Source organism: Glandiceps talaboti, chromosome 18, assembly GCF_964340395.1.
Source record: "Glandiceps talaboti chromosome 18, keGlaTala1.1, whole genome shotgun sequence".
Taxonomy (NCBI): Eukaryota; Metazoa; Hemichordata; class Enteropneusta; family Spengelidae; genus Glandiceps; species Glandiceps talaboti.
Window position 1 is genome coordinate 14817702 of NC_135566.1, and position 72089 is coordinate 14889790.

The 72089-nt window shown below is 34.9% G+C and overlaps 2 protein-coding genes across 2 annotated transcripts in view; one reads left to right on the plus strand and one right to left on the minus strand.

Moving 5' to 3' along the window:
• Nucleotides 1-9142: 9142 nt before the first annotated feature.
• Nucleotides 9143-59564, plus strand: LOC144449728 (uncharacterized). Its single transcript, XM_078140306.1, has 19 exons — nucleotides 9143-9267; nucleotides 12573-12647; nucleotides 23881-23959; nucleotides 24927-25130; nucleotides 28622-28762; nucleotides 30520-30655; nucleotides 45636-45724; nucleotides 49626-49776; nucleotides 50387-50505; nucleotides 50756-50860; nucleotides 51239-51525; nucleotides 52232-52432; nucleotides 52884-52971; nucleotides 53194-53433; nucleotides 53935-54038; nucleotides 56634-56806; nucleotides 57605-57724; nucleotides 58606-58737; nucleotides 59425-59564. The coding sequence occupies exons 1-19, from the start codon at nucleotides 9143-9145 to the stop codon at nucleotides 59562-59564; spliced, it is 2709 nt and encodes a 902-aa protein (XP_077996432.1).
• A 3947-nt stretch (nucleotides 59565-63511) lies between these two features.
• The window catches only part of LOC144448994 (CDP-diacylglycerol--inositol 3-phosphatidyltransferase-like), a 9615-nt gene continuing 1037 nt past the window's right edge, over nucleotides 63512-72089 (minus strand). The window contains exons 2-7 of the mRNA XM_078139389.1: nucleotides 71022-71156; nucleotides 70146-70299; nucleotides 68768-68849; nucleotides 67612-67693; nucleotides 66909-67057; nucleotides 63512-65524 (exon numbers count right to left, since the gene is read on the minus strand). Coding sequence (XP_077995515.1) covers nucleotides 65495-65524; nucleotides 66909-67057; nucleotides 67612-67693; nucleotides 68768-68849; nucleotides 70146-70299; nucleotides 71022-71156 — 632 coding nt within the window. The 3' untranslated portion in view covers nucleotides 63512-65494. The remainder of the gene's footprint in view (nucleotides 65525-66908; nucleotides 67058-67611; nucleotides 67694-68767; nucleotides 68850-70145; nucleotides 70300-71021; nucleotides 71157-72089) is intronic.

Sequence of the window (72089 nt, forward strand, 5' to 3'; positions counted from 1 at the left end):
ATTCGCGTAGGGGGAGGGGGTTTTGTCCTTCGTTCGTTTATTGAGCTTGGTAGACATAGTGTGATGATCCCTAAATGACTCGACTTAACCCTACAGCCTATAATCAACAGTTATTGGGGGGGCGGGGGGGGGGGATTCATGCACAAAACAAGTTAGGTATTCCAGTCATGTTTGTACTCTACAAAAAATAAAGTATCAAGCTATGTTCCCAAAGAAGCAAAGTTTCATTTACTTACATCTATTTCAGAATCTTGTGACAATGCAAATGAATACATACTATTCACAACGCAGTTCACAATTTAGCTTTTACCAGTAAGTCTTTTCACTATTTCACTTTTACATTTTTGCATTAAATCGATATTTACTTGTTATTTATTGCAAATAATATATACAAATATTTTGAAGGACGTGTCTGGTAATTGTACACTTTCACTAATTTATTTTAGCTTTGCATAACTGAAGTTCAAGTTCTCTTGAAAGTTATTTATTTTGTATGTATTATAATATTAGTTAAATTTATGATTTTATTATTCATATTTAAGGTATTAAGATATTTTTGTATTTATTTGATAACAGTATGAAATAATACAATGTTTCATTTTTGGGTTGGCTTTTGAAACGAGGCAACTTTTGTTCACTTGTCAATTTTTTAAGCCACATGGTGTTTCCTACTTATGTGAGAGCAATAGGCCTTTCCAGACTGCAAACAGGAAATTGAGAATACAGCGCCCTCGCTCAATTCAAACTGGGGGTGTCATCACCTCATAGTATCATTTCATTAGAGATTTGTCCCTTGGTATTCTGTAGAAGTGTACACCAGGGATGTTTTTCGTATAGTTCAGACATTGAGGAAAGCAGCAGTGCTCTATGATTAACTGAGTAACCTATACCATGTATACCCCCCAAAGTACACACAGACAGGAAGTAGAGCGCCACCATGGCAAATTTGGGAAAGGCCAATTGCAGAGATATGGCAATGAATGTACTGAACTATGTAGAGAAATAGTTTCATTCATTGCAACAATCATGTGCCATACTACATCCACACTGTCCAATGGAATTGTTTTGTTTTTATAATGATCAAAGACAGGCCAACAAACATAAACAAGTATTGAAATCTCTTCACACTGTTTTTCGGTGACATTTCATTATTATGTACGTACCTGTATTTGCAGGTATTCTGTGTACATACTGTAGTTAAATCATACACCATGTTGTTGGTCCTTACAGCTTCTTTTTGTCTTTCAGTTGCATGTATTCCATAAGGTCGAGTCTCTCAATTTACTTCTTTTTTTAACTAAAGGACCAGAGCAGTAACATTGCTGTCAAAAAAGGTATTGCTAGATACTTAAACAAATATTAGTAATTATTAATTATGCATTCACTTTGTCTTTGCACTTTTATCTGTTGCCATTTTTGCGTTAATTTGTTTGTGAATGGATTCTACCCTATTCGAGACACCTAGTGATTAGTTAATAAAACTGACTCTTTTATTTGTTAATTATCGTGTTGTTGTTGTGTTTTAATTCCCCTGAACGTTGAGTCTCAACGCCAAGGCGCAACGTTTGAAAACACCAATACACAAAAACAAAAGAATTATCATCAGCAACTTTGTGTGTGGTGGCGCTGTGTATGTTATGTCGGTGGCCCCAGTCATGGTTTGTGACCGAGTGTCAAAAATTCTACAACAGCCAGGTGTATGTAATATAATAATGACTGTTAATCACGCCATTTAGATATATTTGTTGTGTCTCATTCGAGGAATGATTGGTTAGTAGATCCTCATTGGTTGACGCCAGTAAATCACATGCTACAGTAACTGTGTCATTTCTGTATCAAGCCATGAATGTAGGCGATGTGTAAACACAAACAAACGTCACAATCTGAAGATACACCAAATATGGGTACTGCCATTTTTAGGAATTAGAAGTCACGATTGATCACTATACAGTGCTCTGTTTTTGTTTATCATGCATTGTTTTGTTTTTTTAAGAAAAAGAAGATACATCAGACTTCTTGAGAATAAACACCACACTGGCGTTTTAAGTTTTAACAAAATATTTCTTTTGTATATTGTTCAATACAATTTCTTTCTGAAATCTATTTATTAATAGAAACACTAACTACAATGTATAAATGTGTTCATCACTGTTCTTGTAACTGTCCAATCATATTCCCTTCTCTTACACCAATCTATATCTGTAGTGGAATAACTCTTTGTATAAACTAGTCGACCCTTACTGAATGAGTGGCCTTGGTGGCGTTGTACAGAGAAAACATTGATATTGATGATCTATTATCAACAATAACTTTAATATCTCATTGTTGATCAGTAAGATCATCTCCATCGTCGTCGTCGTCATCATCATCATCATCATCATCACCACCACCACCACCACCACCACCACCACCACCACCATCATCATCATCATCATCGCCACCACCACCACCACCACCACCACCACCACCATCATCATCATCATCATCATCGCCACCACCACCACCACCACCATCATCATCATCATCATCATCGCCACCACCACCACCACCACCACCATCATCATCATCATCGCCACCATCACCATCATCATCACCATAGCTATCATCATCATCATCATCACCACCACCATCATCATCATCATCATCACCACCACCACCATAGTTATCACCACCACCACCACCACCATCATCATCACCACCACCACCACCACCACCACCATAGTTATCATCATCATCATCATCATCATCATCACCACCACCACCACCACCACCACCACCACCACCACCACCACCACCACCATCATCATCATCATCATGATCTCTTGTTACATTGTAAAGGTAAACCTGAGGTCAGTATTGTTACGAAAGCTATATTGTTGGGAATGATCATTAATATGGTAATATTGCCAATAACTTAAAATCAGGATGAATTCAAAAGTCATCAATCGACACATAACAAAGAACACAATCACACAGTTCCGTTCCTTTGAATGCTGATCTAGTTTCCATATTGATCATATTGATCTAATATCGTCATTATAGAATTACTAAATGTTACATTCAAAGAGTCGGTCGATGGTTAGGCTACAACCATCATAGAACAGTAGTCGAGTGTCATTACGCGTAGATACAGAAAAGGGCAGGCGATAATATAAGAAACACTGCTCTTGTGATGGGATTTTTGTAAATACCTCGAGGGTGCATGTACGACTTATAAATTGAAAAGACCCCATTTCAACGTCGTGTATTGTTGAAAAGGTTGCCATGTCCTTCAAATCGATTAAAAAGAACAACGCTAGAATAATTGAAGGATGTCGAAGGGGTGAATGAAGGTGAGTTTGTTGAAAACATATTCCAACGACTCCATGCACTCGATTGATGTTACTTCAACATGGAACGTGACACGTGAAATAGTTCCACCTGGCTCCAAGGTTCGCTCGACGAGGATGTGTTCATGTGGATTAACGTGCTTTTGTCGTCAACTCTTGTTTTAATATATATGTTTACAACAACAAGATCGGAGTGATTTATTAAAACAAATCACATGTTGTGCACCATTATTGTATCATTTTAGCGGGTTCTTCGGAGATGTACCAGCATCGTTGAATCTGTCACGTCGGTTCGCATAGCCAGAATCGTCACACTCGTGAGTAACTTTGGCAACTACTAGTATAACTCAGACAGTAAATTAACATATTAAGTAACGTGCCTCATATCAGATCATTTTTTCGTATTAGCGGGATACCTGCATCATATCAAGTCCTAATCTTCGTCGCTTTCGATATCAACGATTCATAATTTCGGCAAATTTACTTGGAGCAATACAAATTGTTGTATTATTTTATTCAGTACTACATATCCGTTATTGTTTACTGGGTGACAAAGCCAACATTTATTCAATGTATGCAATTACTAGTATGTATATGTACCATACTCGGGGTTTCTACAGCATGTACGTCAGTAAGAAATAAAACGGACACTGTCTCCAGTCAGAGTACGTGGACCGTGCGAACTCCGTACACGACTTCAAAAGCATTAATTGTGGAACATGTTCAAACGTTATTGACAGTTATTTATAAACAAGATTATCCGGCTACTAGGAACAGAGATGTTGACGCATTCGAAACCGCGGAGTGGTAAAACTGCATCATCTCCACAAACCACACTGCGTGGGTAATATACAACAACAGATTGGGACGAATTCGGTTTACTATAAATACAAATTGTCATAACGGTTGACTGCAAGTTGACATTGTACTAATAAATCATAGACGGATGTATAGTTGCCTGTAATGGTATTTCTTACTGGATGCTTAGCCCTGAAAGAAGTCGATTAAGGACCCACTTCAAACAAGTGGTCGAACGGAATAGGAGCAAATCCAGAGTTCAAGCTCAATGTAAAATGAAGAAGCCACCACCGACGACAGCGTAAGTATAGAATCCTCAATCCACTGAAGTTTTTAAGTTGTCTTGCATATATTGCACTTTACCGGGTTTTCACTAACAGTACTTCATGCTGGCATATATATATTATTCACTCCGATTTATGTTTGAACATACAGACCTATTCTGTTGTTCCAATAGTGGTTTTTTCGACACTTTGGCCAAAAAAATTGTTCTTTCTGATTCAGCGAAAAAAGCATAATCATTCTTGATAATGGTCGCCATCGAATGTTCGGTGTAAGTCCTCACTTCCTAGTTACAGAAGCCATGCATTGGATTGAAGGCTGTGAATTGTGACCTGTAACCAACTACTAGTATCTTGACTGTCGTACCAACATACTGGATGATCAGTCAACCTCACAGACCTGACAAAATCGGCAATTAATAATTTTCCTGCCGTTTCACTAAAAATGAGTAATTAACCACCTTTCACCACCAGTACAGTAAATGTATGACCAAAAACTGTCGTCCCCCCCCCCTTTGTTGTATACTTTTTTGCTCATCTCAGCATATTGTTAGATTGAGTCATAGAAATAATGTCAATAAATTTACTCATGTAAGAATTCTAGATCTGGTCAAAAACTGTCAACGGACATTTGATTTCTTGTAAAAACCGAGTCTATAGAATTGTCGACATATGTTGTGTAGGTGAGTGGTTAATGACAAACATTAAAAAACAATCAATCCTCTAGAAGGTCGTCCATTTTTTTCCGGTGAATAATATACGACTTGTAATAGACATGTACTGTACAACATATAATATATCGTAATATATTACAGCTAAGACGGTTTTTATGTAGTATATCAGTCCATGTCCACAAGTATGGTTTTCATGTAGTTTATCAGCTTATATGTTGATTTTACAAGATATATACATGTTTGCACTAAAATAAATCTGTCAGTTTCATTAGTGTAAGTTACATTGATGACACGTTTGCCAAATAAAAAAATAGTGTGTTTCTGATAACCCGACCGACCCTAGTTTAAGCACTCGACCCTAAACATTTTTCTTGCATGTAAAAAGGTAAAATAGCAACAATTTTTATTTCCGTGTACACCTTCATGCCTTTGCCTCGAGCTCATCTGTGGTCACCAGAGAGAAACGATGTCTTTTTAGTCTGCATAATAACGTGTTCGTCTACTTAACTTATATATTGTCTTCATTTATTTCCTTTACACCTCATCAAACTCTCTCAGAAGTATTGTGACTGACGAGGATCTTATCTCAGGGTCGAAGTAATTTTTACAAATTTAAAGAAAAATGAAATAAAATCCCGGCCTACCCTATTTTCTGAAGTCATGTTATTGGAAAGGAACTTGTTTTTTATTTTGACAAATCAGTCGGTACATAAACTTATAGTGAGGTAAAATTGTTACATTGACAAACTTGAAACACACGTACAGATGAAGTTCAAATTCAAGGCGCTAAAAGTATGTAATTATCCACAATACTCTGAGAAATCTTCAAGGAAAAACTATAAATTTGTTCAAATATACTGACACAAAACGTCAATATTGTGGTATGTCTTGATGAGGAAGCAGGAAACTCCATTGTTTCATAAAACCTTTTTTAAATTTGAGAGGTTTCGAATGAAGATGAAGAAGTTGGAAATCTTTGAATTCAATCACTTTTAGTTAGTGTTTAATAAAAAGTACGCAACATCGAAAATAATGAAACACCTTGAAAATAACAAATACCGAAGTAAACACTCTGTCATCATTTGCACAAATGCTAAACAAATTTCTTGTATTGTATTGCGATTTTACTTGATTATATCTGACGATCACAACTGGCTGTGACTTAATGCAGTGAAAAACAAACAAACAAACAAACAAACAAACAAACAAACAAACAAACACCACAATAACACACAAAGCAAAACAAAACGTGTCTCCAAAGTTCCCGGGAAAGGAATAAATTAACTAATAACACATTTTTTATTCTGGGAAACGTTTAGCAATCACGGGAATTGTAAAAAATGTAAAAAATGTAAATGGTCAAATTAAAGTTAACATTGGTAAATTTAAAAAAAAAGAAAAATACCACCCTAGGTGATGATAATAATTTCATGTGTACACTTGTTTGTTTGGTGAGCTTATAGACTACTATTATGGGATGTTTCTACGAGATGTCATACTTCCGGATTAGTAACCAAAAATGTTCATCAGCTCGGCAGATAAAAATTGTATTCCGAGTTAGTAGTTTTTCATACTTCGGATTTGTTTTATCATATTCTATTATAAAATTGTCTGAAGTACAACATTAATTCTCTACTAGTAACAAACTACAAACCCATTGTCTACGTCATCACCGTGTAGGACTACGTGCACCTGTCAAGTACCGTTATTTTATCTGACCAATTGCGCACATCAACAGAATGAAAGCGTAATAATGATCGAATTAGTAAGTTGTTGATGGAGGAAATGTTGATCCATTTCTTTGATAAAGTAATTCCCGACAATGAATAGTTCGTAATCGTCTTGGAAACCGTTACCAATCAACAATATTTACTTGGCAACATTATCTTGCATATTTAGCTCACCATAGATGGGAGGGCATGGCAGAGTTTAAAACTGAACAATTCTACTTGGCGTAATTCATTAGTAATAGAGGGTATATCACGACTTGACTATGTCCTGGACTTTACGTGGATCAACTCCACCTCCCATACAGTGGCAATAAAGCCTACACCAGCCACTCAATTTAGCCAAATTACAAAATCGAGATTCCGTCGTTTAAGAGACGTTAGTCATGCATTACGTTAAAAGTTGTTAATTTGAATTTAAATTAAATTTGGATTTACGTGAGGATTTTAGCAATCATGAATATAATCGACAGTAACAATCGCTTTCATTCATTATGCAACCTACAACTTTTGGTTACGTGGTGAGATCGAAAATCCCACCAACCACAACCACGGAGTCGATGCAATTTTACCGCTGATTTATGGTCACCAGTTTCATGTGTTGATTCCGTTCCTTCAGAACATTCTTCGCTAGAATGTGAAGATATGGAAAAACATCTAGCAACTCATTTAAAAAAACCAATGAAGTAAATTATACGAAAGAAAATGAAGATATAAAACGTTTACCAAAGTTTAATAGATTCATCTGTTTTTTTTTCGTGTATACCACTTGCACCTGAGCAAATCTTTGTTTGGCTATAAATTCCCTGTAGAACATATGGATTCGATTACCAGCATGATGGGTTCCGTTCGTGTGGCACTGGCCAGCGGTCCCCCTTCCATAATGTTCCGTTGCCAGTATTACTTACCCGATTAGCGATACACCACAAATTTCTATCACTCTCACCAGCTGACCTCGTCACCGTGCATCGTCCACGCGTCACGAACATGGTGACAAGGAAACTACCAATGATAACACCGCCTCTTTCCCCCCCCCTCCACCTCCCCCGCCGCACCAGGCAAACAAGAATATTGCTGAATATTATGAACATTACTAGTAAACTTATGTAAACAGAACATTGGCAAAAAATGTCCCTAAAATTTTCAGATGACACCTTCCGTAATTAGATGGCTTGTTTTCAAATCTATACACCGTGTTTTGCAATTTGCACGGTCTTTGTTTTTTGTACGTATCCCTTTTTAGGCCATGTGTCACGTGATATAAGTATTTGGTTGAAACCATTATCATGTAAGGGCTGGTCTTGGTGTCTATTTGAAAGAGAGGTAGAACTTTAAAGCTGATTTCTCAACAAAAACTTGTATTTCTGTAACAAAATATATAGTAGAAAACCATGGGAATAAAAGATACGTTTTGCTGAACGAATTTAACGAAAAATTAAAAGTAGACATTTGGGACACACCATCATTTGCCCTGCACGTGCGAGGCGTGTTGTCAGTCCGGTCACCAACAGAAGCTCGGCAGCTCTTTTGAAATTGTACTCCTTTCTTCAAAACTTTTCATGCACTGGAGACTAAATGTTACCGTTCATTCATGTGAAGTGTGTAGATTACATAGCAAATACTTCAAGTCGTGAATGTAGCGAACTGTGAAGAAAACGTGGCCGGTGGATACCACTCTTTATGGGAAGGTCTTGTAAAATTGGTTTGGCGCTGAGTATATTTTCATTTTGACGTACGTACGAAAGAGGTCACAACGGGACAACCTGAGCGGAGTTTATACAAGTCAACAATTGTGTATGTGGTGATACGACTTTATCGTCGATTGGAACTCGATCCGGTTTCTGGTACAATATACATCATTCTTAGATTTACCTTTCTGTTGTAACCAGCGTTATATTTCACCACGGTGAAATCTCGGGATTGAATTCCACGTCCTCAGAATTTCGTCCAGCAGAAAATGACCGTTTATATGTGCAAAATTGTCTCAATTAGACTTAGATAATTTTGTTTATTTTGATGGGTGATAGGATACCATAGAGGATTTTATCTGGTATTGTAAAATATAGAGGTGACCAATCATGCGAAACTTTGACAAATTGTTGCAGACGTGCATTTGAGCTGTGCTGAGAATGTCGCCATGTCCGTGTCGCTAATGGTTGAATGGTAACACAGAACGTACACTTGAATAATTGTGGTCAACTCAAACGTCAACTCCAACTTGGAAAACCTATTTTAGACTATTTTCATTTCGGATTGCTACTCCATAATGACTTGATAACAAATCGATTTTAGTTGCCTAATACTGCTAAGTGACTTTTACTATGAAAGGGGACATGGATTCGCCAGGTAACACGGAATCGCCACTGAGCGACACAGATCCTGCAGCGCAGAGGAACCCAGAGAAACATATCACTTCTCGAGTTTCAACTCTCTCGGGACTTTCATTTCTGTCAACTCGGTACGTCAAATTTTGGTATCATTCACAATCTTTCCGATCAGTTTAATCGTGTTAAACAACTTTGTCCGTGATTTATTTACGATCAGTCGATAATTTGTTTTCATATCATACATAATATATTGTCACGCATGTATTTAACGGGATGGCATGGTTTACTAGTTACGGAATTCCAGTGTTATTTGTACGACTGATTTCGGGTTTCGTACAGTATAATCCAGTTTTCGGAAGTCAGAAACAAAAGCGAGATAACAATTTCTTACGTAGCCAATTACTGTCAAAATTAGGTAACACCTAAACATAAGTCACGAACGACCAACTACACTAATGATCGTCAAAAATTGTTACCATAGTAACAAATCAGCTGGTTATTGACACATAGTAAACAAACTTGAAAGTCCGACCTGACCTACTAATTATCAATTACCTTTATGTGTCATCAGCATGAAGTTTTAAATTTGTTATAAATTTCTTTCATTTATAATATAGAAAACCCTAAAACTTTAGAATATTGGCAAATTAGCTAAACAATATACCAGGAACAAAACGTAGGATATTGAATAACTTTGTAGATTTTCACCCTAAAGGAATACAATATTTTTAAAGAGGAACGTAATCATGACAATGTGTGAACATTATCTGCTATCATCTGCTGTGTTTATTCTATATTGATTCAGTTTCCAACCCCTAAGGCTGTATCTGTTAACAGAGTTGTTTGGCAGCTGTTAAATGCCCATAAAATCATATTGCCACCATTTAGTACCCTTACAACTATTCAATGTGCCCATTTAATTTAATAAAAATCAACTTAAGTATCAACTTGATTAAGATGAATTGCCCACCCCTCCATTTTTATTTTTGAACTCTTTTAATTAATGACAGTGCTAAAGTTTAATTTCAGTATACCGGTCAGTGTAAAACTGTTTGTTATCACATGACAAGTAGTATCCTGGCGAGGCACATGCCCTTAGTCTATATAAGCTGGCAAGTTTCTACAATAGCACCTGTGTTTTGTTTTGTTTTGTATCTGTAATACTAGAGGAAAATGTGATTTTATAGACATAATAAAATCCAATATTTAGGCCTAAAAAAATTGTGTGGTATCAATTATACTAAATTTTAGGTTGGGTAGCCTAGGTAGATTTCTAAAAATATATTTTTAAATATTTTTTTTTCATGTGTTCAGGTTTAGGTAGTTATGTATTCCATTGTTTTCCATATGGTCTCAGTGTTATTGGTTTCTTCTCATCAGATGTACAGCCATTATAGATTGGAAGGACAGTTTTATATTGTCTTTTGAAGTTGATTTCACTTTTAGCATCCATTATTTCTCATGAGATTTCACAATTTTCATGATTGTAGATTTTTTTCTCAAATACGTAAAAAAAAGTTTAGGGTCGGCAGTGAAAAACTAGGTGGGGTCAGTTAACCAGAACCAAACAATTTTTTTAGGCCTAAATATTGGACTTTATTAATGTGTATAAAATAAGATTTTGTTTGTACACGATGACTTCAAGTTGAGCAAACCAGGAGACATGTATATAGATTGTTTGTCCCCGTTTATGAAAAATGTATAAATTTACTAATTTCCAAATTTCAGCCGTTTGATATTGAATTGGCAGTAAACAAGTGAAAACTAATGATTTTAATTATCAATAACAGCAAAAATTATTCTATGATTTTTTAAGAGAATTGTGATATTTTCAATCTTGTCTCCATTCTTATTTTAATAATGTTTTGTAATTATATTATTGTATTCATATGATTTTAAAGATTTATAATGCATAATATGACAGTGTTTTTTGGTAAGGTTTTTGGAACCCAGGTACACAATGTATCATATCTGGAAGAATTTATAGAGATAACCATGTCGTGAAGTTGTAGTATGGTACCATAATTCTGGTGAGGAACTTGGTAAAATGTCTCAGGAACTTGGGTAAATTTTACCTCCATATCGCCTTTAGCAAAAAAAAAAACCCAAAAAACCTCTGAATCGGTAAAATTTCATAATTAACAATTAAACTGTTTTTGATCACCAGGACATAAAAAAGTAGAATATCTGAATTTGTCCATACATACATTTGTACGAGTATTATGCACATGGTGTGAATAGTTGTATGGTATCCAAGGAAATCATCCATGTTTCCATGGAAACCTTTTACTTTAGGTTTCACTTAACTATGAGGTGTCATTTTCCATTCATAGTGGAATTGGTCAGTTTATCACACATCAAAGTAACACAAAAACATGACAACAGAAAATGAGTAGGAGGTATTATATAACAAGTTGGGTTGACTTGTATGATGATGATGTCTTTGATGAATAACATGAAATGTTCTTGTAATTCAGTGGCTTCCTCTACTCTTCCAAGAGTCATGGCGAAAGGGTGTGTGACATCGGTACAAACAAGGTGACTGTTATAAGATTGAAAATGTGTTTTTTCATTTACTTTCTCCTTTATTAGTACTATCAAGATGTGATAGTTTCGTAGATGGTTGTTGATGAAAATCAAATCTGCAATATCGTTGCTGAACACCAGATAGATACATAACAATGACACTGCTGTTGTATGCTAGTATAATCTTTTGTTAGTGTTGTCGAGGATGTGTTGTTCCTTGGTAGACTGACTTTAAACTTTCAGACCACATGGAGCCTGTTTGTGAGTCAGCCTGGGGAAGAAAATGGAAAAAAAATAGAAATTCATTACTTATTCATTATATGTTGAAGTGCTGAGCTTTGTTTAAGATGATGTATTTTTGTAATCTGGCCTGCATCTATAGTATAACTAAAAATATGGTCAGAAGAAGATATTTTCAAGGTGGCTGATACAGGAGTATATATGTATTATGCCATACGTGAGCCAAGTTGAACAGAAAATATAGAATATATACTCTGGTCGTTCTACATCACAAGGCATGTCTATGTCATTGCTTATGCTGTGTTCGAAATATGAGTCAAAACATTCAAAAATGCCATTACTTTCCCTGATTTTTTTTTGATATTACTGGCGCTGGTATAATTATGTTATTCTCCAATATTTTTCTTCATTCTGCCGGAAAATACTTGTGACCTAAAGGTTGTCTCTACAAGTCTAGCAACTTGTAGCAACAAAAGACCCTTTAAAGTCACTCATATTTTCCTTGGCTGAACAAAAAGAAAACATTGGGAATAACATCTGATTACGTGGTTGAGATCATCAGAGAATATGAACCAGGGTTTCTTTTCAGGCATTCTTTGCAGATTAATGGATTCAGATAATTAATTTCATTGATAAAATCTTTTCTTAATTTTTTGTTTCATTTTAACAGAAGTTCCTTGACGTCAGCTCCTGATTCTCAAGCGGATGACTTAGAAGAAGACAGTAATGTGAACGTAGTTGTGAGGTAAGAAGTATTTCACATTTTGGTGAAATTTTACTAGAAGTCAATTTGATATACCACTGAAGTATTTTAGTTATTTCTTGTGATGCAACGCTCTAGCCTATGAAAGTCTGATGGAGATGCTCTGATTCTCGTACCAGGTCACATCAATATTTGGTGTTCACTAACCTTTGCTATATGGTGACTCAGAAGAGATCCCACATTTTTGTCAATTTGTCCCACATATTATAAAAATGTTGTCTTTTATTGGAGGGTACACTGTAAAAAGAGTTTGCATGCACAAGATACTTGTATAGATACAAAGAGATTCATCAATGTGGTTACATGGGGGGGGGGGGGGTGTAGCTATCTCACCCATACGATCAGGTCCTCAGCTCCAAAGCATTGGTCAATAATCATGTGATGCCATTAACACCTGGCGAAAAAATTCACTCCCTTGAAGAAGTCAATTAAGTCTAGACGAAATATTTGGACAAAGTAACATTTTCTGCTTGTGATAAAATAACCTTTATGTACAAGATGTTTGTATATGAACAATCCTGGAATATTCAATGGTAGAAAAGATTGAGTTTCTTCCTGTGAGAATTTGATAGGTAGTTGTTGGGGGTTTGATGGGATTGGGGAATGTATTCGGCAGCTCTGATGTCCAGTTGATTTACAAATGTAAAACAGCTAATGCAATTCATTGTTGCATGGAACGTTAATGGGTAGAGTGAGCAATTACTTCAAGTAATACAAGTCTTGTATTAGATGCTTTTCACTGGCACACCATGACTGTTACAAATTCAACCAAGTTGAGTAACTTTTAATTAGCTAACTTCTGTTCTGGTCAACGGATTGGCATATATGGAGACCACTTGCTGTATGGGCCTGGCATTGTATGTGTGCAATTTTGTATCAAAAATATTAAAATCCAGTAAATGAGCATTTTATTGTATACTTGGTTTGTACTGTGACAGACTAAACATAGTGTCTCCTTCATTGAGCAGGCATACATAAAACAACATAGAAATTGGGCCAGTTGTTTGTCAGGCCTACCAAATGATTTATAAACTGTGATCAGGGGAGTACACATGATCTATCTATAGACACTTTAATACAGTTTGATATAAATGATAGACATTTGGTAGAAAAGATCACCCACCAAATTAAAGATGTGGATCGGGTTTTATGGTATATAGTAGAGTGAGTTATCAAAGTCCATTGTTAAAGTCAATTTATCAGAATCCCCCCCCCACTATGTCCACATGTATAGTACAAAATGTAATCCCACCATCCTGGGTAATTTGATAAACTCAAAGTTACAAATTAACAGACATTTTATAGTATATTTGCTATTGTCGACCCTAGCTAGGGTCAATCTCTAGTCACAGACAGTATTTGTAATGTAATCAGTGCAGGATATAGTGACGTTTGCAATATAAATCCACAGTCACCAGTTACAATTAAAGAAATTCTTTTGTAGGAGTGCTATGATGGTTTATACCTACATATGTTACCGAGATTCAAAATTATTTGTAAATCTCTCCTGGCAAAACCTATCTATCTTCTGTCAGTAGTTGCCATGGAAATGGAATCAGGTGAAAACAGGGATTACTGTTGAATAATAGGATTCAAAGCGTAATGTTGCAATTGGTCTGTAGGCATAACATCTGTTCACTTTGAAGACTAAATCATGAGATATAATTAAGTGAGATGCAACTCTTTAGTTATGTTCTGATTAGCTTCTTTTGTTGTATCAGTTGTAAACATGTAATGCAGTTTTTTGAAAAAGTATGCATAACAATACATAGTGTTTGTGTAAATCTATCAAATATTTGATATAAATTATAACTAATTACACTAGTTTTTGTAGGTATAACATACACAAACTTCTAATAGAGTTCAAATTTTAAAATTTTCTATGACTATTACGAATTATACCATGCATGAGCCAAGTTGAACAAAAAAAGTGGAATATATATTCTGGTCGTTCTACGTCACAACAACATATGTCTATGTCACAACACCGTGTATCTATGTCACTGGTTCTGCTGTGTTTGAAATATTAGTCAAAATGTTCAAAATTGCCATTACTTTCTCTGATTTTTCTTTGATATTACTGTCAATGGTATAATTGTTATTCTCCAATATTTTTCTTCATTCAACTGGAAAATACTCATGACTGAAGAGTTTTGTCACTACGAGTAGTGACAAAAGCTGCTTGTATTTTCCTTGGCTGAATGAAGAAAAATATTGGAGGATTATCTAATTATTAAATGTACATAGTCATGTGTTTTGTTTATTATGTTTTTTTGTCATAGCAACCCTGAAATCACTTTTGTATTTTTTTTCAAAAGAGATATTTATTACACCTGTTGTAGTCAGTATTTTTAGAAATTAGAGTATGCAAATTTCCATTGAAATCGTCATTTGTTTGTAAACTGCCATCATCAAAGCATTGTCACTGAAACAAAAAAATACGTAATAAACATTGGAATAACTGAATAAGGATTTAACTTTAAGAAATACAGGTATGTAGTTATAACAATGTACTGTGTAACAAACCTGTGATTGTACTTAGTAGGGTGCCAGCAGAGATAAATAAAGTCGTCAAGTAATCTGTGTCATTTCAATTACCACTTTGCTAATATTTGATCAACTAGTCAAAGAACATGAACAATACATGTGTGAGAGATCAGAAGTGGTAACCACACACACAGTCTTTACTATGGGGAAATTCCCTAATTAGTAGACACAGATTTTATTTCTGCTGATTTGAAGGGCAATGATGACGATGCTAAATTACTTCAACATTTTTAGACCTAAAGTGGCCATATGGATGAGGATTAGGTATTTATTTTGGATTTTTAATTTATCATGGCTTCCTACTTGAAATATCAACGTGAAACAACATTAACCAAGTCTGTGTTTGTAACTCAATACATTGTAAAAGATTTAGTAAATGTCATTATGTGTAAAATCTTTGTTATTGTACATACAATAACAAACTTTTTACACATTATTTAGCTTTTTGCAATGTATTAAGTTTCAAACACAGACTTTGGCAATGTTGTTTTACATTGATTTTCAAGTAGGAAGCCATGATAAAATTGTTTTATGAATAAAAAATCCAAAATAAATACCCAATCCTCATCCATATAGCCACTTTCAAAAGGATAGGGCAGATTCAGTTGAACTTTAGTTCAATTCGATAATTTGATAATATTGCTTGGTGTTTCATTGTAGTCAAGGAAAAAAAAAAAAGGTTGTGAGATGAGATGAGGTACTAAGTGTGTCTGTAGATGTTAAAAAACTCGCATTGTATTATCTCTCTTTGGTGTATGTTTTTTTTTGTATGGATGAAAATACTGAGATAATCTTTTGGAAAGTAGATAGTATTTTTTTCACACATATATACGTACCTTAAAAAATAGGAAGTCAATGTAATTGAGATGTGAATTTGTGTAAATTTGTAAGGCTATTAAAGATTGAACAAATGTTGTAATTTTGAATCCCAAATGTTATTTGAATTCTAAGTATTGCTACAAGTAAAAGGTTGTCATCTCTATATACACCCAGAATCAAATCTTACACAGAACAAAATTGAAAAAATGTTGTGAAAATGAAAGATCTTAAAAAATCAATGAATAACTAACTAATCTTGTAGCTTGAAATGCTTTTAGCAGTGATTCAGCAATTTTCTTTTTTCTTTGTGTGAGTCATATTTATGCCTTAGGGAGAAGTTTGTATTTCATGACGTACATCCTTGTTTGTGGTCAGTCAAGTTGACAACAGATGTTTATTTTCATGAAGAAGGATACATTGTTGTAGTTATGAGTAAAAGACAAAAAGAGCTCAATTTAGTATTCAATTTGAACTTTTTGTTCCAAACACAACTAGAAAATTTACCTGAAATTTTCGACTGTACACTTCAGTCGTTGTCAACAGATTGACCCACTATTCAGCACACGTGACCTTACAGGACACGTGAGCCTAATAAGGGGTCAAAGGTGCCTGGAAGTTTGTATCGTCCCCCGTCTCTGTTTATTGATGGTTTGAGTGCTCAATTTGTGATATTTCTATATTGGGCCAAGAAAAACAACAAAGAATCGTGTCTGATTAGCACACGCATCACTGAGGCCAAAAAAAGAGAAAGAATTGTGTCTGGTCAGCGCGCATCACTTAAATACCATCGCATCGGTCTTTTTTGTGTGTGTTTATCCAGCCCATGCAGTCTGCAGATCCGAGGGGAAACACAAAAAATAACCCTCCCTACTTCAGTGAAGACAACTGCAGAGTCAATCATGAACACGCACACATACTTGCTTTAAAGTACTAAATATAAAGAACAGTAACCGCCATAAATAGTAGATTGAGTGACAGGTTTGTTGAGAATTAAAAAAAAAAAAAAAATCACGTCGTCACACCACTTTAGACAAAATATCCTGACCAGAAACAATTCTCTTTTCTTTTTTTTGCCGTATGATAGGTATGGGTGAATTTATCTATCGCAACAACTTCACAGGTGAACCATCTTGAGTTCATATCACAATATTTTGTTTACAACACAGAGAGATATTTCTGTACCCTAGCAATGGAAAAACTTCACTAAGTCTTGTTTTGATGTAGTGTTTCAGTTTCCATGATACTGTTAACTATAAAGGTATGAAGTTCATATCAGATAATATAAGATAAGATATAACGTTATTACAAGTTCACATGTATAGAAAATTGACAATTCTATTTGTGTACATAAGTGTAATGAAGACATTAAAGAACATTACACTGGCTAATGTTATAAGTATATAACTTATGTAAAACAATTTTCTTGATTAAATATTTTTACCTGAGTTTAGATACATACAGAGAGCAATTATAATCTCTTTTTGTTTTTATTGCAGTATAAATCTAAATTGCTCTCTCTTTTCTATACTATAATTGAATTCTGAACTGATAATGTAAATTATACTAAATAATGTATCTCTTTATTTATCATAATGTACTTGGTAAAAGACATGTTACAGCTAGATTTGGATGCACATGACAAGTAGCTCACACGATACATGTATGTGTATATGGGAAAGCTATCCCAGAATGGAGTTTACCATTCGGATAGCAGCTTCTTTTGAACAAGCTATGTTTTGTGCATTTACTCTGGAATGAAGGATTCTGGGTAGAAGACATACGGAGTATGCATGCTGATATTAACATAGCGTTTTAAGAAAAAATTAGATGCACAAAAATATGTACAACTTTGTAATAATAATAATAATTTATAAAGATGTTTTGAAATAGAAACAAAAAAGGAAAGTGGTACAACTGATCTCAGTTGGATTTATTAATGATAAGAATAGAAATGTAAATATGCATAACGTTAGATAAACGATGGAAAGTGATGTAATTGTCACATGTCAATATTACAATTGTAGGTGGTATTGTTCAAAAGATACTCTTTGGTATTTTTCATAATGTTAACGTCATGTGTGGCATAAAAGGGCTATTTACTTGTTTAAAATCACTAAACATGTTGTAGTCAATTCCATTATATATACATTGTGTATTGAGGTTATTTTATCACAAGCAGGAAATGTTACCTTGTCCAAATATTTCATCAAGACTCAAATGACATCTTTAGTCGACTGACTTTTTTCACCAGGTGTTAATATCGTCACATGATTATTGACCAATGTTGGAAAAGGTAACATTTCCTGCTTGTGATGAAATAACCTTTATATATATATATATATCATGAAACCGAACTAAGAATCTCTTTGGACCAATCCCATCAATATGATTTACATGTAGACTTAGTAGAGCCTTGATTATCAAAAATAATGAAAAGAAAACTTCACAGAATCACAGATCAGTAGAAAACTGTATATTGTACATTATACCATGCACGAGCCATTTAGAACAAAAAATATGGAATATATACACTTGTCGTTCTATGTGACAACGCACGTCTATGTCACGACAATGCGTGTCTGTCACTGGTTCTGCTACATGTGTTCGAAATATGAGTCAAAACGTTAAAAATTGTCATTACTTTCCCTGATTTTTCTTTGATATTACTGGCGCATGTATAATTATGTTATTCTCCAATATTTTTCTTTATTCAGCCTGAAAATACTCGTGATCTAAGGGTTGTCACTACAAGTTGAAAGACAAGTAGTGACAAAGGCCTCATAGGTCATGAGTATTTTCCTCGGCTGAATGAAGAAAAATATTGGAGAATAACATCTAAATGTAGGCATTTCACTTGGTAGGACAAGGCGTGTGTTTTCATCTGTTCAAAACATAGATGTCACATATAGCTTCAAGGCTGTACTTTGCACTACATGTACATGTATGTAGTACACTGTATCACTTATTCCTGACTGCCTAATTTCAAGGTTTATTTCACAGCTGTTTACAGGTTAAAATTGTAATATGTACCCCTAGGTTTACAAGTCCTAATAGAAACGTGTACAGTTTGATGTTAAAGTGAAACCAAAACTTTAAAATAGGTTGTCATGGTATAAAATTAGTGAACGTTTGTAAATCTTGGTGTATGTGTTGATGTTGCTATGGTGGACAATCTGAGGCAGGTGTTCTTTGTGTTGTCCAGACTGGCCATAAATCATTGGCTGTGTATTACAAACTCAACTCAGGTCCTGTAACACACCTGTAAGTGTAACTGAGTCCTAGTTATATTCTTGTACTAGTCATATAAAGATAATCCTACTTTTACCAGAGTTTGCTGGTGTCAAGGTTTTTCAAAGTACATGTAGGGTTAATATTAGAATATTTTATAATTTCAAAGAAAATTTCAGTGAAACTTACACCGCAGATGATGCTGATGAAATGTTGGTGAAAATTTGGAATTAGCTTCCAGTCAATATGTAATGAGAAAAATAATACATAGATTTTATAGATACACCCCCACCCCTAGAACTGTCACTTATATAATTACTTGCATACATTTTTTCAGATGCCGTGTTTTTGTTCAAATGTAAAAATAAATCTAACACTATGTTACCATGGATGCATGTATGCGTAAATCTGCTACCAATCTGCAAATAAACGCCAAGGTCTTTGGACTATTTCTGTACAGCATTTCATCAATTATATAGTTGGTAGTATTAATAAATAATATGTAAGACCAGAGGCACAATTGACAAGATGGCCTTAATGAGCCTTTAGAGAGCAAACCTTTTATCAGAGAGGAAATTATTGGGAGTGATTTGACTGTGAGTTGAATATGTTGATTATTGCTGTACATTCGCCTTTTGTTGCAATAAATTGATTGTTGACCTAAACCTGTCATCCATCAATATCATGGAAATAAGTTGATGTACAGTCGCCAAGGATACTTCCTATCATGGTTTTGGTCAAATTTCCTGGATTGCAGGATTCCTTTATTTGGAGTAGTCATTACATTCAGGGTTATTGACATATGTATGTTTGATGTTGGGAACCTGGAAAGGGGGAGGGGGGGTGGGGGTACTCCCAATATTTATTTATTTATTTATTTATTTTTTTTGGGGGGGGGGGGCCAAATTGAAAACATCTACTCATGTACAATCCCAAAATAGACCCATTGTGAGGGATTTTGAGTCAACAGACCCATGTAGTTAATGACTATATAGGGCCTCCCTGGGGTTGGGAACGTGTATTTGGAAGCAGAATTATTCAGTTTCGGCATAACAAGTGTACATGTGTATGAGAAGGTCATAGTGGCTTCAGGCAACCAGGTTTTAATTTGCCCTAACATGTTTGTAAAACATGCATAAAGAATCTATACTAAGCTATGTTATTAGCATTTCAAATGTCTTCATCAGCCTGTTTGGTCTGTAAATGTTTCTACATGCTCAGTTTATGAAATAGCCCCAAGGCAAAATAAAATCAATCTATGCAGCGCTTGTCAACTACCTGTCTGGTATAATTAATAGCCTTTCGAACAAAAAAAAAAATTAAATAAGTTTGTTCGGGTTTCCGAAATGTGAAGTTTTAATTTAAAATATGACATTATTGGCCAAACTTTAATTTGGAAACTGGTATATTGGTATATTCTGACAAGATTTACGACTGGGAAAAACTGTTTGTTTCACTTGTCCTAGGCATGTTGATGTGTAATCATGGTAAAAGGACATATGTCGTAACAGTGTAAATGATTCAGCTGTTTTGCTACGTGTGTATTATGAGGAACTTTAACTTTTTTTTGGCATACTGTAGATCTTATGGTACATGGCAGAACCAGAAGTATATACACTGTTTTGATTTTCTCATGTATAGATCTTAAGGTACACACAACTAGAAGTATATACACTGATTTTCCCATGGTATGTGTAGTTAGAAAGGTACCCTTTCTGAAACTAAAATCTGGAGTAACGCTAGCACTACTTGTAACGATATTGTGTCAATCTTTTCCTGTACAACTTATAAGCCATGTTGCTGGGTGATAAGACTTGAGTAGCAAGTATTCATGTATCGTTCTCACAGGTCGTAGTTCATGATTCATTGATTTTAGATGCAGTGATTGAATACAAATTAGCCCAGCTTTGTCTTGCAGTGGTCTAGTTGTGTCAGGTGGTAATACTAGGAAGCAGAATTGAAATAAAAATAGCCTGTAATTATTTGCCCTCGTGACTCCACCCCTGCAGGTGTCACACACTGACTCATACTTCACTTGTATGCATACATTCTTCATGAGTGTCATGGCAACAGTGGTTGAATCAGTTTGCTTTGCAGGCTCGAAATTAACTTTTTTCTTTGGTAGTCCTAGTGGGCTAAAACTTTCAGAAAGTGGTAGCCCCAAGGATGGTGACTAAGACTAGTAGTCCCATATTCCTGAACTGAAAACATAGTTCCTCTTTTGGAAATATGTGTGTCAGTAAAAATGCTTTCATGTCTGTAAATCTTGCACCCTTTAAATCATTGCATAATCAGTGGGCTACCAGCTGTAAATTATGGTAGCCCCATGACAAGAATTAGTTGTCTGTGTACACAGAACTACTGTTAATTTTAAGCCCTACTTTGAGCTTTCAGTGGCTATCTGTATAGTTTCCATGGTTGATTCAAAATTAATTTACGTCAATATACTTCTAGTGATATTAAACAAGTATGGTCAGCCAAAACTTTTTTTCCAGTCTTTGTGCAAATTTCATACACTTTCCTAAAAGTAAGTCATGGACGGGTTTCAAGTTGTTTAGACAAAGAATTTTTTCCATAGTCTTCCTGCCATTTTACTATTGTTCTTCAGTGTGGTAGATTACACAATGTGCGTGATAGCGGTTCCTCGGTTGTGTGATTCTAATCACCCTGTGATCAAGACAGTGTAAACATTGGAAGTCCCAAAACAGTACACTGCAAGTTCATGGAACTCTAAATAAACTAATGTACAGAGACGCCTCCCAATTCAATAGCTTATCACTGTTATATCAACATGTTGAGATAATAGTCCAAGTTTGTGTCTATCTTAGAAAACCGAAGGCTCAACTACAATGTACATGTACCAGGGTGATAAGTCATGGACTGATTTCAAGTAGGTTATGGGTTTCCTCTATCCAGACATACATGTACATTGTCATCTTGTGTGGTATTAGATAATTCTGTTTTGACTACAGAAGCACTTGTCTACCACTATTTATCAAGTTCTTTATCTGCACAGTTCACCTATTGTTAGTTAAGGTGGTTACCTACCTACAGTTAAAACAAATCATTAAAACAATTCAAAAGTTCTGTTTTGTAGGGTTTTCTAATCAGTTCACAATCCCTGTATTTACATGTAGTATTGGATACTTTGATGTATTCTGACGTAAAAACTACTTTTTGTTGAACTCAGATTTTAAAAATGTTTCAAGTAGAAATGAAGTTTACTAAAAGACATGACTGTATTAACAAGGTATGTGAGAAAAGTTAAAATAATTTAAGTGTCAAAACATAAGAAATTTATCAGAGATTGAACACAAATTGTCATATAAAATGATATATACTGAAGTGAAAACATGAGTTCAAAATGAGCCTGTAGCCTTCGTACTATAAATCACCCTTTTGTCTGGAAGTACTTGCCTAAAGTGGTGGACCAGTTTGTCATTCACGCGAAGTATTCAGCTTAAGGCAGTCTGATACTGCGATAAACAGGCTTGACAGTATGTGTATTGAGACAAATAAATCTCCTAGTTTGCTATTGATGCAGGTTTATGCATGTGTGTTGTTTGGTTGTAGTGTGTATGTGATAGAAAAGTAAATTAAACCAATTTTAATTTCAAAAGTGAAAAACTTTGATGGTCTGAAATTGAAATGCCATCGAATGTTTGTAAGCTGTTGACATTAATACCCACTCTATAGTTAGGATTTCCTATATATTATCAATCAGTGGTATTATCTGATTTTGTGAATGTCTCAAATTTATTTATGATTTTGAGATATCCTTTTAATATTTTCTTTTCATTTCTTGTTATTACTGAATGATCAAATATCGTAACTCATATCTTTTACGTTGATCCATAAATCTGACTTGACCTTTGACATCAAAGTTGTCACACTTAATACAATACATCAATAGTATTAAAGATCAAATTTTCATCTCCACTCTGACAAATGAAAGTGTTTGCATGAGTGCTCACACTTATTCAGTGAAGGGTAGTTGTAGAATTGATTATTTACACTTTTTACTGCAGGGGGATTTTCACCAATTAGCCTCAGGTAAATAGTCATCTTGCAGTTTAAAATGGAAATGATAGAAACTTAGTGACCTGTAAAAGTGGTGAAAACAGACTTGTTGTGATACGTTGATAAAAGGAAAGGGAACAATGAAAAGGGACATCATGTCTTGCTGAAGTTGAAAACTCGCCAACACTATATATATTTAATTAAAATCTGAAAACTAATGCCAAGGCATTAGTAAGTTCACATGTGTTTTCCAGATCATAAAGTTAGTTCTTAAAACAAAGAATTGGGTCAGGAAATATATTAGAGAACAATTCTTGGTACCTGCAGTAGCATTTTACCTCTTGTAGAGGGTCAAAATAGAACAAGAAGGTTGACTTATTCTCACATACATTTATATATGGGAAGCGCATGGAGGGGAAGTCATGGTGTTGACTGAAAAAACTGAACATTCATTATTTTTATGATGCGCCTAGGTAAACTTTTCTAACACAAACATGTCAGTTGAATTTTATACCGTTCACTTTTCAAAAGGAAACTTTTCAAATCCCTCAAGCAGAAATTTTAAAATGTGACCATTTCCTTTCTGTAATTTCCATTTCAGGGTGCGACCACTCAGTACTCAAGAGAGCAGTCGTACAGATGCAATAGGCATTGAATTTCCTGGTGAAAACTCAATAGTGGTAAGCTATGAGTATGACTTTCCTTTTCAAATATCGTCTTAATCATTTATTGATGTAGTCAGTATTTTCAGTGAGACTTCAAAGCACCGGCTACATTTCCTGCAGATCTTATCAATTGTTAATCGTCTAATTCTAATATTCCGGGAATTTTGTAATCTTGGTATCTGGTAGCCTGGAACGGTTGATTAATAATTCATAAATATCTGACTGCAAATGAGACAAATTCACTGATAGATTTTTTTTGATATGTAACTTGATATATTGAAAGTGCAAATTCGGCTCTAGGTAAAGATGTATGTATTACAGTTTTAGCATTTGTAAATCAGTATTGAATATGATAGTGAATGGTTGAAGTACTCTTTGTGATCACTTTGGAGAGTTTTTGGAATATAAACAGCTCTTTCTAAATACTTTGGAGAATTTTTGTAATCAGATAAACTTGTCTTTGTAATCACTTTGGGGAATTTGTGGAATCAGGAAATAAACTGATCACTTTGGAGAGTTCTTAGGATCAGAAAATAAACTTTGGGGAATTTTTGGGATCAGGAAATTAACTGATCACTTTTGGGGAGTTTTTAGGATCAGAAAATAAACTGATCACTTTTGGGGGAATTTTTGGATAAAAAAATAAACTGATCACTTTGGGGAATTTTTGGGATCAGAAAATAAACTGCTCTTTGAAGTTTGATATATACTGTTAGAGGCCCGCTGCACATTAGGATCAAACCTAGGTATGAAATACGGTTGTTTAGCAAAGCTTAAGGGGTCTAAAACAATAGAACAGTCCCATGTATTAACTCTTATTAAGATTACACTGTTATGCGATGACCTGGGATTGAAATTTGGCCCTTTAAATCAATTTGTCTAGGTAATGTAGTAATTGATTTGTTGGATGATTAGAAAACTGACTGGTTGTTTTTCTGGTTGATTGGTTTGTTTAATTATTTATTTTTTATTTTTCCATCAGATTGAACACCAAGGTAGAACCAAGTCATTAACCTTCAATAATGTATTTGAACCTCCATCAACTCAAGAAGAAGTGTTTGACAATTGTGGTATCAAGCGACTTATAGAGATGTCTATGGACGGCTATGCCTGTACTACATTTGCATACGGACAAACTGGCTCAGGGAAAACTCATACGATAACAGGGCCCTTGTCTTTGGTAAGAGTATCAATAAAGTCTGATTTCTGGCTTAAAAGTGGCCATATGACCACAGCTGACAGTGTATCCTATTTTGTCACTGAAAAACATGAAATATTGACAGAGTTTTTTATGTATTGTGTTTCCATACATAACAAATTAGTGATATTTGAAGTCAGAAGTCAGTGTGTATGACAGTTGTAGAACTGAATAATTTAGCAACTTGTTATAGGTATATTATCTTTCGTAAATTGTCACCTAAACTGTGAAAAGAAACCCCTGGAGATGACAAATGGATTACCAAACTGAGTGACATAGAAATCATTTAATATTCCTAATTTAAACATTTTTTGTTGTTGAAATTAATGAATTTGTCTTTTTAAAAGATTGAATTTCATGGAAATACTCAAATAGGTAATTAGCAGTTAGGTAATTAGCTAATTAGCAATTTGATATCAGTTTGTGTAATTAGCATAACCCTAGTATTGAATTCCGTTTATTGTTACAAGTGGAACTTGAAGTGACAATTAGCTAATGGGTATTTTTCTTTTTAATTATCTAATTTGTCTTTTCTCAGTTTAAGGTAAGCTTGAGTCTACTTAACCTAGCATCAAGTAAAGTAACTTGTCAGTGCGTAGTCTTAGCAGTAGTAGTGATGTGTTTAATTATCATTCCATATAACGTCAAGTCGTTGCCCTGCAGATATCATATACATTATTTCTGTTTTTAAAAAAGATTTAAAATATATAAAATAAATTGTCATGTCATAGAGCCCATGGTAATGGTTTCCATAGCAATTGATAGGTTGCCATGGCATCGTAGTGGCGACATTCAGAGTGCATAGGCTACTGGTTTCAGACAGCTGTAAATGATCATTGTACGATTTGTAAGGTTGGGATGTGTGTTAAATGTGAAGCGATAGACATGATGGTAAAATTACATTCACGCATGGCTCGCCATCACAATTCGTGTTCACTTTCTGTGTCCAGTTTTGTAAAGGTCTGTAAGGGGCGACGTCAAAAGATCGATGTTTACAAAAAAACTTAATTGCTTTAGTTTGGGGGTGGGGGGGTTTTGGCCAAAATAATTTCTCAACCGTCAAAAACGATTTAACGCCATACTTGGCAAATTTAGTACGATTTCAAGGCTGCTTTTACCTAAAACACTGCGTACAGTCGGTCCGATTTATCAGCAGTACGCGGTTCAGCTTTCAAATTTGCTGCAAAATAGGTATTTGGGAACGAGGTGGGTATCCAGAGTGTGCGTACGCACATTTCATCAGTTGGCGTCGTCGAGACACGAAGGGTTCGTACAACTTTCTGGTCCATATATGTTCTCCTCACACAATTTAGAAATGCCCTTCGAACGACATTCAGAAACTAACAAACAAGATTTGGGAGTTAAATATCAAAAAACAACAGGGCAAATCCCGGGCCGGTGTACAGGAAAGCGCAACGAAGTTGTGGCATGCCAAATACAAAAATGACCGACGGTCATTAGCCGAGTTCATGTCCCAGGAGGTCGAGTCGAAACAATCTATTTTGAAATACGTTAAAAAATATGTTTGAAAGTTAACGAAGTCACAGTGGGTACGTGATCAGAGCCGATCGTTCAATCGTAGTGGTAAATTTTAAAGGACCTTCACGATAATTGATTTCAATAGACTATGTGGATAGGACGCGTGACGTTGCCATAATCCACCTACGCGAAGGTTCTAAGTTAGGCCATAAGTTATAACGTGAAACTAATACGAATATTCGTATTATTATATTCGAATGTAAATCCGGAAATTACCGATGAGATGTCATGTTTGATGTGACCTCTCAACTTGGACTAAATTGTCGTAGATAGCGTGGTATTGCGAATATTTATTTCTACACTCGCAACAAGTTGATCGTTCGACTGATGTTGATTCAATCCTTCGTGAAAATCAAAAGTTCGATCGCCTGAAATAATTATTCAGCAATAGTTTAGCCATTTCAAACATATTTATAGATGTTTGTAGATGATTGATAGTTGGAACATGCATGTGAAAGCCGTGGACGCCGCGTCAACGTGTTCATCACTGTCGTGGTGCGATGTCACAGTCAAAATCAATTGAAACGTGCGAATATATACGACTCGACAGAAACAGCTTGAAGGCTAAAAAGCATGAGAGCTGGTAAATACAATTTCTAGTTGAAACTATGTTTTGCAGAGACAGTTAAATGTTTTACAGTTTGAATTGCAATGTTTAATACTACATATAGTTCTTTACTCCAGTGAAAATGGTTACTTCATCCGATCTAATCTTTGGAATGGCCTTTAATGGGAAGTGGTATCCTGCTGTTTGCAAAACATCTTGTCAAGTTTTATGAATCAAATCTATCTGTACAATCAATTTAGTCGAACTAGTTAACAAAGGCGATTCCTACACTTTCCCGACCGGCCCTGTATTTTTCAGTTAAACAAAAATCATCCGATCAAAGTGTTGCTGATGAGCCTACACTCAATCACGAAATGTCTCCCATTTCAAAAAAGAAAGTGAAACCAGACATACCAGTATTAGTAATCAATGTGACTTGACGTGTAAATTCAGTGTTGTTGTGTTCTGTCGGTTTTCAATAAAAGTATTTTTCTGAGTTAAAATGGTTTTCTATTTTATTTATAATTCAGTACTATTATATTGGTACGTTGTTTGAAAGTGGAAGTATGTATGAGTCTGAAACGATTTTCAATTTTAGGTCAGTTAAGTTAGATGGGGGGGTGGGGGGGTCTGGGACCTAACTTAAGCAATTAAGTTAGATATATTATATTGAACTTTTGATGTTGCCCCTAAATGTGGTTTTAGTAACGCTTCAAATATTAACTATTACTCCATACAAAGTAGTGCATATGGTATAACTTGTTTGCGTTCTGAATTCAAAAAGGAAAAGGAATTACAATAACTAACTTCTTTCAAACTTTCCTACTAGCTAGAAATACATTTGTATAAAGTTGAAATGAACAGGTGAGAGGAGAATATGAAAAAAAGTCAACAGATTTGTCTTACAAAATAAGAATATGACAGAACCCCATGACACGTGAGTGTAAGTTTAGCGTACTTGGAGTATTTGTGCGAGTGCTTTTAGTGTTCTCTGCACCTGTACTTTCACAAGCGTAGCGAGTGAAAATACTCCTGAGTATCCACACTGGAACTCACGTAGCATTGGGTTCTGTTATTATTACATATATTTATCTGAAATGGCAAATTTCCATAAAAAAGCATAAAAATCATACAATGGGATTTCGTGTGTAGCGAAGGATTGCATCCTCATTTGCATATCATTTACATGCAGGTATGCAATAATGTTTTCGGTATTGCACTGCAGTGAAAATGCTACTAATATGTGCGTGCACCAGTGTAAGTAATCTCTGGTACATATGTAATAATATGCTATTATTTATCAAACTTGGTCCAGTATTCATCACATAATGCTTAAGCCTTATTTGAAGTCAGGAAACATGAAAATGTAACATTGATTATTTTGGTATTGTAGGAGGAGCCCCCCAACAACAAGATGTTTGGGTTGATAAATAGATCGTTTCAGTACCTTTTTGACAGGATAAAACAAAACTCAGAATCCAGTGGTATCACCTACACACTGACGGCTTCATATTTGGAGATTTACAATGAACAGGTAAGATCTCTCTGAAATATTTACCCATCCCTCCTGTGACATGCCTCACAAAGCGAAAAACAAAATAATTGTGTTTCTGGTAACATGGCCTCAAAGAATAGGGATTCGATTTATTTATCTTTTGACTTGTTTTTATTTTGCAACTTCAACCCAAAACCATACAAAATATCGCTCAGAATACCCCTTCTCTGATAGTTTGATGAACTATGTACAGACATCACTGATGAGGAAAACAAAACAGATGTACATGAAGGTCAAGAAGACAAAGAATTTCTTATCTTTTTGTTTTAAATGTTTAAAAAGTGATTAGGGTCGGCGGCTTATCAGAAATACACCATTTTTTTTTATTTCGCCTAATCTCTGAGATATATGTTCCCTTCTTCTGAAATTGTTTAAAAAAATTGATACTGGGCATGAAAGAATTTATAGTATTTTATTCTAAGGCAAAAATTACCATGCGAGTACATTTTGTATGTAAATGTATATACCTTATCAAACATGTATAGTTGAATGGGGTTGTCATAACAAAGGACCATTTGAGAGAAGGTCCCTTTGTTTTGAACCTATTGAAAAAAATTGTTTGGGAAGATAACGAGAGAAGAATATAATTGAGCTTAATTTAGGAAATTTACTGAAATTTTAATTTGTTTGAATAGTATTAGTATGTTTGATACCAAACTGATAACATACAATGATTCCAGAATGAATCACGTGTCTTCAGTTTGAAAGTTCCAACTTGACTTTCAGTAAATCTTGTTGTAGTAAATTATATGTGTCACCTAAAGTCAAGGTTTGCCGTTTGCCCACTTCGTTGCAATCCTTTAAAGGCCAGCATTTCAATCCCAGGTTTTCACATTAGTGTTATCTTATCAGTGGACCTATAATTATTACATGGAATCATTGTATGGACAAACTTTTTCTATAGTTCTGCCAGACTACTATTTTCACACCTAAATTTTAATCTTAGAACTTGCAAACCCGCCATGTTGAATGTTGCATCATGGGAAATGTGATAATAAATACTAATCAATTAGCATTGTAAACAATAATGTTACATTGTTTTTAACCACAAATAATCAATTCCTAGTCGCCCTTGATCATTGTGGGAGGTTTATTTTATCAGTAATTTCAGATTAGGTATTACGATAACCACAGAAAATCCCACAGTCCTTTGCATCTGAGCATGCTCAGTCTGGATTGCAAGTTCCCTATTGAAGTGGCCCCTCACCAAACCAAATTTTGGCATTTCACTCTTTTGTCCCCAAAGAACGCAAAAGTACTAGCTCTAGTTTGGGTCTCAGTATTTGACAAAATATCTATGGCATCGTCATGACAACTACACCACATGTACAGTTGGTATTTAATATATTTAAAGATTCTCTTAAATATTTAATATAAAAAAAACTGGAGGTAAAAAAAAATAATCTCTCAAATTTGATTTCCTTAAAATGATCTACCGGTATATGATTGCTCACTTAAAAGGCATTTGAGATTGAAGTCAAATCTTGTCTTTCATTACCACGCCTACACCAGATGTACAGATGGTATTTGATATACTTAGATTATCTTCAGTATTATTTCATAACCGAAATACCAGGGGGTAAAAATTATAATTTCCTAAATTGAATTTTCTTAAAATGATCTTATCTGATTGCTCACCTAAATGTCATTTGAGATTAAAGTCAAATCGTTTCTTGCTATGAATATTTGATAAACTGATACAACACATAAAATTTAATCCTGTGTAATGCCTGTAGGTTAAAGATCTTTTGAATCCATCGGAGAGAGCTAACCTAGCAGTGAGATGGTCTAAAACCAAAGGATTTTATGTTGAAAATTTATTTATAGTGGAATGTGAATCACCAGATGATCTGATGGCTGTGGTGGAAGAAGGTGAGTTTTTTTTAATTTCTTCTTAATACTTTTGTCATCTTTGTGAAAATATCAAAATTAAAACTATAGTTAATGCATTTATCCTTCATGGAATATTTAATTTTTGTGCCTTTTGACTGATAAATAAAATTGCCAACTAAAGTAAAAGCATGTGATTATCCAAAATTAGGGATATGCTTAATGGCTTCTATTATATGAAATCATGAAATTAAATGATTCTAAAATCCCCATAAGGTGGTCACAGATTCATATATAATATATAGAATTTGCTCATTACTTGTAAGAAAAAGAGGGATGTTCAGTTCAGTTCTATGTAATATAAAGTTACATATAGACTTTAATTCTTGGTACCTGCAATAGTATTTCACCTCATACTAGACGGTCAAAATAGAACAAGAAGGTTGACTTTCACGTGTGCCTGTATTAATGCATGTGAAGCGTGTGGCATGCAAGTTATGGTGTCAACCAAGAATGTTCATTATTTTTATGATGTGCCTTGGCAGTAATATTCTATTTCAGGTACTGAGAGTTGGTTCACTGTATTGTCTACTGTATCTTTGACCTTTGACCTGTGTAGACTGGTTTTATATTGATGGCACTGTGTGGTACAAATATATGTATTAATGTAAAATTCTAGCTGTTTGTCGCGAATGATATATGACTGTTGGCAGTTTTTACATGTGAGAAATAGATTGAAATAGTTTGTTGTAATCACCTATTAATCACTAGCTTTATCAATCAGATAAAATCAGGTAGAAGAGAGATTTAAATTGTGTACTTCCTTTTATCCCCAGAGAATAATGATAGAGGTTTGGTGAATTTACATAACAAAAGGATACATTGTTATGTAAATCTACCTATCTTCTCAGGAACTGAGGGGTGGAAGGTAACAGTAATACTCTAGAAAGCCATACAACTTGATCCGTAGCATCAGGAGAACCATGTTTGTGTGTTCTGTTATGTTATTTGGTAGTTCACTGTTTCAAAAATGTTGGGTATTAAAACCTTGTTCCAAATCTTGCATTGTTTGCATCAGTTAAAGTTCCTTTGTTCATGCACAGAGTTCTTGAAAGACGATGTTTGAATCCGACTGACAATTCCTTGCAGTACACAAGATTTTAAATCAAGATTTAAAAGGTTAATTGTTCAGATAGAGGGTGGTGAACACCTAACTAACTTTAATCAGCTACATGGAGATCAGAAAGATAGGAAATGAATGACAGTAACCCCATGTTATCTGTCCAGCTTCTCTCGCTGATATCATTTGTCTGAGCAATATCGATAGATAATGATTATATATTCGTGTTGTCATTGTCTTTCAATTTATCGCTGATACTGGTTGTTTTAATGAAATAAGAATTTTAATCGGTAAATCTGAAGCTACTACGCCAATTCAAGCATTTTAGAAACAATTAAGGACTTTGACACGATCCTGGGTTAGGTTTGTGTAATGGAGTGAGGATTGACACTCATACTGAAAGCACACTATCAAATTTCTAACTCTACTAAACATTCTTTAACTGTAATGTCTGTGTTGATACTAGCCACGCTACCAAACCTCTTTGACCAAATACCATGTTTATTGTGGGTTTTTTCGCGTTTCTTTATGAGCAAGGATTTCCCAGAATATCAGAATTTGACCCATTGTCTGTTACCGTCGGCTCTTGTATAGGGTTCAGATACCTGCATGAGAAATGATCCAGGGATAAGGTTTATACATACAGAATTCCTGAGTACTGCATATATAACTGGCAGGGGTAAACATATATACATTTTGCATTTTGACAAGTGTTCAAATTTGATTGAAGTAAATGTAATTTGATGAAAAATGATCCCGGGATAAAGTTTACCTACAGAATTCCTGAGTACTGCATATAACTGGCTGAGTACATGTACAATTTGTATTTTGACCTGTGTTCAAATTTTGCTAAATTATGGCTCGAAAAAGAAAGCATTACAGAATTTCTGAAAGGACAGCTAAATCTGCTTTTCATCCACATGATATGCAATGAAAAGATAATTCAAAAGTATTGGCTTTTTATTATTTTCTTTCCAAGAGATTCCTCAACGATAAGAGGTTGTCATGCAATGTTTATACCAAGTTTGTAAATCGAGGGGCGGGTAAAGAAATGCTGTCACCATCAGATTTAATACTGGTAATAGTAGCAGATGTTGGTGTGGTGGTCAGTGTATGCCTACAACAATTTCATGGTACTTGCACTTTGTAATCTATCCAAGACATGGAGAAGAATTATGGTAACACAAGCAATGTCTTTCAGTGTGTTTCAGCTTAAACATTAAAAATAAATTTTTAAATTCATGATTCAAGTTTTTCAATGCTGGGTTGTCATACTTTAAATTGTTTGTAATTATCACTAGGATTATTGCTGTTCGGAAATCTTGTCAAGTTAAATAGAAGTAGAGTCTAATTTTATCGTGTACTGAAACCCGATCCAAAGTAACCCATGAAAACAAGTTTATGGTTGCTATGTTTATAACTAAAACTGGATGTTTATAAACTTCATTGTAATGCTATACACTTGTACAAAGGTCAGGAGTTTTGTTGAGTGTACTGTTGGCCCTTAGCTAGACTTATCTCCCGACTTAGGTTACTGGAAAGGGCAGTGTTTATATGACATGATATACGGCATTATATTATGTACCTAAAGCATGGTGGATCAGTCACAGACAATCAACACAGTTCATATTTCTAAACTCACCTTTAGAAGTTTGGACAGAGTTGTCATAAATATTTGCTCTAAGTATCCAAAGATCAAAACTGAGTAGATATGTCCTTGGCTGTGTGCTTAGCAGCAGGCCTCCACTGTTTGGACATACAATGAACAAACATTTACCATTCATCTGCTACTGGATTTATGTTACTCAAAGGTGTCTAGGCTTTCAGATAAGCTACTTATTTGCTAATACAAAATGGATCTTCACAAATTCGGGGGGGGGGGGGGATTTTGTGTGTAAAATATGTACTGGGATCGTCAGTTTGTGCAACTACACATCCATGTATAATATTTATTTTGATCACTTGACTGATGTATGAGTAATGTACAGTTGATATAATACAATCAACAGGTGGTTGTGTTCGATGACGTTTTTGTCTGCCTAGACAAGGATGTGTGTTGTTGACAGAGGAAGTCAGGGATGTACACATTTAAAGCCATGCTGACATCACAACAAAGCAGTCAGGGATATACACACTGACGTATATAACAAAAGTCAGGGGTGTAAACGCTGACAATGATATCACAACAAAACAGTCAGCAATGATCAGTGTAGAGTATACATCGGTGGACTTCCCCCATACAGTCAAGGCCATCTATTATATCTCATTACAATCCATTGATCAGTGACTTCCTTTGTGCTTTATAAATTCCTCTAGCCTCTACTGAAGTGAGTAGCAACTGTTGTGTACAGTATGATGGCTAAGGGTGCTGTCCTTGTTCTTTTCATACCCCTTCTCCTGAGTTCCTCCCCTTGGTGCCATCTATCCTCAGCCACTAAAAACTCCAGTCAGAGTCTCCCAAGGTGTCATTCATCTCCTGCAATAAAGTGCCTCAAACCAAGTCCCCTTCACCTTCCCCATCAATACTACAGGCAGAGATATGCTGCCTTTATCCTACCTTTTCATGTCATGCAGTTCTTATACTTTCTTCATGCATGCACTCCTCTAATTCTCTTGAATCTTCCCCTTGATGCTTCCATTCTTCCGTTAGATGCTGCCCCACCCCCCCTTACCCATTCTATTGGATCATTATACCTTCATGTGGGTATCCCCATAACCCCTCCATTGGTTCATTACCTTCCTTTTAGGGATTCCCCCCCCCCCCCCCCCACAGTGGTTCGTTACCTTTCACCCTCGTATTAAAAACCTCTTTATCAAATGCCTGATACATAAAGCTTTCAGTTAGGATTGTGATATACCAAATAGACATTGCAAAGTAAATCTTGTCATTAAATATTGCTAAGACTATAATGGACTAAGGCAAATATTCATTCATTTGGAATGTGAAATGATTTGAGTTTTTGCAAATATTGGATTTTTAAAATACTGGATAGATGTCAGTCTAGACTTTCGATATAAACCAATCTCTGTTGTTGTGTTTATCAGCTGACCTCTGTGTAGTTGTGTCCTATGTATTAGTTGTTAATCAGAAAATAATGATTGTCAATCAGTCAATAAACCAAGTCAGATGAGGGGAAAACGATGAAGTGTTGAAGAGATACTTATGTGATAATGATCTTGACTTGGTCCTGTATCACTTAGTCGGAGGATAGCATCTGTAATCTTTATTTAGTAGAGTACCTCATCTCATAGGAGTCATAGCACACGGTAGATGGTGGAGGGGTCCTCCATGTCTGTGATAGCACTTAAATAGATACTACATTCACATATCAAGGACATCTAACTTTTAAGTTGTCAAGCTGATAAGCTAATTTTTAGGCCATATCCAGATTGGATTTGTCAAATATATTGCCTGTCTTAGTCTTGATTTTAAATAAATAGATAGGTAATTATTGAGAATTACATCATTAAAATCAGAGACCAGAATGCAGTCACGCTCAAACATTTGAGACCTGGCGTTAAACTACCCTCTCACACTGGGAACTAACCTAGCCTAACTCTGGGCTGACATTTTATATATATTTTCAATCTTGTTTTTTTTTAAAGTCAGGGGATGACCAGAGTCGACTCTGAGTCCAGTGTGAACCATCTAATATTTAGTCTGAAAGAGCCATTTGGTGTTCGTCCATTTAATGTATATAACCACTTGCTACCCCCTCATGTGTTAAATGACGAATCTCGCAGTCTACCTAATAGTTTGAATGATCTAAATCAACTGTGAGACTAGTTACAGTGGCAGCACTGGTATTTTGTAAATGGACATCAGGGATGATTGTTGATGAGATGGTGTCTGATGTAGTGATATGTGGTGTGGGTTTGTTGGCACATATTAACCTGTGGAATTCTCTGTGTGTGTCACAGGGGGATGACAAAGTGTTTAGGAATTTTTGTAACTATCTCAATCCGGTACATGCAAACATGAAGACACTGACCTATAAAACATTGTTTAAATTTTACGGCTAGGTAGGTAAATAGCACTTGATCAAGGCCATATTTACATAGTGTAGAAAATACAAGACTTCTCATACTTCCAAAAGGGTGGGAAACAGGTACAGTCTACCTGTGTTCGCCAGTTATTTTAGGATTGTCGAATTCCACTAAATTAACAGTTTACGGTACAATCTATGCAAACTATGCCAGTTTTAACACGTTTCCTCCTTTCTGTTACCATGGTTTCCAAACTTGATAAGTAAACACACTAATAGATCCTGTTTCACTATAGCTAGAGTCAAGGCAAATATGATATAATCTTGACTATGTTGTCTTGTGGTTTTGATACAAGGTCAAAGTCATGACCAAGTATATATATACAATGATAGTACAGTATGTGATCAGACTTGTAAGTGTAGTTTTTTTTAGTAGACTGTTCAGCCATCTGTCATGTATGCATGACTTGTGGCCGGGATTTATTTTGATGTAGTACATTGGATGTCATTTGGTTCAAAAGTCAAGAAATAAATGATTTGATGTGTTTACTTTATATGCCCCCTTACAAACATGGTTCCTGTATGGTGAGTAGATTAAGTAAAGTTTGGCTTGAACTGGGTGCACTGTATTACATGTTGTATGTAGTGTATTGTGATTGTTATCTATAGGGGCAGTAAATATGTCTCGGCTATTGAAGACATCTTCATTATGAAGTTGTCAGTATTGTAAAGCTTGCGTTGTCACCTATATCAAGGGTTTTATGCTGTATTGATTTTCTTGTGCTCCTGATATGCGTGATTGAACGAAGCAGAACTTTGCATGAAAAGTTACGACTGCAATTAAGTAGTTAAAACATACTGTGATTAAAGTAATGAGGTAAGCATAGATGGAGTCGAAATCTTGTTATTTTGATGCTTTAGTTTAAGGATCAGTACTGTGGTCAACCTCAAGTTTATTCAATTTTGGCTAAAAATCAGATGTACAGTATGTCATGTACATGCCAGGTTCTCATGTTATCCTTCAGTCCACTAGCCACTTGGTACACATCGTACATCACGTGGACACTTGTTGTTGTCAGTTGTCATAACAACTAGATTTATGGCGGATATGTTGAACAAATTTGAGTGTTTGTCTTTCCTGTCATGCATGGCTGACTTTGTATTCCCCTTGGCTATTCAGAACTGGGTCGAGACAAACTAGTATTGTTAAATCAAAAAGTTACAATGTGTTTATAGGCAGACAGATATGTCCTTGGGGTACTGACACACTCAGGCAAGCTACCCTCCAGAAAACTTGATAAAGTGTGAATTTATTATATTTGTGATGCTGAATACAGTCTGATGTCACTACATGTGTATCAAATAATGTGTTGTTTTTCATCAAGAAGCAATAGAAGTTGCAAGTTCCTGACTAAAAGTTTATTAAAATTCCTGAGAAGAAATTCCAGGATTCCCAAGCAAGAGAAATTGTACGATACTAGGGATTGATTGTAAAATTTGCAATAGTTTATAACATGTAGTTAGAGATAACTTGAATTGTTGTCTTTGTGGGTTTATACGCATGAGAAGATGTCCCAATATATCACTAATTCCAGTACATAAATGGTCACCTCCAAATGTAATTAGTATTCATTGCTTTACGACCGTAAAATGTTGTCTATTGTTGCCCATACCTGAAGTAGCTCTTAAATGGCGTACATAAACCATGGACTTAGATTGTAACTCACTCCTCACAGGTGCACCACCTAATGGCCTTGACTATTGAAGTCTGTATATCATTGAGAGGGTTTATGTTTACAAACTTCACCTGGGCATATAAATTATTGAAACGTGTACTGAAGTTTATGTCCACAAACAATCAAATAAACTATTGAAACATGTACAGAAGTTTATGTCCACAAACAGGCATATAAATCATTAAAACATGTACTTTGTAAAGAGTGAACTAGATTGTAGTTTAAGTCTACAAACATCGCAAATAAACTATTAAAACACAGTGCTGAAGTTTATGTCTACGAACATCTCATATAAATTATTAAAACATGTACTTTGTAAACTCAGTGAACCAGATTGAAGTTTAAGTTGACTAATAATAAAACATGTCCTTTGTAAAGGAGTGAACCAGATTATAACTATTAACTTTTCAAATATGAAGTACTTATAAAAAAATAATACATTGAGGATTAGATAGACAGGCCCACCATGGAAGTGTCAAATTTATTATACCTCTCACCCAAACCAAGTTGAAGGCATGTTAATTTATTGTTTTTCAACAAAGGCAATATGTAGTTCAACTGAAATAAGTAGTCATCAATTACAACTGAGCGCTGTAAAAGTTAACGTGGGGGGTCAGATTTGGTATTCTTCTTCTGTACACCCAGGTGAGTGAAAAATGCTAAATGTGAATTACAGACAGACTATTGTTAGGTCAATGTTGAAGTACACTGTACAAGTCAATATTAGCCTGTCATTATGATTGATGGGGGGGAGGGGGGGGGGGTTCAGATTTGCTATTGTAAACCTGGTGAGTCAAGAGTGTTCGTATTTGCCTTCTATACACCTGTTTAGTAAAGGCTGATGTCAAGTCTGAACCACTGGTCAACATATTGAAACATCCAACAGAAATGTAGCATTGGAATATATTGATGTTCTTCCAACCATGTCATACTGGGTCTAGAGTTTAGACTCTATAAGATATGTTGTGTCAGCCATCTCTTTATGGAATATGGCATATCTCACAGAACAACTATATACATACTATACCAACAATTTATTTTGACATACACAATGTACACCCTTCCCCCACAATTCTGTGTCCTCAGCTGTATCAAAATCAGGACTTCCCCATCGCAGTTCTCCCTTGTTTGCTCCCCTCCCGCTACCCCAGTCGAAAAAAATTGCTAGCCCACTGACAATTGTGTAAAAAACAGCTTCATTGACTGCACCTGCTTCTACTACCATGTTGTGATAAAGTTAGGTAGAGTACTGGGATAGTGTTTGCAGTGGAGGCATTTCAGTGGTGTTGACTATGCAGTTACAAGTTATGTAGGAGATGATTAAAGATACACTGCTGTATTTACTAAGAGTGGTTGACTGTGTTGATTGTTTTACTATCAACTTCCACTAGCTGTAACTACAGTGTGAAGACAAACACTCCATGTTATCTACAAACCTCAAAAGTAAACTTTAATAGAAGTGACACCACCCAACCAATAAGATTGTCATCAGACTCGGAGGTGTTAACACACTACTTGACTGTTGCCATGCAGTGCATGTTGTGGGTTGTTGGTTTTCATAAAAGTGAACTCTAGAAGTTACAATTTGAAACTTTCACTGTCAATAATTGTCATAAAACAACTGGTCTCATCGTTACAACGTTACATCACTTGCTGCCAGTTGATGCCCCAGCAGAAAATTATTGCTGTGGCTTTAATAAGAGATTGCCTTCAGTGTTCATTCATGTGTCACTTCTTGTAGAGGAAAAGTTAACCTGTTTAAATTATTTTCCAGATTGTGTACAATGTCTTTGCTTCAGGTAACAGTAACAGAAAGTGGGTTAATAGTGTAGAAGTAGCATAGTTGCCAACACATTGTACTGTAATTTGGTGCCGTGAGGAACTGTCGTAAAATGACTAGAGAACTCAGGCAGATATTTTATGCACACATTTAGATACTGTAAACCTAGATACTTTTGCTACTACAAAATTTTACGATTTTTCAGTCTTCAGCTAGTTCTCAAAGACTAATTTTTACTAATTACCAGACTGGTACATTGTGTTCATGTACAAGGCAGCATTTTAGTCACTACTTATTTTTGAGTTTTAGTTTTCCAGTGAAATATTAAGTGAAAATTAGTGTTTATCGAAAATTCCTGTAGGTAATGATATAGAAGGTTGGGGAGAGAGGATGTGAGGAATAGACATACAAACAGACAGACAGACAGACAGACGAGACATGCAACCAAGATTTAAAGACAAAGAGATAGACAATAAACTTATTGAAATCATCAAATATTTGCATCATAATATAGAAGTCATCAAGAGGAGAACATTAAGATAGAATTTGAACAATTGTACTTCACACCAATCTGCATGGATAATCATGCTCCAGTACTTTTTGTAAAGGAAGCAATTTGCACAGATTATGAAATGGGACATGATGTGACTGTGTTCCCTTTCTATCCAGTCATTGTATGTGTTTGAATACTGTATTGGGAAAAGGTCAACTGATGTACAGTTAATCATGTTGTTAAGTTTATAGTCAATCAGAAAAGTTGTTCTTAAAACATATTTGTTTCATTTACAGTAACGTCAGTGTTTCTAGGTGAACTTATCCAAAATCTTGGTGTCATGACCTTTTTTGGATATTTTTTCCCCCTTGGGTTAATTTCTACAACTCCAGTTAGAACTGTGTCCAGAGATGTCCCAATCAGTGTGTCCTCTTAGCCAATTTGACGCACCACTGACGCACACAATTTCTAGTGACGGAACAACAAAATTTGGTGTTCCCCTATCTCTTACTATGTGGTAACTCACAAGAAATGCCAGTTTTTATCACACTGAGCCACAACAACAAAAGTTAGCTATCATTAGAGGGCACATTGGTCCCAAGTTTTTTTTTGGAGAGTACCTTTTACTTTAAAATCAATTGATCCATTTGTATGCCTACAGATGTACCAGGGATCATGGGATGACACATGTGTAGTACTATTAAAACAGACCTTCAAACTCATAACCTTGAGAAAGTCGTCTTGAAATAATATTCAATACTTTTCTATATATTCTAACCTATTTAAAATACTGTTTCAGTCAGTTTGAAACTGAAACTAATCGACTATGTGATTTATGTGATGATAATTTTCAACTCTTGGTGTTATTTTTATCGTTACTATGTCCTGTGGGTATGCCCCACTCATATCATGCCTGACTAAGGTATTGCGACATGCCCGTAGCTTTCTGTAACCATGTGCAACAATACAGTCCTGAGGACTGGCCCATAGAGTGCATTCATTAAACAAAGGAAACATCAATATCTCCTTTTAGTCTAAGGCTAATGTAAAGCTTTCTAATGTGTGCTTCATCATCTTGAACAGTGAAAATGAGTGCAACTAATTTACATATGTTACGTAATATTCTACTCTCCAGAATTGACAAAAAGCCAAGTGAATTTACTCTTGTATGTTTTAACAACTGCCTAGAAGCAAATAAGAGCTATTTAAGTGCTTTATCATAGAGTAACAGTGTGGCCCCCGATACCTTTATTTGCGTTGAAATGTGTCGTTTTTGGTCATGTTGTCGGAATTAGTAATGAGTCTATTGTTGTTTGTATTGATGTTCTCGGTTACTAGGTATGTAGCATTCTTTTTATTGATTATTCAAAACTTTTCTCGCCTTTTCAGTATCATGTTTTTGTATCTTGTCTCATCAAGTACATTCGTACATACATTGTGAATTGTTTAAATTGCTGGCTGTTGATATAGTTTGCGACTCTAACAAGGATTGGACTAGCACTGTTTTCCAACATGTACATGAATGTTCCTTTCGTTTTCCGGACTGATTGATTGTGGATTGTGTATACCAACCTGTCACCCAACCAACCATGGTGGTTCTGATGTATCGTGGTAATGACATTGGCTAGTTGTCATGTAACATATTCGACGGCCAAATATTAATGCACCGTTTTATTTGACGTGGAAATACTCTACAAGAGGAAGTAAATCCATGGCAACGTGAAAGTTATAGTTAACATTCTTACATTTGTTAAATTTGTGGGAAAAAAAATTGTGAAATTTTGATGCACCTGTTGTGATAAACAGTGCTGTGTTATGTCACTGGAAAACGCTGTCTCTCCGACTACAATGGATATCCTCTACAACAAAATGAAGACTTCTCGATCACTTGAAATTCAAGGATATCCTAATCAAGACATCTACAGAATCTAGTGAATAATCACACCCGTTTTTGATATCATTTATATTGACTGTACACAAACAATCATGGATAACATCAAACTAGCCAGCCGACTGAACTCCTGGAAAGAAGTTACGTCATTTGACGACGAAATAAAGAAGAGAAGTGAGAGGCTGGCTCGGCAGTTAGAGGAAGTTGTGCGTGCAGATTCCAGGATGGTTGTATCACGACAGGTAGAGAGAGACAAGGCTATTCTAAGTCCTGTCAGCATAGCGTATGAGAATCAGAGGAAGAAACGACTTGAACAGATCGCTAAGAAACTAGACATTGAAGGTGCAAGGGGTTGGAAGAAGAAGAGTGAGAAACAAAAGGAAAAGGAAATAGAAGGAGAGAGACAAAACAGACTTCAACAAATTACACAGCATTTAGATAACCTTTTGATTGATCATAGGAATGGTACTGATCCCAACGATGACGATGAAAATTCTACGTTGCCAGTCAACAGTAATATGAAGCCTAGTGTGCCAAACAGTGGCAATGAACTTGATCGTGAGAAAAGAATTGATGACATCGCCAAAGAGTTGGACAAGATCCTTCATCGAAGTGTTACGGTCATGAACTTGAAAGGAAATAATCAATGGAGTGGCAAAAGTGAAGGAAGGACGTCTGTGGGCCAAGTTAAATCAGGGCAAAGAACAGTCAGTAAGACGTCGCAAATTTCCAAAATATCACACAGTACAAGGGGTAGTAAATTTTCACAACAACTCGATTCTATTAATGAAAACTCAGAAAGTTTGAAATTCAAGATGTCAAGTAAGAGACAGATTAGCCCAGGTAGTGCACAGTACGAGAAACAACGAAAACGACACGAAAATGTGAGCAGTCAGTACGGAAGTGATAGTCAGGGTGCTGACAGAGCGTCGACTGTGCAACAACTACTCTTAGAAGAAAAAGAAGCTGAGGAAGAAAACCAGACGAGTCTTAGTCCTATGAGTATGGAATATGAAACTATGAGAAGGAAAAGGATTGAGCAACTTGAGCAAAATATGGGCAATGGGAACGATTATAGAGAAATGATTAAAAAGGAAACACCAAAGAGAGTACCTGCTGGGCCCAAAAAGACAAAATCTAAAAATATACCACTACCTCACATTCATGATTATACTTCAAAACAGAAATGCAATCATGCCAGTCATCACTTTCATCAAGCGTCACACTCCAAAAAGGGGAAACCTGCAGCTATAAAGGGAAAAGGAAAGAAAAAAGTACGAGCAAAGATCCCCACAGGTGGGTCTCCCAAAATACCAAACGATGACTGGTTCAAGAAGTATGACTTCTTTGATTCTAGTAGCGATACTACGGACGATGAACATGATGAATTTGTAGAGCCTAATGACTCTCCAGATGAGTCTGAAAAAGAAGACGATGACAGAGTAAATGAGGAAAGGGATGATTTCCAAGTATACACAGAGCCTAATGTTATAGATAACAGAAGAAGTGGTGTAGGAGATACCCCTCTCATTCTGAATCAAAATAAAGGTATATCTGTATCACGTGCAATGAGTACTCAAGACACAGCAGTGCAAACTGACCCGGAAGTCTACTATACGTGGGCTAAGACTGAAACTGGAGAAATTGTCGGCCCTTTCAAAATGGAACTGAATGACTTAGAAACGAGTTCGAGGGAATTTCTAGTCAACTTTGTCGGTACTGAGAAAATACTTGATGATTTGAAGGAGGCCTGTGCTGCTAATGGTGGGTTTTTAAGTGGTTCTGTCTATCATCACTTCTCAAAGTGTACTTTACATGTAACTGTTTTCTTTTGTCGTTGCTAACAAAACCTGATTTAGAGTCATAATATCCGAGAACCTGTATGTGTAATGACTATATTAATACATCTTTTAACTTGACTGTAGATGCAAGAAGCCCAAGAATTGACATCAATTCTAGCCATGGCACCACAATTTATGCTCATTATTTCTCTGGTCTTCATGCACATACAGCCAGATTTTCAATAGTTGATTTTAAAAAATTGATGGGGAGGGAGGGGGTTGTTTCAAACTTTAATTGTGGTAAGGAAGTGAAACACATGTTTGTAGGGTAGTGACAGAATGTATACCAACATGGAGTTGTTGTTTTTGGGGGTTTTTTTTGGGGGGGGGGGTTTTGTGTGGTTTTTTTTGTGTTTTTTTTTTTTGGGGGGGGGGTGATTTAAAATACAAATTTTTGTGTTTTGAGAAAGTTATAATACAAGCCTTTGAGTCAAAAAGCCTTAAGGTTCTTTCCATTCCACTGTTTTTACAGTTTTACCTATAATTAGTTGTTGTATACAGTAGTGTAGTTGTGTCTGACTTTAACAGACCAACGTCATCAGTGAAACGTGTAGTAGACACAATTAAGTTACTTAATTAAATCAGTTGTTTTAGCTTGCTTTGTTCTGTGTTTATACTGAAAGGTTCATTAGTAACAATGGCTCAAACTGAAAAGTAACTTTACAGCCACCTACAGATGTCACAGAGTCCTGTGTAAAAGTGATGTGTACCTGTCAATACTAATATACTAAATTATAGGGCTATGGTTCAATCCTGGGTCATTGCATTAGTGTTTTACATGGGATCATTCTTTTGTTGCAGCCAGACTTTTTCTATAGCTCTGCCTTACAATCAGTTTCCACACCTAGATTTTAATACTAATCTGAAGTTGGCTTTTAATCAAAATATAGAATTAAGGAACCTTGATAAATATCGTATTGAATCCATTTTGTGATTATTTTCATATTCACCTGAAAAGTACAATTTTCAGTTTCTACACCAGACTCACAGGAATATGTGAAGATGATGAAAGATATTTTCACTGTATGATCTGAATGTTTCATTTGTATATATACAACTGTTGACATCAGACCATGGACGAACAGACCCTAGTACAAACAGGGAAAGTAAAGTAATGAATTGGATTAATAACACTTGGCTCAGTATGTTGGAAGTACAGAGACTTGTATTACACACCATGGTTTGATAAGAACAGTTTTATGGCCTCTTTATGTGTACATGAAATGCCAGGTGAACTGGAAATTTGTTTGTGAATGTGAACTATCATATAAAGTGGCCATAAAACTGTTCTTATCAAACCATGGTGTGTAATACAAGTCTCTGTATTTCCAACATGCTGAGCCAAGTGTTATTAATCCAATTCAATTGTTTATGTTCCTTGTTTGTAACAGGTTCTGTTTGTCCGCAGACTGATGCCGGCAGTTGTAGTCAAACCTGTATAGCTTGAATGTGGGTTTGGAAACCTCTGTTGTACAAGCCGTAAACCAAGTCAGCATGCATGTTATAATGTTACTTTCTCAAAAATTTGTTCCAAATAGCAAATCATTAAGAATAATGAAAATGTTAGAGTATGTTTTGGAATGTTGATGTTTTGTTTTCACCTTTGTGAAAATTGTTGACATGACTTCATTGAATTGTTGTGATGTAACTTTATAAGGCTTACTGTTCATACTGTCAACTCTTCAACTTCAAGTTCAACATCACTTTCTAGAGTTTTGATTACTTTGTTCTTATCTGATCATTTTGCAATGAAATGATGTGATATGAGGTTTATTTTGATACTTCAAGTTCACCTGTATTGGTATTTGTTCATAATGTCCGCTCTTCAAGTTCACCTTCAAGTTCAAGACGCCTGTGTTCTAATCTGATCATTTTGCAATGAATTCTCACAAATTGTTGTGATAGGACACTTCAAGTTCACCTCCACCTCACCCGAATACGAAAGTTGCTTGGGTGAACTTGACAAAATGAAAAATGTTCATCTGGTGCCTAGAGATAAATCATTCTAAAATCATGTGGAATTTCTGGCCTAGGTAGACTTATCTCACTTTTTATTACAGCGAACACAAAAGTCAACATTCAAAGCCCTGTTTTGAAACAGCCCTGACAGATTTATGGATCAGTGTTTTCGTACAGAACACTGATTTTGACTCGTGTCTTTTCTTTCCTCTCCAGGTTTAAGTCACCGACAAACTGGCAGCAACAACATAAATGAATACTCCAGTAGAAGTCATAGTATGCTGTCTTTGTTTATAGACAGTGAAGTGGTGAGTATTATTTTTAACTTGATATATTTAGATTTAGGAAATGTATGCAGAATTCCTGGATTGAGCAGAGGGATAGGCGGCACTGCTACAAGGGGTGTGTGACCTATTTGTATAAGTGTGTCAAAACATGTGATACTTGGGTATAGGAATAATATTTGCTGACGCTTAAGAAGGCAAATTAAAACAAATTTGTGTGAAATATTTAACATTTGATTATTTGATGTAGGAAATTACAATAAAGTCTTTTGGTAACTCTTGTAAGAATACATTGTAATGCTTTGCCCTAGTATTACAGTCGAAGCTACTATCAAATGCCATTTCATGTATGTCATTATATAATTTCCTTCCCGCCAAATTTTTCTGCACAATTATTTCTGTGTTATGTAAATTTATGGTGACTTTTATCATAATTTTAGACCCAAACCAAACAAAATATTATTTTGTATGGATTAATAGCCAAATTTTGGCAAGGTATTTTCAAAAAATAGATATTTTTTTTACGTTTTGCAGAAAAAAATGTTAAACCCAACTGACCTGTCACTATTTGCTTTCACCATAAATGTATTTAGAAGTTGGATTAAAATAATAAAGTAGATTTACTGAGTGTCGGAGGGTAATCTATAAAGTATGGCATATTTATTGTTGCTAAAATGTAAGACTTTTCAATTTCAATGGATCTGTATTTACATTGTATTTTATCAAACTATGCTTGCATCATAGCAGGAAATTAGTACATTGACAGATTGTATCCAACACTATAGGTGATTCTAGTCAGGATAACAAAATCGAAATGAATTCTGTACCATGTTGAATACCTTACTTAAAAGATTAGATGTGAGAATGCACCCTCAGGGCCTGATTTTCATGAAAATCTTAATTCTTTAATTCGTGTCAAATTTTACAATACATAGGAGTTAGAGCCAGGTGCTATGCAGAACAAACAAAGAATAATTTGGAATTCACTGTATTTTTCAAACACACACCCATGCACCATACACCCACACTCTCTTGTCCTTTCCTGTTTGTCAGCCTATGTGTCTCTGTCTCAGGTATTTGTCTCCATCTCTGACTAGTCTGTCTGTCTCTCTCTCTCTCTCTCTCTCTCTCTCTCTCTCTCTCTCTCTCTCTCTCTCTCTCTCTCTCTCTCTCTCTCTCTCTCTCTCTCTCTCTCTCTCTCTCTCTCTCTCTCTCTCTCTCTTCTCTCTCTCTCTCTCTCTCTCACTCTCGCTCGCTTGCTCGCTCTCACTTTCACATACTGTCTATTATTGAGTCAATATTTACAGTAAAAAAATGGTTTGATATGTTTTCAATAGCTACTTAATGAAACTATGAATAGAAAGGTATGATGTAATGCATTTAAATTTTTAAAAAGCTAGAAAATATGTCATTAAATCATAATATCCATTTCCAACACATACCTACTCTGAAATTAAAATAGCTATTCCCACAGGCAAGTGAAAATATAACCACAAAATGGCCTAAATGGAAGGTATCGGTAGGTTAGTTTCTGTCTGTAAAGTCTAGCCTGAAAATAAGTCAGGCATTTCACTGGTGCCAAAGTACTTAGAAAGTTACTGGGCATTTGTGGTCAATCTAGAAAAATGGTAACCAATTACCGTAATTGGGGAATTGAATAATGTAAAGTACCTTACATAACGAGATATTCAATAATTAGGAGTATTTTTTGCGTAGATTTCAATCTCGAACCGCCCATTACACCGTTTTAAGGCTCTTTGCGATATTGTTTAATATGGGAATGCCCATCGGGCCTTCATTAATTATTAAGGTAGCAGTAAATATTGCATTATGTAAGAGAGAGTGTCCGGCCATCTTAACCATTAAAGGTAATTGACATTAATTTAATTGTGGATTAAAAAGATAGATTTGATTCACAATCCAAATCACAGACAGTGATTAAATGATCAAAGCTTTTCTGTGGTTTCCTTCTCTCTGTTGTAAATACCAACTATAAATCATGGTTCACTACCGATCTGTCGGCTCAGAACAGGTGCATTTTTTTATTGAATGATTGATGTATAGTGCCACCTAGTGTTCAAGATTGGAAATGTTGTCTTGATATATCTAAGCAACTGTGTGTGTGTGCCGACTGTGTTTTGGAATGTTGTAGACATTCTTAATAGTGATACTAATGCACTGCCACACACAAAGGTTTTACCTAAGCAAAAAAAAGTTACAGTTTGTTCTTTGATTGGTAAAACCTTTCTCAGTAAATCTGTATAAATAACTTGTGATTGATTATGTGCTTGTATTGTGAAAGCTATAGAAAGTTCTCCAGAATGACTAACAAAGTTTAAACAAGATTTTCTTAAAGTGAAATCCACTTAACCTGTTAGAGAATTTGTCACTTGTAGACAAAAAAAAGCTATTTCAATCATGTTAATATTTGTTTGATAGCCCATACCAGTTTTATTACCAAGTTAAGGGGTACAAGAAAAGATTCCACAGGATTCTCATGAAATGCACCATACAGAGTTGTTTATATGGGTGGCATGGCTACATGTAACAGCATTTAGAAACAGACCACTCACATCTTGCTATGCATAATTCTAAAAGTTTTGCCATGAATTTTAGGGCAGACAAAGAAGTTCAGTGAGACACATGTTTTGTACAATAGACTTGAAATTTGTAATTTTATATACAAATACTGTGATGTACTACTTTAATATTTCAGAAGAAGTGTCTGATTTCTAAGTTGTGAAATTATTTTATTAAACAGTTGAAAAACATAGTAAATCAACAAATATTTTATTTTGTTCATTAATATTGATTGTGGAATATTTGAATTTTAGCTATGTGCATATATCAGTTCATGTAAAAAAAAACAATTTTCAATAATTGAGGTACATGTACATGTGTAACTGATATAAAGATGAGAAAGAAAATGGGAGGGGGAGGGGGGAGGGGGAGGGGGTAAAGCTTGCATAATTTCCCTGCATGGTATGACAAGTTCTACAACTTAAAAAACACCTTGGGGACTCTGACATTGATTTTACTTGTAAACACACAACCCTTCAAAAGCAGGTCACAATATATTTAAAAAAGTTTCTTTTGTCTTGTGTGAAAACCATATTTAGGATGACGTGAATGTATTCATATTCATGTATTACTCTGAATGTATTCATATTCATATTCATATTCATACTCTGAATGTATTCATATAAATGTATTTACTCCGAATGTATTCATACTCATGTGTTACTCTGAATGTATTCATATTCATACTCTGAATGTATTCATATATATATTCATATTCTGAATGTATTCATATTCATACTCTGAATGTATTCATATATATATTCATATTCTGAATGTATTCATATATATATTCATACTCTGAATGTATTCATATATATATATTCATATTCTGAATGTATTCATATATATATTCATATTCTGAATGTATTCATATTCTTACTCTGAATGTATTCATATATATATTCATATTCTGAATGTATTCATATATATATTCATATTCTGAATGTATTCATATTCTTACTCTGAATGTATTCATATTCATACTCTGAATGTATTCATATATATATTCATATTCTGAATGTATTCATATTCATACTCTGAATGTATTCATATATATATTCATATTCTGAATGTATTCATATTCATACTCTGAATGTATTCATATATATATTCATATTCTGAATGTATTCATATTCATACTCTGAATGTATTCATAGTCATGTATTACGCTGGATGTATTCATATTCATATTCACACACACACACTGAATGCATTCATATAAATGTATTACTGATTCATATTCATGTATTACTCAGAATGTATTCATATTCATACTCTGAATGCATTCATATAAATGTATTACTGATTCATATTCATGTATTACTATTGTTTGTTATTACAGCCTGATCCTGATGATGATACACTGTACATAACTAAGCAAGGCAAGCTGAGTTTTGTTGACCTGGCTGGAAGTGAGAAAATTAAAGAACTAGGCAATACTAGTGATCTACTGACAGAAACTACTAATATTAATAAAAGTCTTCTTACTCTTGGTATGTACACAGTTTTCTGTTTTCATTATTTCTATCACTGCCTCATTTGTATAAAGATTGTATTTTATCAGTCACAAAGTTGGTTTAGGATCTCTTTAGTATAGATAGGTTGAAGTATAGATAGGTTGAAGTATAGATAGGTTGAAGTTGCATAGTAGAGTTGATCTTTTCTTTGTGTAGTACAGATTTTACTCATTGCTACCAATATTTCATTTTGAAATTTCAAATATTTTTATTGAGGAATTATATAGTCTACAAATTTTATACAAATTGTTGCGTCTTGAAGTTGAAGTTAATGATCTTAATGCATATGTCTTCAGTATGTCTCATGTATGTACTTTATAAAACTATGGTCGACGTCAAGCATTGATAAAACTCTTCATTCAGAAAATAATGACATGGAACCCCCCCCCCCCCCCCACATACACACACATACATACATACACACACACACCACCACCACCAGAGGAAAAAATGACCTGGAACCTCCTACCCTCCACACCACTACCCACCCACACCACCACCACCACCACCACCACCACCACCGCCACCACAACTTATGATCTATGAAACACTGATGTTTCTCTCTGTCTGTCTTTTTTGTTCACAGGCAATTGTATATCATCCCTAAGTGATCCTAAGAAAAAGAGTGGGTATATTCCATATAGAGATAGTAAGTTGACGAAATTACTGGCAGACAGTCTAGGGGGCAATGGAGTTACCCTCATGGTAAGTAAAAAGTTAAATAAATAAAACCCCATCTATTGACTGAGACATTTATCTATTTATTTATTTATTTATTTATTTATTTAGATTTTATTTAAAGTTGGTTAAAAACTACAGATAACTAAACTGGCCTCCTCATGGGGTTGGTCAGTGTGAAAGGGCACCTCGTCATGGCATACCCTACAGACTAACAGATCACTCTGTATATCTTTTTGATGTGTAGTTTACGATGACTACTTTTTGTTTCCCCTAGATTGCCTGTGTGTCTCCCTCTGCATACTGTCTACCTGAGACTATGAACACATTGAGATACGCTAATAGAGCTAAGAGAATTAAGAATAAACCAGTTGTCAGAATGGTGAGTATTAGTTGTATTTTCTCAGTTTGGAAGTTTCTTTAAAGGGTGTGAACAAACACCAACATCATCAGGCTGAAACAAAAGTTTGGTTTAATAAAAACAAAAGAATGAGTACAATTTGCCTCATGAGGGTGCTATCCCGATTTCCTTGTGTCATTACCATTTTCTTTTAAATTTTCCTCTGAACAGAATGTTCAATTTATTGAATTTGAATACACATATATGTAAAAGTATGATATTAGACCCCAAAAAACAACAACAACAACAAAAAAACAACAACAAAAAACCCAGTTTTTTTGCTGGATGTCTAATTCACACGGCTTTCATATCAATTTTTACGATATTAATTACAAATATTACAACTTTTATCACAAACAGGATCCAAGAGAAAAACTTCTAATGAGTTTAAAGCGAGAAGTGAAACTCCTTCGTTCAGAAAATGAATACTTGAAAACATACGTTCATAAAAAGAAGCCACAAGATGTGAAAACGAATGAAGAAACAGTAACTCCCAAGCCAGCTTTAGCTAATGGACATGTACAAGTACAGAACAACTCACAGAGTAATGATACAACTAAAAGTCATAGTAATGGGTCCGGTAAAAGTAATGGCTCAACTAAAAGTCAGCCTAGAAAAGACAGGAAAGCAAGAGAAAGTACAACCAGGTGAGTGATTTGTTGTAAAAATTACGACAGTAGTAATCTAGGTTTCGGCTAACTAAGATAGACACACACTAAAACTATTGTTACAACAGTGGAAACCAAGCTATCAGCTAAGTAAGATAGACACACACTAAAACTATAGTTGTAACATGTTGATGTAAAGCTATTGTGAATGGACATTGGTTTATTTGTTCTCACAGTAGGGTAGCACTTCTGATGACTTCCATGGTCTTACCTAGTACATTTTGGCAAACTTCCAGTGTTTACATTATCTTGATTACAGGGGACCCTAAGGAACCACACGTCATGTTCAAATACTGTATGATGTCATACTTGGAGAATGTAAATCAACACACATATCATTCAGTTTTTAAGCACATAGTATTCTGTATACTTTCTGTGGTAGATTCATTTGTCACTCTGTTAGTATATGATGACTGACAATTAGATATTATTCCACAATATTTTTCTTCTATAAACAAGGAAAATATGGATGACCCTAAGGGGTCTTGTCACTACGAGTCACAGATGAGTAATAACAAAATCTTTTTGTCATAAGTATAATGCTTGCATAATATTCAAAGTATAGTTCTCAAAATATGAATCAAAGTGTTCAGATAGTTATTAAGGTACGCCGTGGTGGAGCACCCTCACACATCGTTCAACCCATCAGATTGCCTAATATTTGTATATATACTGCCCTCAACAGTTCAGCAAGCACCAGTCTTAGTATGAAGTCAGCAGCTGACAATGGCCTGTACGAGATGCTGCAAGAATACATGGTGGAAAATGAAAACCTACGGTCAGAAAACAGTGAACTGTCCGGTACGAGGGAAAGAGCACGCAGAGAACACGAACACCTTTCCAAAGAAAATGAAAAATTGCTGAGGAAGCTGGAAGACTTAGAAAGGTACAGAAATTATCTGAAGTATTTGAGAAAAGTCTCAGATTGAGAATAATGTCCTTTTTTTGTTTTACTTTTGAACAATCAGTAAGATTTCATGTATTTTGTTTTGCTGTTATATAACCAATATAAATGTCTAAGGTAGTCATTTGCAGATGGACTTCTCAAGTATATTTTTTACAAGAATTTAATTGTGGATGATGTTTTCAGCATCATGTTAATAAGTCAAATTATAACAGACATTCCCAAATATTTTACACAGTACAGACAATAGGAATGTTATGATTTATTAGCCCCCCCCCCCCTCGTTTTTTGGTGACACTATACTATTCATGTTCTCCTTGTTACACATTTAGTTTTTAGTGTGCCAAAATGACTAGTTATTAGTTTCATCAAATTGGATTTCATTAGATTATAATTTTTAGGTAATTTCCTATTTTGTATCTGCTTTATACAGAGTGATGGCGACGTCACCGTTATCATTTGCAAGATATAGTTTCTACAGTAGGGGTAGTTCCAGTCGATCGTCACAACAAATGGCATTGGCGAGTGTATCGTCATGGCGACCAGAGTCCAATACCCCAGTCTTCCAGCCAACAGACCAGCAACAACTACAACAACTGCAGCAGCAACAACAGCAGCAGCAACAACAACAGCAGCAGCAGCAACAACAACAGCAACAACAACCAGTTCCACAGCAAGCTTTCATGCAGCAGCAGCAACCTTTACCCCAACATCAACAACCCCCACTTCCACTACCTCAACAGCAACAGTACCAGCAACAGCAACAGCAGTACCCACCAAATGCTTACCAACCTCCACCAGGACAACTACAGCAACCACCACCACCACAACAGCAGCAACAACAACAACAACCATACCAGCAGTACCCTCAGCAACAAGCACAACAACCGTACATTCAACAAAGTTCCGTCCCACCAGTACGGTCTAATGGTGGTCAAACTTACAGAGCTGAACCCACCCATCAACCACCACCAAAGAAACAAGTAAGTGTTTTGTTGTTTAATTATCACATGACTGGAATCCACTGATTTGATTAGATGATAGGCTATTGATGTAAATCACATGACATAAATTGATTAATTTGATTGGACAATAGTTCATTGATTTGATTGGATAAAAGTCCATTGATTTTAAATGACATCTTAATTTGATTGGATATAATTTATGTAATAGTCTATTGATATATATCACATGACTGGAATCCATAGATTTTATTGGATGATAGTTCATTGATATCAATCACATGACTGGAATCCACAGAGTTGATTGGATAAGTATCCATTGATGTAAATCACATGACTGGAATCTGTTGATTTTATTGGCCAGTGTTATATTTACATAGAGAATTTGAATATAATTAGAATTATGACAGACAGAGATGATAACTATTTGATCATAATATTTTGTAATGTTGTTTAAATCTTGTACTTATACCAAAGTAATCGTATTGTTGGAGTAACGATGTTGTTATTTTACTTTTTCAGCCCCATGAGCTTCCACCTGTTGACAACATGAAAGGTGTCCCCAATAACTTCAAAGCACACAAACCGCCATCATTCCAACAGAAGAACAGTAAAAATAAACTATTGTAAGTAATTCCACCAGGTTTTTATCACGCATCAAGGCAGGTTATCATGCAGCTTTTTAGAGAAAACAAACGAGACAATCTGTTCAAAAGAAAACATAATGACCAGAAGTCACTGGCAAAAATCCTATCATATAAACTGCTGTGATACTGTAGTCTAATATATAAGTATAAAATGACGTTATTTTATTCATTCAGTATGAGAATACAGTATCACAGCAGTTAATATGGTAGGAGTTTTGCCAGTGATTACTAGTCATTAAACAAGTGATAGTGAAGGGTAAAATATAAGGAAACTTTTATTTGGAAACAAAAATGATGAAAAATACTTACAAGTTGCAGACCTTGTCCTTTTAAAGAATGTGTTTTCTATGATGTCTTGTTCAATGTAGGTTATACTAATACAGACATCATTAATTATACACCATAAATTGTAATAATATTCACAATAATGTCACATGATAAGTTATATAAACAATGCATAGTGATGGTAAGCTAATTCATCCCATCTTCAGAGTGGTTTTGTTGAGTTTGTTTAATAAGATAAAAGAAGTTAAACTATTCTAAGATTAGAAGGTTAGAAAATGAGTGAGGATGTTCGTCAGCATGATACATCAAATGACTTTCACAGGTTATAATGCACAAACAGAATGTTATTTTAGTATTGAGCTTTCGATCTGTGTTTGTTGACAATAGCAGAATGACAAATTCCATAGTTACAGCTGACCACTAGGTGGCAGTATAATCTGTCTCGGTCAACGATCCTCATCAGAATGACAAATTCTATAGTTACAGCTGACCACTAGGTGGCGGTATATTCAGCCGATTGTAGATGTTAGGTAGTTCGATTCCCTTGTCTTGGGCTTGTAGCATCTGATGATGATAGCTTCCCTGATCTTTGTCAACCAAGACAAAACAAAAGCTCAATGCTAAAAAAGACATTGTTTGTGTGATATATCATGTGCTAAGTCAGGTTTGAAACTGTTCAACCAGTTTGCGATTTTATCAATGAAAATATATCTCAAAAAGGAATGAAATGTAATAATTTTATAATAGAAACAATATGAGTTAATATAATCTACTAATGTGCAATAGGTATTTACCTGTCTAACTGCCATAACGTAAAAAACAACAACAACAACAACAAATTTGTAAACAAAATCTCTTTAAATCTAAAACCATAAGGAGATGATAGTAAGAACAATCTTACATCTTACACGCAATGTATCTTGTAATTTGTATTGAAGTAACCTTTTCTAAAAATTGATAAACTGATTTTAGATTAATTGCTTTAAGAGTTAATTAATGCATAATTGTAAAACTAAAAAGCATAACTCTTAATTAATTAACACAAAAGCGAAAATTGCCAAAACTAATTATATTTTGTTTTTCTTTCCGGGATTGTTAAATATTGTTATATTTTGGTGAAATGGTAAGTTTATTCTCGTCAGTATTCAGCAGTGTAAAAATAAAAATAAATATTAACATTTAAAAAAAATTATAATAAATTAAGATAAATGTATTTTGTGTAAGCAGCTGGCTAAATATTTGGTGTAAATATCAATTAATGCATGCTTTGTATGTTTTATTAACCTTTGACATTTGATCCCAAAGGTCAACATCCTGGTACTTTTGGGTCAGTAAAAATGTTTTTTGAAATGAAAAAACAATCCAAAAAGGATATATAGCCTGGAAATTAATGTTTTTCACTTGATTATGTTGGTTTGCTTACAAATTTTTGTTCATTTTTTGGGGGTAAAAGAAAATTTATACATTACAGCTACAAAAACTAATTCTTTCATCTTTATTAGATACTGTAGGTGATTCAGTGATGTAATAATATTGCTCTAATAAATTATGTCACTTAAGTTTAGTAACAAATGATGCAGTACCATTAAAAAAGTTGACAGACAAGTATGTATATTAGACTGTAAGATACATTGTGTCGTTCTGCCCTCACCAACCGATGTATGAGGGCGTCCCGTCACTGCGTACCTTACAGACTGTGTGCATATAAAGATCAATGTAATCAAGTCAAAAACATCATGTATTTATTTTTGGGGGTAATGCTCCTTTTACAAAAACCCAAAACATGATTGTTAACATGGAGCACTCAGGTGCTAATGTTTGCCGGGCCTGGGGTGACTCCGGGATAGCCACTGGACTGTCTGGGAAGGCCTTGACAATTCCACAGCAAACGTTATATAGAGCGTGCAACATAGCCCTGTCACATAGTCCCAAACCTGAATGGATCGCTGTAGCATTTTGTGTGATTGTGTGTATCTCTGACAGAAAATCGCTGGGAGCAATTCCCAGCACAAAAATATTTTTTTTTTTTAAATTTAAAAAAGAAAAAGATTAAAAAAAATATGATTGTCAAAGAAATTAGGAAAATATGATTTGTTGAGGTGTTTGGGGTCAAATGTCAAAGTTCAGCTTCAAATGAATAACCCTGCTAGATAAAGTTTTTCTGTGGTATATGGTGGCGCCAAGGATGGAGGAGGGGCGTGTAGTAATGCTAAAATTTCAAAAAGATGCAGTGATGGTTTAGATTTTCTTTTGATTAAGTTTTGGTTTCCTGACTTTTGATTTACACAGAGACAGTCCGAGAAGTCAAGATCCTAGTGGTAGTTATGTGGATAGATTCCAACAACAACAAACTTTTAATAAACTGTATTCGCAGCCTGGCAAAGGCTCTAGTTTGTCAGAACAGAGCGGTCCACGACAAGCTAACATCAATATACCGCCAGCTAGAGGCCTAGAAAAGAAAGGTAAGCGTTCTACTGAAATGAAGATGTCGACTTTTTAAGGAAAAAAAATGACTCGAGTATAAATCTTATTTAATGGATCAGAAAGATGCTTATTTTCACTAGTATAATTCATCCTTTGCTCAACTAAGGGACAATTTCACAACGTAATACAAACTCAATAAACGAACTTCATTCATTTAGGTGAAAGGGTCTGACATCAGTGCGATTTGCTGAACTTCATTTTCACACTTCTAACCAAATTTTGAAAACTTTCACGCCTTCAATGATAACAGGTTCTGTATTTACTACTGAGATGTTGATAAGTTGATAAAACTTTATACTTCTAATGTGATATACAGTGCTGGGTTTCTGATCATAGTGGTGACCACTACAATTTTCACCATGGTGTACATCATATATAAACTTGTTGATCGATTGTGCACTTGTGAACGTTCTTTTAGGGGGAGGGGGTTTTATCCTATAAAACGAATGAAGTTTGTTCATTGAGCTTGTGCAACATGCAGTTGTCCCTAAGTAACTCCAACTTGCTTCAACTATATTTTTTAATGCTTAAAAAAAAATTTTCTTCAAAATCCGATTCATATTGCTATTTATTATTTTGTCTAATTGATGTTAAAATACTTCAGTCAAGTTTGCTTTCATTTTGTTTTTTCATATTTTAATTTTGATAACGCTTGTTAACTTTTCAAGTTTCACAGCCTGTCTGATTTTACTTTGTAATTATTTTTTAATCTATCCCTGGTCTTTATTTTTCCCCACCTGCTTTCTTCTCTCTCAATGCTATGCTTTCCAAAATAGAAGAGAGTACTTCACCTCCTGAAAAACAAAGTAAACCACAAGCTGCTAGCTCTAGAAGTAACGATAAAACTGTTAGCAAGCCAGCTGAAAGAAAAGGCAAAGGTGCACGTAATGAGAAAGGTAAAATGCTAGGGGGTATCATGGTGGCATGTGGTGCACTGATAGATAAAATGCATGTTATGTGGTGTGTTTATGTGTTTTTGCTTATAATTTTGTTCAGCACTTCGCACCAGTAATTATTGTCAACTTATGAATAATTCAGAAACGTAGCTATGTAATCGCTGGGAACAACTCCCAGCACAACAAAAGAAAATTTTTTTTAAAAAGTATGTAATGGTGGTGGTGGTATTATCAAAAATTGTGTTCTTAATATCCCTGTAAATGTAACCCCAATGCTAACAGCTGTCCATTTATGCATAAAGAGAACAGTACCATATACCGTTGATAGCATTACTGTAAAGTTATCATCTCGGCTCTCATTCAAGCTAAGAGTATGCTTTGGAATGTCATTTACTGCATCACAAGGTTTCGTCTGTCCGCTGGTTGAAATGCAGTTCGAAATTTTCATCATACCTCAAGCCTTTCCAAACGAGTCAAAGGTCACCTTGGATTACTGTTGCTGAGAGCTGTAGCCCAGTTAATCCAAGCTCAACCTAGTCCAGTATTATTAAAAGATGTGGTCATGTCTTGCCTTCTTTGACTTACATTTTTAAGTTTGCAAGATTTCGAAGTGTCAAAACCACAAATGCATGCATTCTGTAGTTTTGACAAGGTGAAGATTTTGTGGGTTTTTTTGCATGTATTTCCACGTTCTGTACAAATTGATATTTTGGAATTAGTTGCGTGATTTTAATGATTACAAAAACAAAATATGTTTATGACGCTTAAAATTGGCAGTAATAACAAGAATGAAAACACAGGTTTGTTGTGTAGGTGTGAAATTATGTCACGTAGTGTTAATTAGAAGTGTGTTTGTTTGTGTTGTCTTGTCTTGTCTTTAGACCCGTCATTAGATGCCATACCAGCCACACCGGCAGCTACTCCGCCACCAGTCAAATATATACCTAAAGGAACTCATGAAATGTTAAAGAATTCCTCCATAGATACGCCACAGTCAACACCACGTTCATCAGGTACATGAAGTGCCTTTTTTTTGCATGCAGACCAACACAAAAGTTATAAGTGTGCTTGTGGACGGCTTGTAGGATCTACTTGGAGTTTGCAACAAGCTTGCAAAGCCAGGCAGTGAAGTTTTAAATCTCTGCCCTGCAAGCTTGTCACACACTTGTGATGCCCTGCAAGCTTGTAAGCATCTAAGGCAGTGAATTTCTCTGCAAGCTTGCCACAAGCTTGCAACAGTATTCCCTAACAGTACCTTAGTTTCCAAGTTCATGTATAGGTTTACCCCAAGTGGCAATGACACAAGCAATTAGAAGTTCATCTATAAATTGACCCCAAATTCTTATATGAGCTTTGTTTTGAGCAAACTAAAGTGGTGATGATTGACACAGACTAGATAATACTTTTTTTTCTAGCTACATCAGCCAAAAAGGAGGTAATATTGTTTATTCTATGTACCCAGATGTAGAATTACAATTATAAGTCTGTGTAGTATTTTTTTTATTTCATCAATGAAATACAAAGACTGAGAGATTCATTGGTGTGAGCACTTCTCAGTTGAATTAAACTCTGCTCCACACAACCGGTGAGTGGTAAAGAGCGCCCTCAACGACATCTGTCAGCCTGCTAAAACTTCATATCTTTATATGAGGTAGCTTTTAATTGTTCTGATTTGTTTGTTTGTTTGTGGTTGTTTGCAGGCAATTGGAGTCAAATCAATGACAAGCTTCGACAGGAATTACAAGATCTAGATGGAGAGATTGAGTATATGAAATATATGAATAAATCTCAATCTCAACCAACAGCACCAAAACCAGCACCAAGGTCTAAGAAGAGATAATACAAAGATAATTAGTATTGGACTTCAGACACTCAGCTGACTTATAGGAAAAGTTTCATGAAATGGCATTTACATAGGGCAAAGTTCTGTCAAATATATATAGTGTATACTTAGATGTTTGGTACTGGCTAGTTGCATTCTTATTGAATTAGTAACTTTTATGCCATAATACGTATCAAGTGGTATTTCTTGGAGTCTAGCAGGATAGAGCTGTGTTTAGAGCACAGAAAAAAGAATCTTGTGTTTTCATTATAAAATGTTGACACAAGGCTTACAGTGAAAATGATGTTGGTTCGGTGTTTACTCATGTAACATGACATTTCTTACACACACTCAGACAACTTCAAATGCAAAAGAAACAATTCCGTAGGTGGTGCACACAGTGGGGATGCAAAAAGTAGTTGATTATCAGTTTAATAGAAAATTAACAGTTGAAGCCATTAAAATCGTCATCAAGTCAATGTGTACTGTTTTCATTAGAAGCCTGTTTTTCCTGCACTGTAAGAGAATAGCTATGCTTATCACTGTTCAATGTGATTGGGTAAAGGATCCTGCTGTGTTTATTGTGTCTCTGTTATTTGTTAGTCTAGAATTGAAATACACTGTATGTCTATCTTTGTGTCAAAAACGTAATGTTCCATCAGTGTTTGAAACACCAAGCCTACATCATTTTAGTTGTAATAAATGCAGTAATGTATTTCAAGACTCTCAAGTTAGTCTTGGGAACGCTATATGATTTCTAGAGTAGCATGAGTGAAGAAGACAAGAAAAGGCTGTCACATAAAATGGACCTATGCATACAAATAAAAGCAACTTTTAAAATTTGGCATGTTTTGAGTATCGGCATGATTGGCATATCCATGACAACTGTTTTGATATAAACTACTGTACTTGTACAAAATGTATTTAGAAACAGTCGTAAGCAAAATGCTCATGCTCACCACTAGGTGGCGCTGTATTGGTGACATTCACATATGAATAATTCTGTACTCTTAGACTATTGTTATGGTAATTAGAGGTATTGAAAAATGTTTGTCAATAAGGTCGTTCTACTATTTTAATCTCGAAGTTTAAGCAATACGAAGTCTCCATCTTTGATTTTGGCAAAAGCTTGACTTCTCCCACCAGTGCCTGGTTCATCGTGACTTTAGTTTGAATGACAAAATAGTTTCATTTTTCATGACAAGTCTGTAGTTTAGTGGATCAACAATATGCAATGTATATATTTCAAATCAAGCTAGGGAGATAGGATGAAAGTTAGATTATGATATGCACAGTATGAGACCCCCTAACATAAGTCCAGTTAGTTGTATCACCAACTTGAGTGGTCTACTTTAGATGCAAGAAGCATTTCAGGAATTTGAAGAACCCTGGAACATTCGTCACTTTGAACACAGAATGTATGTCACTATGCATGGATTTGCCACGACAGCCTTTATTATATATATATTTACATCCTGTAAATTGATGTATATGTGTAGTTGTAGTCGTGCAGATTTTTTTTTTGTCCACAGTTTGTATAAATGTATGACAAACATAACGTAGCTAATATGTTCTATGTATATATGTATAAACATGATATGTGCCTTATGTTGCCCCCTTTTTTTAAAAAGACATTCCAAAGTCAAACCCTATAAAAAAAAAAAATATGTAAGTCCAGATGAAAAAATATGTAGAGGTACAATAACCTATCCCTGAGCTTTGTTAGATAATTGTTGACAAATATTGTAAAACAGAACAAGGCGCTTGAATATTTTGCAGAATCAAAGAGAATTTGAAAGTCGATGATTTCCTCCAGAATGTGGCTCGTTAGCAGTTTTCGGCTACTTGTTGAAAAAAAAAAATATTCCACTCATTAAGAAAAAAAAACTAAAAAAGTTGTACACATTAAGAAAAAATTATATATTAAATTATATCAGGCATGTTGAGGGAATGTTATATGTGATTTATTTTATTTTATTTGCACGTGAAAGAGTTTCATACCCGAGAAGGACTTATCTGTATAGCACTCAAAGTTTGATTTACAATCTGGAAGTGTGTACAATCAATACAAGACAATTTATTAGTGCAAGAACTTGCATGTTAATTTGTTTCCAGGTGTAGTATTGTTTCCTGTGAATAAGTTTTATGTATATTTGTGTATAAAAATGCCCACAGGTGATATTGGAACTTAGGCTATTAAAATTGATGACGTTTTCTGCCAAGCATTCGGCCATGTCCGGCACAGTGTCCCTCTGTGGCCCATGTATATAGTAGCTTACAAAGCCAAGTGGTGCTGAATCCTACATATTGGCTGAAATTCTTGACACATTAAGAGTTTTAGGGATGTGATCTCAGATTGCGAATGTATCATATTTGTTGATATTGTATTATGTTTAGTAGTTAGTGTTACACTTGTAATATAGGAAGGCAAGTGAGGTTTTTTTTTAACAGCAGTACTGGGATTCTGAGACTGAAAAAAAATTCCGTCCAGTTGTAAAAAATATTTACTGTCAGAAAAATGTTGTAAACTTATGAAATACTTGTAGGTATTCACATACAGCCCTTGGTTAATTCCTGCCATGTTGTAATTTGATAATCATAAAAAAAACGGCGATATTGTGAATATTTTATTGCCATCTGAAAGTTGTGTGGGTTTTCACTGTTCAGAAATATGCTTTCAAAATGTCACAAAATTAGCCCTGACGTATTTTGATTTCGATCTGTGTAAATGATAATCAGTCAACTCAAACAAGTCAGAGTTTTCAAATAAAAAAATAGTTTGGGGGACTTGTATGTGTGTACACTTTTCAAATCAGGAGTGGTTTTTTGACTTTGACTTTGAAGTGTGCTTAACATAGCTTTGACCATCTGTAGAAGTAATTTTCCAAACATTTTTATTGTAGAAAACGCCCCAACATTCCAATCAAAATCATACTTCCACAGTGTTTCAGCTAAGGTTGGGGAACCCCGGTATTAAACCGAAAGGGGGAAAAATGGCAGTGTTTCCCCATAGAACTATGGTAATTTTGGGGGGGAACACTGGTAGAAAATGACATGGTAACCCCGATAGACTTTACTGAGTTACCGCCCCTAGCAAAAACACTTCCAATACACCTTATTCCAGTTATCGGAAAGACAAAAGAATATACAGTTTGGCCACTAGGGGTGCTGTTCAGAAGCAGCTTTTCGGCGGCCCAGAAGTGACAATCCCCATATTAAATCCTATCATTCCACTTCCCTGTTCATATACAAGTTATACAAATATGAATCCATCATCAATTTTCATTCATCTTCATTCGATCATTTCCACCAAAAATAAATAGAATTAGTTCACCTCTGTTGAAATCTTGAAACTACACTTTTGACAATGGGTCCACAACCACAACTGATTGTATATAATATATTTTTGACAATTGTCAATGCATGCTTTTCAAATGTATATTAATCCCAAAATATTTAAAGTTGGAAGATTTTTTTTTATTGTATATTTATGATGATATTCATGATATATTTGCTTCCCTTAAAAGTGTGTTTTTATGTTTGAAAAATTAATTGACTATTAAAGTTAAAACTGTCATAAATATATGGGTTTGATGATATGACGATACTAATAATATCAAACTCAAATGTATTGGAAAAATTTTAATTCAAAAGTTAATAAAATTGACTATATTAAAATGTTTAAAAGTATACCTGTTTTGTTCATCGTAGTAATACTGTAAACGTGGACATTTTCGCCCAAGACTTATTTTTGCTGATTTCGTTTGATAACAAAAACGCAAAAGTATGTAGTAGCGAAAATATATTTTCGTCAATGTACACAGTTTACCCGTCTGGGTATTAGTGAAGTTAGTCTTTAAGAATTGCTACGTTAGCGTCTAGCAAGTATGTACATGTAATACTTTGGCAGATTATACACAAAAGAAAATGTACAAATTCAATCTTGGAGTCTGTTTCAGTAGGTGGGTACATACATTTATATTTATTACATTATTAGCAAGATGTATATTTCACAGGAATTCATAGCATCAACAGTCTCAAAACTTTTCTAGTATATGTGTAGGAGGTTGATCAAACATTTGAAGATTTGGACTACATATCAAGAATAGACATTTTCCATGGGAGAATGAATATACATGGCACAGATCTGAGGTCTTGCTACGCATTTCAAGTTCATACATGAAATAACATCTCTGTTGCAGATCATGAGACTGGTGATTAAATCTCCTAAAAAGTGGAATTATTTGGTAGTTTAAAGTAAACATCACATTTAATGTGCACCTTCTAAAAACGAAAGTTATTTTGTCACAGACAGAAATGTACATTTCACTGGAAATGAACAGCAAATTGTTGACTCCATACACAATATCTAAAGATAGTTAATCTATATAAACAGGTGTAAAATTCAGCCACATCACACATTTGTACACAAGATGATTATGGCGCCCTCACAAGGTACAAATCAGAAATGTTACAAGCAATATTGTCTATATTTCAATGTTTACATGAAATTCTTCCATAGGTTGTCTGGTATCAAGCCAAAAAATATAAATACATATATATAGGTGTGTGTGAAATCAAAATGTTCACATAAGTCAGTATTTCAGTCTCATAAAGCTATCAGGCAAGTTTTGTTGCAATTATCGGAAGAGGAGGAGAGAAGTAATAAAACTGAACTCAAATACACGTTTAATAAAGCCATACATTTCAATATGACAACTGCCTTGACTGACTGACCAACTATACATGTGTCATCAAGGATGGCTTTTAACATTAGCTTAGGGATCCCCAGACCACCTAACTTACACAAATTTGTACTGCTGGCCATGTGTGGTCCTAAGCTGTGACAACTCTCCGACAAGGAAGGTATGTACATGTATCTGCTTGTTAAACTTGTTTCATGCTTTGTTCTTGGCCAATGACAAAGAAGGTTTTATATGGCAAATACTGCATTCTATCTACAATACAGTAGCTCTGCTGTGATTGGCTTTTTTGGGGAATGTTTGGATCTTAGTAGCCAATTAAGGATTAGGGATTCTGAGTTTGTTGTTACACTGTTGTTAATTGGTGGAAATAGACAGGACATCAACTTGTACAACAAGGCCATTTACTGGTGGAAATACTTAGGGCATCAACTGTTACGAGGTTGTTCATTGGTGGAAATAAATACATCAAGTGTTACAACAAGGTTCTTGATTGGTTAAAATAAATATCATTTTTTACAACAAGGTCCTTGATTGGTTGAAATAAATAGCACATAAGGACATCATAACATCACGTATTCAGTTGATGCTTTCTCTTGACTTACAGTTACTAAGAGTTAGTGTAGTTGTATATTTTGGTGACATTTTTAGTCTTTAGTCCTGCCTTACATTTGCTTAAAGTTGCAGTAAATGTGTACTTGCTGGTAAACTAAAATCTTTAATAATATGGCCTTACATTTATAATAAATGCATACTTGCTCGTAAACTAAAAATCTTTAATAATATGACCTTACATTTATAATAAATGCATACTTGCTGGTAAACTAAAATCTTTAATAATATGGCCTTACATTTATAATAGATGCATACTTGCTGGTAAACTAAAATCTTTAATAATAAGGCCTTACATTTACAGTAAATGCATACTTGCTGGTAAACTAAAGTCTTTAATAATATGGCCTTACATTTACAGTAAATGCATACTTGCTGGTAAACTAAAGTCTTTAATAATATGGCCTTACATTTATAATAAATGCATACTTGCTGGTAAACTAAAGTCTTTAATAATATGGCCTTACGTTTATAATAAATGCGTACTTGCTGATAAACTAAAGTCTTTAATAATATGGCCTTACATTTACAGTAAATGCATACTTGCTGGTAAACTAAAGTCATAAATATTGGCACAGTATATGGCGGTAGTAAATTCATACAACTTAACATAAAGATGTGTGGGTTTTGTTCTCATCTCTCTTCAAGGGACATCTTTATACCCTACAAAAACACAAATACAAAAATCTCAATGTTTGCAAGCTAAGACTTTTATGCAGATTTATGAAGAATAGAAATGTTTGTCAAATTTCTCACATATGTATTAAGATTTCGTATGAAAGTTGAAATCAGTGGTAGGTAAAGTATCAGTGTGGTGGAAAAGTTTACAAAACTAAAATACTTTGTTATGGTTAATATCAAAAAAAGAAAGTGTACAGAAGGAAGATACAGTAACAAAGGTAACAGTGATAAAAAATAATCAAATATACAAGTTTTGGTTAGAAAGAAACAGGAGAAATTATTGAAGTAGCAACACATCATTTTATTAAGTTTTAAGGAAGATTTTGTTAGTATGAAGGCCATGAAGAATGTTAAAAAGCTGTGGATAGCGCCCTCACTAGTCAGCATTTAAAAAAGAAGTATAGTTGTCATGACTTTGATAAAGTGATGATTATATTTAGACTCGTATGTTGTCTTTGTCACTATTTTCTCAGGCTGTTGCTGTGAATGAAACCCTGTCTGTCCCTGAATAAGCCATGATTTATTTTTGATTTCAACAAAGTAGAATTTCACAAATCTCTGAGATATTGATGTATATATGTTGATGTGAGACAAGAAAGCCAGCTGTCAATCACACGAAAACCAGCTGTCAATCATCTCTATCATATTGTGACACATATTGTAAGGTTACTTATGGCACACTTTGTAGAATACTGTAGGTAGTGACAGGTACACATTTTGTACAAAGTTTGGATCTGCTGTTGTTCTCAGTCTGACCATAGGACTATGCTATTTTTTAATAGGGGAGGCCAGTTATAGATAGGGTGACAATCACCCAGCATAGTATAGCTGACTTTCCTTATTTAAAAATTGTAGAGTTCAAGTCGTTGAGGTCAGATTTACAAACTACATCAAAATCCATTAGTGTTCAATCAAAACTTCATTGATGAATAAAACCGGTCGTATATTACACACGTCCCTATAATTCTTACATCTCTTATCAATTTAGCGAAAGTGTGATATTCTCAATTTTTCGTAACTAACTAACTAACTAACTAACACACATAAATATATATGTTATTGAAATATAGGATACTATGTGAAATCCACTGTGGAGACCACTATTTCAAATTTTCACCATCAAATATGTCTTATTATACTTTAATTATGGAATTACTATTATTTGAATTTAAGTATTTCATCAAGACTATTACAAAATAGGTATTGATTTGGGCAATTAACTTGCATTGAACTTTGACTTTTGTTTTGCATTGACCTTTAAACTCTGACCTTTGACAGTTTAACTATTTTGTACTCATTATGTACAGTAGTCATGCCCTGTGAGAATCAACGATAATAGTATTTAGTTAGACTTTTCTTCTCTTGCCTTGGATCTCTCTGCTACGTCGATAATGGCGATGTTTTGGCTGGCTACCACAAGGTGAACTAAACTTATGCCAGTCTTCACCAGAGAAATTGGCATGGTAACATAAAATAATAATTTCCAGAGTCCACACGACCAGAAGAGGAGCGGTACTGTGAATGAAAAAAAAGAGAGTAAGATATCAAAAATACAAAAAACCCACTGCCATATGACACCAAAATACATTTGGCAAACAAAAAAGTACTTGATCCAATGATCTGAAATAACGCCCAAATGTAAACTTGATAGATTATCATAAAACTTAATACAAGCAACAAACATGTCTTTTTACCAAGTTTTGAAACAATTTTAGAGTAAGTGACAATCTTGCTTACCACACAAACCTCTGGCTGCGCCATCTGAAATATCAGTATGAAGTGCGCCCCCAGTGGCGAAGTTTCTGGAGGTGCGTGATCTTTATGACCGAGTCATTTGCCACATGCAACTGGGTAACACTTCAAGTGCCTATTTTAAGATGAAGCAGCCAGAAATTGATATCTGTATATTAATAAACTACATTCATTATATTCAGCTATCTCATCCCATGAATGGTACATGTACCACCAACATATAATTAGCCAATATTGATTTATGCAGTACTCCTACCAAGTAAACTCAGAAACTGTGATACTGCAAAGAGTGTCACCGTTCTGACTGTGTCACTTACTCTGAGGTCCTTCAGTGAAATACCACAAGTACAGTGATGAATAAAATAACTCATTTCCAGCACACATGACAAACAACACCGGCTGCAATATTGAAAAGTAAAGAAAGACATTTATTTTCCAAGTTCATTTTACTACAGTATTTAAAGTTATTTGCTAGCAGGAAACTTTCAAACTACATAAAGATATACTTTGTTTATGTATTACTTAGCATTTATTTTTCATCCAAAAAAAAGATGACAAAATCTACATAGATTTGCTCTCATTGTTTAGACTGAGAAATGTTAAAGAAAATACTGTAAAAGTGGGGTCAAAGTTCACCCACATACAGATACACATGTAAAGCTGGGTCAAAGGTCACCAACATACAACTACCATGTTGATGATTAGGGTATTACACAAATACATTGATGCGATGACACAAAGCATTATACACATAGAGTCAGACACACAAACAATTCGATTACTGATTTCAACAAATATTGTACAAATATGACTTCTAGCTTTTTCATTTCCTTATCCTTGAAACTCTACAGCCCATTCATGTTAGTGTTCACTGGAATTTGTTTGCTAGTCACACAGAAACTAATAACAAACTGCATATGCTACACTTTAAAGCTAGCAAGATTGAATGAATTAAAGTTTCTTGCTACATACTGTCCAAGTGATATGACCTATTGTGCCACATGTAGATATCAAATGCAGAAGTCAAAACATCGACACCAGTATGTCTACAGTACGTGTAATTGGTTTATTTCATTTAGACAAAATGTAGCAAGAAATTGTAATCTTGCTATTCTTAAAATGTAGAATGTACAGTTTCTTATTGGTTTCTGCTTGGTTGTCTCAAACTGAGCAAGTGGACACTAAAATGAAATGGGCGGTATACATCTTACTTCATATTATTCTTTGTTCCCAATAGAAAAAGATATTTTGGTTTTTATAGAGAACACAAAAAAATGTTTTGGTCACTCCTACATAGAGGGTGTTATTCCAGGATAAATGTTCTGAGTAGTAATATCTTCATGTCTACAAACAAACAAACAAACAAACTGTTGTTGTTGTTGTTGTTGTTGTTGTTGTTGTTGTTGTACACCTACAGGCAGACCCTTCTGAGAAATGGTCATCATTTTGTTATAAAAATATAAAATTACTAACCTTGGAAGTGTAGTAGAGTCGTAGGATAGGATTGCCAGACAAGTCAATCATTTTATGGCTGGTCATGCCCTTCATGTTAGAACTACAAAATAAATAGATGGTTGGCATGATAGCGTGTACCCCATAGCCTGGAACATATACCCATTCTATTGCACTATAGCGTGTACCCGATAGTCTGGAACACATACCAAATCTATAGTGCCTCATTTTTTTTTTAAGTTTCATTAATTTGTTCATAGACTCTCTATTTTGTCAATATACTAGTCTAACTACAATTAGTAGGGATAAATCAGCCCTTATGCTAGGACTTTTAAAGAATGCATTTCTTGAGTTTAAAAGAGAGATATGCCATTTATCAAACTAAACCATGGTGTTTCAACAGTCTTTAATGACTTTAGATGGTGTACGTACTAAACTGTACAATTCCATTTTCCAAGCTGAAATGATGTTGTGATAGCCTCTCTCAAAACATTACAGTCTTCATAAAGGACTGTCACAGATTGTTGCTTGAACTAAGCACCTGAACTTTATTCTTTTAGATGTGCATACCTCCTTCATTAACCCTACAAGTACATGTATAAAATACAGCCATTGGCAACATTCCATATGTTCCATTTACAATAGACCTGTTGCCAGTTCCAAGATGCATTTTGCGTCTCTCCCTACAATGCCATGTATTGTATACACATTGAGGGGTTTGCATGCACTACTCAGGGGATGGTTGTCACCTGACTGTACCCTGGGTTCACCCGTAAAATCCTTCTTTGTCATTGATGGTGTTTAGTCTTTGTTTTATAAAATCACTCATAATTATAGAGGTCAACATGTCTTTCCATCATTTCTGATGAAAATGTCAAATGTAATAAAGACAAAACAAGACTAAATGTAACAAGATAAGTGATGTCCTCTCGTGCAATGCATCTTGGAACTGGAAAATGGGCTATTATAGCAGAAAGCACAAGAACTCCATTGATGACTATAGTTTACAGGTTATCACCCAACCCACCCTCATCACCACTGCCACCCCCATCCCACTGTCCCCCCATCCCCACTGCCCCCCCCCCCTTCCCCACCACAACCCCCACCCCCACCATCAATAAACATTCACAAGCACTACTGACATGTTTTATTTTCTTAGTCAAGGTGGACAATTTTTATTTCTTCAATGCTTAAATTCTATTTGTGTTCTACTTTTATATCATTTTTCTTTTGGAATTTTAATTGAACATATTCATATCAAGTCAACATTTTCCTTGAAAAAAAAAACAACCTACTTTGGTACGAAGCTAGTATAAATTCAAACTACTTTTGGTACTCAAGTTTATACTATGGGTGATATTTGACAAATATTTGACCAAATCCTAACTGCAATACTGACCTGTGTAAATGCAACCAATGGCTGACTATATCAATGGTCATACTCATTTGAAAGAAGAACATCCACTGAGGATAGAAGTATGCCAATGTAACCAACAAACACATGGTTGCTGTACGATCTGTCAGCTGATCCAACATTGCACCAAACTTAGTACCTACAAATCAACAAAGGGGGGGAGGGGGGGTTATACAGGTATATCAATATTAGTATAATATCAAAATGCATAGTATGGAATCCACATGCATTCAACTGATATGTATGTCAATTGTATTTTTTTAATGAGACTAATTTACATAAAATTACCATATTGGATTTTGATATTGAGTTTTCAACATTCAATACAGCCTTTGCAAATATTGTAATTTCTGTCTGCTAACAAATATTACTTTATGAATTCGTTGTTTTCAATATATTGAGTTTTAGCCGTATTCTCGCTTACTAATTGAGATCGAGTTATTCAGTGGTTTGGGTGTCTGTAATAGGGTTTGTAAGTAGGTAAAGACTACCTGAGTTCCCAAGTCACTTTACCAAGGTTCAAGAACAAAATGAAGGTATTGGTACACTGTGTGAGAAACTCTTGTCAGTTTAATTTTGCCTGATCTCCCTCTTTCTGTTACCAGGATTCCCCAACCTTTGCAAAAAAAAATCATTATTTTGTGTAATTGTGTTGTCAAACTGTGCCTCTGAATGTGTCATATGAAAGATGATGCAGTTGTCTTTCATTCCTCGATACTGTCTCCGTCTCTACCGATATGTCTCGACTTCAACAATCTCTGTTTGTGTCAAACTCACGATTCTTTATCTTTTGACATATATAAGACATATCGAGTGAGAAACCATTGACTAAAATTTTCAGTATATTTAATTTATACTTACTTTGGTTGAACATTCTTGCAGCATGGCCATCGAATGCATCCAGTAATGCACTGCTTACATAACACGTAACTGCTAGGACATAATCTGTTCTCATATACCAGAATGCTATGATGTTGAGAATTATCCTGGCATAGCCTGTTAGGTAAGCAAAGATGTATATATTAAGTATCAAAAACAAGCCATCATTATTTAGTCATTATTGACTCATTATTTCGCAGTGCCATGGAAGAAATAACAGCTCTGGTGTGCTAGGATGCATAACATAGACCGCGAGATACGTCGTGCCATGTCGTTCCACCCTCACCGCCCTCCTGTGGGAAGAGTTGACCGATGTATGAGGGCGCCCTGTCACAGCGTACCTTACAGACTAATCACAACACAATATGATATCCTATGGTGAATCTCAAATAGTGAGATACACATTTGATATTCCTAGTTGACCCCTGACCTACATTACAATTCTGGTTGACCTCTGACCTACACTACAATCCACAAAGGTGACTAACAATATACATTGAAATCCGTCATCATGTATGAAAGATTAATAATTTCGTGATCAAATATTCATCACATTTGCTTAGTTCTGTTTTAATATAGTAATTTGATCTAGGTTCACAGTACACTCTACTAATACTGGTTAAGAATTAATAACTTCAATATCTCAAATAGATTCTATTGAAAGTAAGGATGGATTTATGCTAATAAAGCGTTTTCTGATTATTATATTCCATCAATCTTGACTATCAGGACTACCATAGCAACACTAATAGGTCATCTTCAGTAATCAACACATCAAAATTTAATCATGATTATCATTTTATATTTTAATTTGCAATCTTTATTAGTGATTTTTTTTCTGATGAAATAAAGTCTAGGTGACAAAAAATCTCTCGCTCTACATTCTGAATAATCTCTTCTCAAAAGAATTCAAAAATATTCTGAGAACGAACACAACAGTAGATATGTTTTCAAGTGGAAATTCTTCCATATCTGCATCAATCGTAGTGGTGTGACAGCTATACATTTCATCATAGTTTAATCATATATAAACATGTCAATGTCATATTT

Excerpts from the sequence above, each read along its gene's own strand:
- LOC144449728 (XM_078140306.1), top strand. The coding sequence starts at position 9,143 with ATGGATTCGCCAGGTAACACGGAATCGCCACTGAGCGACACAGATCCT. Across the intron at positions 12,648-23,880 it reads AATGTGAACGTAGTTGTGAG|GGTGCGACCACTCAGTACTC; the intron begins GTAAGAAGTATT and ends TTTCCATTTCAG. Across the intron at positions 28,763-30,519 it reads TGGAGATTTACAATGAACAG|GTTAAAGATCTTTTGAATCC; the intron begins GTAAGATCTCTC and ends TAATGCCTGTAG.